This window comes from Platichthys flesus, chromosome 7, assembly GCF_949316205.1.
Source record: "Platichthys flesus chromosome 7, fPlaFle2.1, whole genome shotgun sequence".
NCBI lineage: Eukaryota > Metazoa > Chordata > Actinopteri > Pleuronectiformes > Pleuronectidae > Platichthys > Platichthys flesus.
In genome coordinates, this window is record NC_084951.1 from 25832911 (window position 1) to 25903538 (window position 70628).

The following is a 70628-nucleotide window of genomic DNA, read 5'->3' on the forward strand; positions in this document are numbered from 1 at the left end:
TTACAGTGTAAAGAGGGACACCATGTCATCTTGATTGCCCCCTGGTGGCTGGCTGTAGTATTAGTCATGTCAGTGGATGGGAAATGGACCAAATTAAAAAGTAGAAGTCCATGTGTCACCTTTACACACGTTAGTTCAGTTCAGAGTGTTTCAAATATCTGATTTAAAATGTGATGAGACATAAGAAAAGAAACAAAACAAGTTAAAACAATGAGACTAATGCATGAGGTACAAATCAATAAATAGACAAATGAATAATTAACATATATTACAATTAGAGAGTGGATTAAAATACCATGTTAAGAGAGGGAAATAAAAGAAAAAAGGAGTTCAGTCTCATCTTTTGATCATAAAAATGCGAACATGTTAACACAGAAATCAGTGCTCATACCAGGAATAGAAACCAGATTTTAAAAACCACTGTGCAGAACAGCGGCATGAGTTCAACCACTTCTTCCATCACCTGTCACATCTCTGAGCTTCTGCTTTTTACTGAGAAGAACATTTTCTCAAGATCAATATTCATGTCTGCCAGTTTGTGGGTTTCGCTGATGCCAACCAGCTCCGGCTGATTTGAGTGCTACTCAGAACAAAACGGATGTGGCCTGAAACAAACACACTTATTACTCTAATCTCCTCGCAAGGCAAAAAAATCGAACACAACAGGCAGAGCAGCTGAGCGTGCACCTGGTAATCTGTGTGTCTGTGGCTTTGGCATCCTGTGGTGCAGAGGGTTTTTCCGGTACATGTTTTCACGGCTCAGCCAGACGTGCAGGTATCCTCTCAGCGAGGACGGCACCTTGGCCTCGACTGCTGGAACCGTCCGACACAGACAGAAACAAAACGTGCAAGTGGTTTGCAGCCCTAAGTCAGGAAGCACGTGTGGAGTTGTAGTCTGCTCGTGATGTTGATGCACTGAGTGGGACTGACTCATTGTTCCAGGAAGGCTGCTGCAGAGGTAATGTGATGACGGGCATCCCTGGATCAGCACCACACCCTGAGAGGTCGCAGACAGAGCGCTCTCTATCCATCACAATGACCGTTCTGAATCCACTTGGTCTGTTCCGTCTGCTCCTCTTCCGTCTCTATTTATGACTCCTTCTACAAACCTCAGCTCGGCGACTTTCCCGGTACAGTGACATTGGATTTGTACTTATTCCCTGAAAGCCAGCAGTGTGGATAATGTCATCTGGGCTCTGACATCAAACGGCCGAGCTAAACGACTTCTGCAGACATCTCGTTTACTCACCGACCACGAGAACAAACGGAGCGTGAAGAGTGGAAGTTTTTAAACTTATAAAACTTTTCATGGGGGAGGAAAGAAGATGAGATGGAGACGTAAACGTTCTGATGGAAAAGTTTCCCTCACATTTACATAATGAACAGCAACAAGATGTCCAGGTGTTTCCTCGGAGAGCAGGAGGAAATCCTATAGGTGCAGGGGAAATATTCAGCTCCAATTGCTGTGAGGCGTCTAAATATATCGAGACATGATTTAATTCCACTTCGCCACTCAGCCAGAGACTAAATATGGTAATTACCTGAATTCCACACAGCAGGAGTCTAAAAATGTTCCAGAGAAATATTGAAAACCACAAAAGGGAAACATACCAGAGAGGAGGAATTTATCAAGAGCTGATTGTGTAGGTGCTTTGTGCATGTGCCTGTTACTGCAGGTTATAGATGAGTGTGTTAAGATGTGGTCCAGATGTATGCAGCCACAGCAGGAGACACACACACACACACACACACACAGCTCTTCCAACACGGATGACTCGAGCTGCAGACGAAATGTTTTCCCTAAGATGGCACCTAGATTCCAGGCATTCCAGCTCAGCGTGTGAAAATCCGACGGTGTTGCCACAGGAACACAGTGAGCCTACGATGAGAACATCCTCCCGTCCAAAAGGTCGACTCCTGACGCACACGGGGCCCGAGGTCACGGCCGCGTCGACAGCAACTGAAGAAGAGCTCGGATCCTCCAGACGCTCTGACGGATGTGTCAGAAAGATGAGAAACAAGCGAGTGGGACATCGCACGCTCCATCAAAACCAGGAGAATGTGGCTCCGGTGAAAAAAGGTTTTATAGAACGAATACAAAGATGGACGGAAGACAGCTCCATGAAAGTGAAGCCAGTACAGGTCCCCACCTCCTCCATGTTAGCAGATAGGACATGGACCAAACTAGAAAGTCAAAATACATCTTAAACACATTTACAGTGATGGTTTCTGTCCTTTAGTTCTTATCACACTGAAGTTCAGGTTTCTGATTGGTTTGGTTTTAACGAGAGGGTGAAACGTGACTGATAGATGAGAGCTGACTCTTGATTGGTCAAGCTTGTGTATCGCCAGGACCTTGATACTGAAGCTCCACCTTCAATCACATAGGTAGGTAGGTAGGTAGGTAGGTAGGTAGGTAGGTAGGTAGGTAGGTAGGTAGTTCAGTCAGTCTGTAGGTAGGTAGGTAGGTAGGTAAGTAGGTAGGTAGGTAGGTAGTTCAGTCAGTCTGTAGGTAGGTAGGTAGGTAGGTAGGTAGGTAGGTAAGTAGGTAGGTAGTTAGGTAGTTCAGTCAGTCTGTAGGTAGGTAGGTAGGTAGGTAGGTAGGTAGGTAGGTAAGTAGGTAGGTAGTTAGGTAGTTCAGTCAGTCTGTAGGTAGGTAGGTAGGTATGTAGGTATGTAGGTATGTGGATAGGTAGGTAGGTAGGTAGGTAGGTATGTAGGTATGTAGGTATGTGGATAGGTAGGTAGGTAGGTAGGTAGGTAGGTAGGTAGGTAGGTAGGTAGGTAGGTAGGTAGGTAGGTAGGTAGGTAGGTAGGTATGTATGTAGGTATGTAGGTATGTGGATAGGTAGGTAGGTAGTTAGGTAGGTAGGTAGGTAGGTATGTGGGTAGGTAGGTAGGAATGTAGTTCAGTCAGTCTGTAGGTAGGTAGGATAGTAGGTAGATAGGTAGGTAGGTAGGAAGGTAGGTAGGAAGGTAAGTAGGTGATGTATCTTAAGTATCTCACTTATCTAATACACAGACCTTCATGGTGCACAGAGGATGATTCCTGCAGACTTTGAACAGTCCCTCATTCATTCCACAGTGGAGGTTTGGTATTCATGCGTTTGTTTGCTGGATAGTTTGCAGGATAAGGGAAGAACTAGTGCAGATCACCACAAAATCTGGTGGAAGGATGTGGTGTGCGTCAGGGAACAACCCATTAAATGTTGGTGTGAATCCAGATCAGATCAGATTCTTTAGGATTGTGAAATCGGACATTTTTTTTACAAGTTACGTTGATTTTGGAGTAAAGATCCAGAATGTGAAGGGAACTGATATTTATGAGTTTGTACAATCTGGTGCCGACCCAAAGAAATATCTGGATCTAGTGAATTTAAATGTTTCATGAGGGGACGGATGTGGGTTCTAGATTCTAAATGTGGAGCCAGCAACAAGTGAAAGTCTAAGTTGAGTCTAAGCTATGAAGTTGAGATATTCATGGAGGATCAGTTTGTCCGATTCTTCACCAGAAAGCTGCAGAACCAATGAGCTTCACATCCCGCTGGTGACACACACTCTGTCTGATGTAAAGCCCACTGACACCTCAGATGTAATGAGCTATACATAAACCTGACTTGAAATCCCATCGTCTGCTCACTGCGTCGCCCCAGGGTCGGGTTCAGGAGGTTGTTTGCAAAGAGCTGATTGGCTGCTGCTGCAACACAGTGCAGAAATAACCTCCTGACACGCCTGAACCAACAACACATCCATTTCTAGCTCCGCTTACTAAAAATGAACCCGAACAAATAAATAAGCGACAAGGGGCTCGGTTCATGAGCGCAGCCACTTCCTAGCCTGGCACACAGCGGCTGTATTTTTAAGTGGAGGTCGACGCCAGGTTCAGGTGAAGGAGAGATGGTCTTCAGGGAGAAGGAGACGTCTACAGCAGGGGGCCGAGGATCCAGCTGAAGTCCCTGCTGCTGAACATGGATCAACAGTTTCCTGCAAAGCTCTGGACACACGTGATGTTTTCTGTCTGTCTTCTCCAAAAACATATTTTTGTCAATAGGTTGAAACAATAGTCAATAGGTTCCCAAACCCCTTCGTCTATTAGGATCCCCAATTGTATTGTAAACTGACCGGGGGAAGTGAAGAAGTCTTTTTGAAGTCTTTTTGAATGTTGAACATGTGATACATTCAATATTAATAGAGCTCTTCCTCTTTATCTTTGGCTCAAGGGCAGCAGTGGGCGACAACTGCGTCAAACTGAAACTCAAAATCGACACCAGATCATTTGATTATTTTATTTTCACAACTTTTGACTGAAGCAGACGTTCACTGAAGCTGATCTCCATCACGGAAGCAACATTCATTGACTTTCTATCAAATTGTCTTCAAAATAAAAGAACAACGCTTCATATTGAGCTTGATTACAAAGCTTTTATTTGAAAGTTGTGAGCCTGGTTCTGAGGATTGAGTCGGTTGCTTCACAGACTCGTGATGTATGAATGAAAAACACCAGTTCAGTAAATCATTCACACTTATATATAAACCACCTGAACAGTAATAAAGAAACACACAGACTATGAACTTTATGTTATAGATGTTCACTGCAGATAAACCAGGTGGGATGAACACAGAGTTTTCTAACTTCACTCTGCACCACAGACCGTAAAGTGTCAGTAGATCTTAGAAGAGTTCAGAGACGACTCATTAATGACGAGGTATAAATCTGAAGCATCATCGAGACAGCACGAGAGAAACACAACATTACAAACACGACAACTTTACAAAGATCAGCTCACGTTTGCATGATTGATTCATTTTTTTACCACAGACTCATTTCCTCATAGTAAATCATCCCAGTCCATGTGAAAAGACACCAGTAACAGATCCACAGACAGTCTGGGCCTCATCCCAGTAACTCAGTGACATGTGAACTGGCTCAGTGACGGCCTGAAGGAGCAGCTGTCAGCATGTGTGGGAGACGCCGGGATTCAATCTGGAAACGCTCCCTGATCCAGAACCCTGACTTTTCACAATGATTGTAGAATTGTTTATGTTCAGCTTCTGGTAAATGTCATGATTTCAGAGTTATGTGTGAGACTAATGTTGTTTTTAACAGTCGACTGTGACACGTTCTTACGCCTCGGCTCCAAAACACGTACAAATAATAATCATATATCTTCAATTCAGGTTTAAACTGCAACCAGACATGAAAATCTTTATATTTGTTTCCCTATACGTTTTCAATCAAACACATTTGAAAGGTAAAAGAAGAGTAAGAAGCATGTTTTCCTCTCTGAAGGGAAACGCCCTCTTGTGGAAGTTTGTAAACACCAACACATCACCCCCCCCCCCCCCCTCCCCTTGCACCACACGCTAGTGATTTATGAGAAACAGAGACCTCTAGTGGACAAATGACGAAACTTCATCACTGCTGCCTGACGTCATAAGTGTTCACACTGATCCTTACCGTTACCTTTGGGAACAGAGAACTTTACATTCAGGTCTGAATCCATGATTTACTTTTCAAAAATATAATTTCTCAGAGGATAATAATATTGAGGGAGTTGATATTAAATGAGTGTGTGTGAAGTTTGGTGCAGATCCAAATAGAAATCCAGATTTCAATGACGTTTCATTTAAGTTCCGCCTCGATGGAAACACGCCCTCTGCTGAGAGACACTCTAGTTACAGCATGTTATGTTTTTTATCATCATCATCACAAAATCTATTTTCACAGAAACACAACCACAACAGAAGTGAGCTACAGTGGATGTTGAGCAGGACACGAGCAGAATGAGGTCAGGGTTGTACGGGTCAAGAGTGTGTGAGTCAGTGTAGAGACATCAACAACTCATTGTGTTTCATAAAGGAGTCCCAAGTAGGTTTCTATTAAAGACCATTTGATGACGTCAATGCATAAATAAATATAATAAAGTTCAGTGAACAGTGAGTATTAATACTTCTACACAGAGAAACAGCATCATAACAACTAGTAGAACACACACCTGCTCCAAGGCCCCTTAGATCAGAACCAGCCTCTAAGTTAAGGCCTTGTTACATTTCACAGTTACACACAAGTTACAGGTTCTGTGACACTACTTTAAAATCCACTATCTGCACAACATTACACAAACTCATCAACCTCCTAAATATGTCTGATTATCATCAAGATATTAAAACAATTGTCTGATCAATCAGGGAAGAAGTGGAAAATGCAACGTTGTAATGTCTCAACACCGATGAGTCGCTAATGGAGCGTGTGTCTGCAGAGCTGCTGCAGCTACGACCAAAAGATGGCGCTGACGCACACAGACACACACAATTTACCAGTGATTAGTGACATGTGTAGGTTCAGTGTGAATGAGGTTCACTATGTCACATGACAAAGACACAAACACACATACATACAGGCAAAATACATATATACTTACATTCATAAACACACTTTAATACATACATACAGTACACCAAAATACATACAAATATACAATACAAACACACATCCATGGATACACATACATACCCACACACAAGTACATATACACATAAATACAGGCCAAAAACACACATCCATGCATATACGTACACACACACAAACATATATACAAACACACTTACACAAATACACACACACATACACAAAAACAAATTCAATACGTATCGATATATTAGTTTTATATGTTCTTAATTTAAGGAGACGTGTTCACTCCTACATGTGATTTTGAGAAGCAGAGTTTCAAACACTCTGAACTGGTTTTCTTCTTGTTTCCCATCAACTGTCGAGGTGTCAACATCTCTGTGGGTATAACTCAGGGACCTTGTGGTTGCACATATCTCTGTGAGAAACATATTACTGACTCTATGTGGTCCATTGCAACACCCCCCCTACCACCATGTCCCTCATGTCCCTCGCCATCTGCGGAGTCCACATCACACAGACCCCCCAGTTTGTGTCCTAGCGTGGTTTGACATGAGTAATTAGCCCGGAGGTAAAGCTCCCATCACATGGTGCAAAGCTGCTTCCGCCACCCAGGCCCGTTAATCCTCCAACCCGACGTCCACAGACGTTTTAACCCCGCACCGGGTGAACCGCACGACCCGCAGGCCCGTGCATCCTCTGCCCTGGGTATACAGCCCTGCAGTGTGTGTGTGTGTGTGTGTGTGTGTGTGTGTGTGTGTGTGTGTGTGTGTGCGAGTGTGTGTGCGTTTGTGTTCATTATTTTAGCCGTTACGCGCACAAAGGCGTGTCCATGTCTGAGTCATGCATATAACCAGAGGAGCCTCGATAAGCACCGTCCCTCCAGTCCTCAGCGCACAGTGCACCGGCTCTCTCACCGGCAGCAGCCTCTCCGCGATGGCCGAGCACGCTCCTGAACAAGTGGTATTCAACAAGCCCAAGGTACGTTCCCCATCGGAGGAGTGTGAGTACTCGGGAATTTAAACAGAGAGGAACGGGATCTGGGGACAGGCGCACTTTACTTCGAGGGTTTTACGCACGTTGTGGCTGCGTAAAAGTGTCCAGAGACAAGAAGGAGCAGGGACACGGAGGCTGAATAAAGACAGGGATGAAGTTTAAAGCTCATTAGAACAAAGATCTACTGCTTACTGTCACTCTGTTGTTTGGAACCCGCATTAAAACGAGGGAGAGCAGCTCCAGTGCTTTGGCAACAAGCAGCACTGGGATGTGGCACATTTACTGAAGACGCCAGTTCATCCTCCACTCTCTGGTTTGAAGTTGAAAAGAGGAAAGAGGCAGGTTGAGCTCCTGGTGGATCAAAGCACTTTAAAAACGTGATTTTAAATGATCTCCTCCCGAAAACAGAAACAAAGACAAATTCTTTATTTCTGCATCACAGATGTGTTTTGCATAAACTGAACACGAGCCTTGTTTGACATGTGACAGACACTGAGGCATGAGAAGGTTTACAGCCACTCGCCACTGCCCTTTGGTCCCGGGTGATACCTGCACCTGCACCTGCATATCTCTCCTGATAAGAGGCGAGGAAATGACTGGTTCAGTGACGGAGCAGCAACACACGCACTCAGAGATGTGGCAGCTCCGTGGACGTGAATTGTAAAAGCACAGACCTCAGGCCGCCTGCAGAGATAAACTCATTAAATATTAATTTGCTGGAGCAGAATCGAAACCACCATCGTCTGCTGCAGCAGCCGTCACCGGTTCAGTGTCCACACTTCATAGAATCACAGTCATGCAGCTGCAGAGTTAATACAGTCAGTCATCAGGATGTGAGGGACGTTTCATTTTCTATGGATTAGTTTATCAATTGACAAATTAATTATTTGGTCTATAAAATAGTAAAATCATGATATTTTCCATAGACTAATTCAATAATGAGGAATATTCAGTTTGCAATGAATTAAAACCAAGACGCAGCAAATCCTCAAAAGTTTTCATCACAAAAGTTGATGAATTAAATTTGAATAGTTGATTATTGATGTGGATCAGATGAAATGGGGCTTCAGTCATTGATTGTGTTGTTTTGTTGATTAATTCAACGATCAATGAATTGTTTGGATTCTAAAATCTCTGAACATATAAATATTATCCATCAATTCTACATAAAACTCAATATTACATATTTAAATGTCTTTTATCCTTAGTTTAATTATTTTATCAAACCAACAGCTCAAACCAAAACACAGTAAAGCACATTCACCGGCCAACGCCCAATTCTGGATTATTGATCTGACCTCTGATGTGGATCCAAACCAAATATGAATAATTATGCTGTAAATCGACTGCAACCTTGGGAGAGGAGAAGATATTGAGTTCACTGTCACTCAGACACTAAGACACTAAGACAAAAGCAAACGATTCCCTTGATTCATTTGAAGTGTGTCGCTTTTTAAAAACATCAAACTGATCCATCACAGTTAAGTGGAAGTGATATTTTCAGATTTCTTGTTTCACTGTTCAGATCATAAAACCCAGAGAAAAGCAGAGAATCTTTAATGAATCAGAAAATGGTTCGGTGAGATGATGATAATGAAAACACACTGGAGCTGTGGAGGCTAATCAACTTATGTAATCTACTTTCTGTAGAAATATGTAAATACAGAAGCTTAAACGATGCGTTCACTGACTGATGTGAAGCTCAGATCTTTGCTTCTCACACGCCAGAGATAGTTATGCACCGGTATTGATCACTTATCATCCTCTCGCCTAAAGAGCAAGATCTCACATCTTTAATCAACCAATTAGCGAGAGAGTCTTCAGCAGAACAACACGCTGCTGGATTCCTGAAACGAGCAGAACCGACCTATCACACGCTGCGTGACAGGAAGTGCTGCGGCAGGATTTCCTGTGGTTGCAGATGAGTCTAGCAGCTGGGTTTCTTCTCAAGAACAACACACGTGTAAACAAGTGAGATGCAAACCACTTCAGTAGAATACACATCGAGCCGTGGTGTAAACATTTGTGTAGAAACATCCGATCTCTGGATTTGCTCGTACTTTGTCGCACACAGACCGAACACAACGCGGTTTATTGTCGTTTGAATAATTGATCAATAATCATTCAAGTAGCAAGTATTAATGCTACATGTGAACACCACCACCTGGTCCACAAACGTTCTGCTGCCTTTACGTATGAAAAGAGATACGTGTACACTTGTTAAGCAATACAACCACTAGAGGGCGGGGCCGAGTGGAGAGGGCGGGGCCTGACGACATCAAACATTTTAGGTTCTCATCCCACTGACGTTTTGCTCAAGTGCTTTTTGATAAGTTCAGTTTCGCTCTCAGTTGAACACTCGCAGCCTCGATTCAGGGCTCGTTTCCACAAAGGAGCTGATTCTCATTCTTCCTGCGACCACGATCTAATGTCTCGTGTAGTGAAATTCTAATTTGGAATCTGGTCCCTCGACTAAAGAGCGTAGTTCAGATGTCAGCTGTTGAAGGAGCAGCAGAGATTCATGGTGTCATGTGGCGGGAGAGGCAGAGCAGTCAGTCGTCCCTCTGGCTCCGCCGGTCACTCCACCACTTGTTGCCCAGTCAGGCGCGATGCATTCAAGACGGGGTGCAGCCAAAAAATTGAACTGCAGCCCCCCCGCTCTTCCCTGCAGCTCAGCTCTTTGACACTAGGCAGGTTATGTTCATTAATAAAGACCCAAGACATGACATACCTATTAAACATACAACTTTTGTGGAATTTGGAGGTCAAAGGTCATAGTTTTGCCTTGTGAACACGTTATCTTGTTGATGACTCGAGAGAATCCTCACAGATTCAGCACAAATGTTTAATTAAACTGGATCAGTTATCTGATTTGATCTGGGTGGGCTAAGGTCAAAGGTCAATGTCACAGCGACCCTTACAGAACACTGTTTTCACCTTTTGATCAGGAAATATCAACGCTGCATTTAGAGAATTCCCTCAGAGTTTGACCAGTCGTCCCTCTGGACTCAAAGACTGAGTCATGAGTCTGAAATGTAAAGTGAAACTCTGCAGGTCATTGGTTTCGTCCACGGTTTCATTTACAGTTTTGTAAATCATTAAATTCTTGCTATTTTGAAGGAATATTAAACACATGTTAGTCATCATGTGTTTTCAGGTCTGTTCTGTAGGTGGAACATTTACATACGTGATTAATCACACCTGTATTAATAATTCATATCCAAATGGCGGCAGTGAAAAATGTCTGTTATTTCAGTTTCATTCTGTTTTTCCTCTGAACTACTCAGATTGTTTATTTACTGTTGTCTCCGTCGTGCGCAGGTGGAGCTGCACGTGCACCTGGACGGAGCCATCAGGGTCCAGACTCTTCTCGATGTCGGCAAGTAAGTTTCTCTATCCGAACTCTTCAATGTTGACATTAGATCGTTTGTGTTGTTTTGTGTTTGTTCCCGATAAACACGTTCAGATAGATAAGAAGATAAGAAGGCCCCGCTGTCATCACCAGTAACGTTGATTAACTTGTTTCAACAACTTCATCTTGATTAGACAAAGAAGCATTTCAGTAAAGGAATGCAAAATGTATTTTCCAGATAATAGGAAACACATTCTTTGATAAGAAAAGATAAGGGATTCCTGCTTTCTTCAATCTCTGCTTGGGAGGTTAATGCTAAAGCTAAAGAGAACTGCAGGTTATAAATAAAACCATTAACTGGTGGAGCTCTACAGTAAAAATCTCTGTATTTTATCTTTAGAATATAATTACACAATAGACTAAATAAGTCCTGGCCCAGTTGGAGCAGCTGGATTCTTCATTAACAACTCGTCAGTTCAACACGTCGCACAAACACAACAGCCTCTTTGTTCAACGTCTCCTTTAACAACAACAAATCACCGGCTCAGATTCCAGCTCTGTGCCTGAATCACTTATTTTTATTCTCTTCTCTTCTTTGTAGGAGACGCGGCATCAGTCTGCCTGCCACTGTCGAGGAGATGAGGTCCAGGATCATTCTGCAGGAACCCGCCACCCTCACCCAGTTCCTGGGCAAGTTTGCAGAGTACATGCACGTGGTTGCGTAAGTGCTGACCTGACGTTTCCTAATGACTCTGTTTCATAATTACCAAAGGTGCAAAAGAGCAAAATGTGAGTGATGGTCCTGTCGAGGGAAGTTTTACGATGAGGGGTCAAAATCCAGTCGTGTACTTTATCGCACACGTGCATTCGCCTCAATCCAGTGAGTTGTGAAGGTTGAGATTGATGGTGTCGGGGATCTAAGACGCTGTGGGATTAACCCGGTGAGATTCTAAAGCTCGGTGGGGCGGCGGGTTTTAAAAAGCCAGACATGCCAGAGAGGAACATGTCACTGCTTCGATGGAGTGTCCCCTTGGAGACCAGCGTGAAAGGAGGAGTTCCGGTGTCTTACATTTAGTCCTGAGCTGTTTAGAAAAGACCTAAACACACTCTTTCAGATTCTCAGTGGCTGTAGAATCTTTCAAACACTGGTGGCCTGTCACGGTCGGAGTGCAGCGAGCAGTCGAGCTGAATGGACCCTTCTGTGTGGAGGCCCTTGAAAGCAGCACGGCCTCAACAACACGGGGGAAGTTACCAGCGGAGTTCAGCTCATGCAGGATTGTTGTATGTTGTCTGTGTGTGCTTGGGGGTTGGGTGTGTGTGTGTGTTTGGGGGGGGGGGATGGAGGCTGGAGAACAACAGGCATTCAGACCTGTGCAGAGCATTCACCTTCAGTGTAACTGCTGGAAGCCGTGTTGTTCTCCGTCACGTGACGTGGACACAGAAACATGCTCTAAAAGGAAGAGCATGTTTACATCGTCACAAAAAGCATCCGGTAAACAAACAGTAAACAACAAAATTCCACTTGTCATAAACATGCGGAAATGTTAAAGGGAAAAGTAAATCATTTACATTATTACAAAACACGTCGTAATAAACAGCAGTAAACAATAAAACTCAATAAAAACCAACATGCCAGGGAAAGTAAAGTAAAGTGAATAGTTTGTAATTTAGATTTTCATTTTGAAAGATTTGAACCAAAGATTTAAAGTTAGAAAATGTATTTTTGTGAATTTTAATTTTCACCACAAATATTTTTCATATGTTTTATGAAATGTTTGTAGCCTTCCTCTACTTCCTTTCATCCTGAAGTGTGTGTTGAAAAATAATTTAGCCAAATAACATGAAGCACATCGAGGTCAAATACATCTAATGAAGTGTTAATGTTCAGGATCAATATTCATATAATTATGTTTTGGAGCTCAAATGAAGCTAGCTGTGTTATTGTTATATTGCTCAAGTCCAAAGCCACTTAACTGTTCAAATAACCTGTTTACTGGGACTAATGGTTTGATTTATTATCCCTCAGATAAGTTTATCAGGGTCAAAGGTCGAACCACTCACTGGGTGTTTGTCCATGTTCTTTCCAGTGGGGACAGAGACGCCATAAAGAGGATCGCCTACGAGTTCGTTGAGGACAAAGCGAACGAGGGAGTGATCTACGTGGAGGTCAGATACAGCCCACACTTCCTGGCCAACACCAAAGTGGAACCTTTGCCGTGGAACCAGACAGAGTGAGTCGAGTCTCAGAGGGAAACACCAAGGTGGATTCAACGCGTGTTGTCGTCTCACGCTGTGTTTCTCTGTCCAATCAGAGGCGACCTGAGTCCGGACGAGGTGGTGCGGCTGGTGAACGAGGGGCTGAGCGAGGGGGAGAGGGCGTTCCACATCAAGGCCAGGTCCATCCTGTGCTGCATGCGCCACATGCCAAGTAATGAACTGTTCACGCTCCTGTCTGCTAAATCCACCTTGTGACAGCTGTCCTCTCTGTTCTGTCTTCTGTCTCAAACGTTCATCATCAGTCAAATCACGAGCAGGAGCATCACAGACACACACTGACTACTCGAGATACACCGACATGTTGTCAGTGTCCAGGGGAGCCGAGCATCTCCAAACTATTTAACCAGATTAAGACAAGATAAGAGTCTATAAAATAAGATAAGATAAAATATAATAATCCTTTATGAGTCCAACAATTGGGAAACTTTGCAATATTACAGCAGCAAGTGTAACTCTCTGCATGTTCTAATATAAGTATTTGAACTTTTTGAAATACTACAGAACACTTCTAGATTATCAGTTTCTCTGAAATTAGCATTCAAAGTTATGTTTTAAAATAAAAAAAAAACAAAAATTACATTATTCTTGACAGCTAATTTCAAGTTAGTAAAATGTAGAGATTCAGATTTAAGACAAATCTGGAGTCACCTCTTAACTTTGTGATATTTACATTTTCTTCAAAAAAATGTTAAATTCAAATATTTCAGTCAAAACCTGAATGTTAAATATAAATCTAAATATTAAAGCTTTTTCTAAGTGTTAAATCACAAATATATTCTGTATACCTGCTTTAAAAAGTGCCTTTAAAAAATACACACCACTTTTTTACATGTTTCTGAGCTAACTGTTGAAATGTGGCTGTTATTGTCAACGTGCTGCTTTTCATTCGGCACCCAAAGCGAATCAGAGGAATCTTTCAACATGTGGGAAAAAAAACTCATTTGTTTCGTTGCCAAGATTCAACCCTGAAACCAACTGTTGTGTGTGTTTGGTAAATATGAGGCTTTCACCGGGAGCCAGGGAGTTAAACACAGATTAAATCAACCGGTTCCTTCCAAAAGATAATATTTATTTAAATAAGCTGAATTAAAACGCTCGGCCACATCGTGTGTGTTTTAATCCGACCGACACAAACTGTGCAGTAACTCGTCGGTTCTGGATCCTGCAGGCTGGTCCATGGACGTGGTCGAGCTGTGTAAGAAGTATCGCCACGAGGGCGTGGTGGCCATCGACCTGGCCGGGGATGAGTCCCTGAACTGTGAAGCCAACCCCGACCACAGGAAGGCCTATGAGGTGAGGGGTACACACATGGAGCTAACACCAGCACACACGAGGAGGGAGACTCTGGTTTGTGTTTTTCTTATTCAGCCTCATGAGCAGCAACAACAGCAGTGAGTTGGATAAACAGCAGATTGTTTGGCAGCTTCGGGGGGGGGGTTGAGGGAGAGCCGAGGGAGAGCCAATGATTTCACAACACTAATGCAAAAGCCACATTTCTTCAGGGTTTTTTTTCAAACTAGCACTGTCACCTCACAGCGAGAAGACTCCTGGTTCGAATCCCAGCTGGGAGCTGTGTCGTGGCAGCTCTGACCTCGTGCCTCAGAGCAAACAGCACATCTGGGCCAACATGCAGAGCTCGAGACCAGGTGCAATCTGGACGTGGCCCATGTGGCAAATTGTGAATATGGATCAAATCCAGCTAAACTAATTCAGGCCACCTTTGGATAACATGCGGTCTTACTTTGGCTTATCTGTGGCCCAGATCGGAAACTGTTTTCCTTCGTCTGTGTGTCCAAGTAGCTTTTCTCTAAAGATTATATTTAATTGCCAGTAGGTGTAGATGTGTTGCTTGTTTGACCCTCGTCTGGAAACCAGTCCTGTCTCTCGCCCTCTGTCTGCTGGGACCAGCTCTTCTCAAACCTCAGAAGAAGCGATGGCTGTGTCTTTTACGCTCTTGCTTCCCAGATGATGTATTTTGGATGATTTCACTACGTTTGTATCCAGGTGGTTTCTTGATGAATCCTCCCATCCCTTGTCTTCACCACTCGTCCCTTCAGGAGCAAAGAGGAGCTGGATCCAATCCCAGCTGCCATCGGGCGAGAGGCGGCACATGTTGATCATAGGGTCGATGTTTAGAAACAAACAACCAGTCACACTCGTACAGACACTTCAGTCACAAACTATCGTGAGCTGCAAGTCTTTGGACCGCGAGAGGAAGGCTTTGTTCAAACCAGGGTTTGAACCCACATCCTCTTTTCTGTGTGACAGGAGCCTTTGCACCACCGTGCCACCCAGCTGCTGCCATCCTTTGTTTAGTGCTCTTTAGAAAAAGCTGCTAAACATTGAGACAACACTGTTTTCGATGTGCCCAGCCACACACAGCACTTTACAGACTCTCCAGCTGAAAGAAGTCAGGTTATGTGGAAGGTGAGATTCTTCACAGCTTCTCAGACGTGTGATCCTGAAGGACACGGTCGGCTTGTTAACGTGCTGATCAGGAAACTTTACTTATCAACCGTCAAACAGCTGATATCTTCACATGTTGATCTGTCACCACCATCGTGGGGCAGTGAAACCTGTTTCTCGAGAAAACAGAGTTCCTCTTAATCTCTGACGCTTCTGAGAAAAACTCAGTTTGGCTTTCTGTCAGAATTCAGTGATGAATTCAGAGAAACCCACAGGATGTTTTTTTAACGTCAGAACATAACGGATGAGATGAACCAATTAAAACACTTTCACTGCCTCATTCCAAAGAAATGATGATTCAGGTTGTGAGCCTGCTCTGGTCAGTGCACGAGGGTGCAAAGAAATTCTTCACTAACTTCCTCTGATCCTCTGACAAGGAAGTAAAAACACCACCAGTTCAAAGTCGTTAGTGACAATGGTTCTGTTAATAATTCATTAAATCACAATAACTCTGTTGCACAATGGTTCATAAGTGTAGTATTTGCAGATGTTGCAATAAATCTGTCCATAAAACAGCAATCAATCCTGAAGAATGACATTTTACCTCTCCAATAAAATGATGCTCAACTATATGAACAGCCACATTTGATTGTTATTATAAGCCTCTTTATGATCTTGTTCAGGTTATTATGCTGCATGTGTTGTAGTAGTTTATATACAGGTCCGACTTCAGGACTCAATCAGAAACAGTTCTCAGAGTTTTATGCTGCGTACAGAATATGATGTTTGGTTTTAATTCCCATCGTGAAGCAGTGAAACATCTGTCTCACGTCTAGTTTGGAATTTATGAAATTTGATTCAATTGTGAACGAGAAGCACAAGTGACAGTCTCCGCTCAGTGAGAGAGCTCAAACCAAAAAACACATGTTCGATCTGGAGCGCTGTCGGGTCTGTACTGAGTTTAAACTCTGTGACATAGTAAAGGAACATTCTCTGTTTATCTTCTCATCCGGTGGAGACAGTTGTTTTCTCCCCGGAGCCACAGCAAGGCACCTTTTCCTCTGAGACAAGAGAAAGTAAAACTGTTAAGATCCAGGCTGTTGATATCATAGTGGTGCAGATGTGGAAACCAGATGTTTGTCCGTGCTGCTCGGTTGCTCATGTGCTCCATGATTGATTTTGTGGCCAGGAAGCCGAGCGGTGTGGGATCCACAGGACGGTGCATGCAGGAGAGGTGGGCCCGGCCTCGGTGGTGAAGGAGGTGAGCTGCTCCACAATGAAGTGAGACATTTCTCAACTGGGCGGAGTCACCAACAAACATGTGACACTAAACCAGTTTGGTGTTTCCAGCGAAGAGTTTGAGTTGACCAGGGAACAAAGAAGTGATGCAAAAACACACGTGTGCAAAAACAACATTTGTGTGGCTGTGACAAGTTTGTTCCTGTTTGTGTCCATCTCAGCTGCTTTTATTACAACACACACACACACACACACACAACAAAGTGGTCAAGCTCCCAGGGAGACATGTCTCAACACTTCCTGCAGACTCTGCTGACATGTGTTCCCTGGAGGGTCTGTTTTGTGCTCTAAACCCTGTGCCTGGTCCTCGTGGCCCCTGTGGGACCTTGTAGGCGGTGGAGGTGCTGAAAGCCGAGCGCGTGGGGCACGGCTACAGAACCCTGGAGGATCCGGTCCTGTATAAACAGCTACTCGCTCAGGACATGCACTTCGAGGTGAGGACGATCAGTCACTTGCAGTTTCACTTCCAGTGCAAGTGTGTAGAATGTGCATGCAGCTGACCGACAGCCGCTCTGTCCTCGGTGGGGATGCAGCGCCCCCTGGTGGAGGCTCAAGTTCTCAGGTTATGTGCTGCTGTGACTGCAGGTGTGTCCTGTTTCCAGTAAACTGACCGGTGCCTGCGACCCGGACTTCAGCAAACATCCTGTGGTCACGTGAGCTGCTCTCATATTTACACTGGGGTCGTGTTGGATGCAGGTCGATCACGTGGCGTCTTTGGGTTTCACCGGTTTGTCTGTGCAGGTTCAGGAAGGACAAGGCCAACTACTCCCTGAACACAGACGACCCCCTGATCTTCAACTCCACCCTGCACCTCGACTACAGCACCGCGCTCCACCACATGGGATTCACCGAGGAGGAGTTCAAACGGCTGGTGAGATCAAATGCGTGAATAATTAATTAGAGAAGAAGTTCACAGGCAGAATGCGTTCAGAATACGGTTTGAAACGACGCCGTGCATGTCAATGACCTCCTCTGCTTCTAATTAAACCAGGAACAAAAGCTTACATGAGAGAGAGAGAGAGAGAGAGAGAGAGAGGCCTCAGTCTCCTTTTAAAAACCTGCAGAGAATGTGAGGATGTGTTCTTCACAACCAGGTTTATAAAAAGGTCTTTTAATAAATAGTTTGACATTTGGGGTTTTACATGGTCGTGTTTTAAATATGATGCATCTGATAAATCACTGATAATTACCAGGTGGTTTTATTTCTGACTTTGCAGCACAATCTGTCAGAACGTGGCTGTGAAAATAAGATTTTTAAATATGTGACTCTTTATATCATGAATAAGTTTTAGGAGCTGTAAAGTTGTTTTCATTTTCTAGAACCTCAAGTCTGCAGAGTCGTCCTTCCTGCCTGAGGAGGAGAAGAAAGAGCTCCTCCTCAAACTTTACGAGGCCTATGGGATGATACAGACAACCGCCTTCTAAACCTCCCAGGAACTCTGAGGAGGGGAACGCGACCTCACCCGGGGAGGAACGGCTCCAAACCCGTAAATCTCCTCCACTCGACATGGGAGAACGTGTCTTTACAGATCCATAACCAGATATATCGCCTATAGAATAATAAATCAAACGTGCATCCTTTTAACCACACACACACGTATCTGTATATCATCAGCATGAGGGCATGTTTCTGTGTGTGTTCCATCCAAACACGTATTATATGACAGGACAGTTAACTGGAGGATGTCATGGTCCTGGACATGTTGTTCCATCTTGTGTTTACATCCTGTCGTCTTACAGAGAATCAGGGAACCTTCAGGAATTATTCACAAATATCATCATAGTAGGTTAAACATTTGCAGTTCAGGTTTCAGACCTATGAGAAATCTATGTCTTACAGTGAATATCCACCGAAGGGTCCAGTGCTTTGTTCCCGACTATATATGCAAAACTGGTTAAACATCAGGTTAATACAGCTTAATGCCAAAGTTCCAGGCGGACACTAGGGGGCACCCTTCTGTCACTTATATGCACGGACAACTTACTGTGGTTATGCATTTATATAATTACTCTCAGTTCGATCGTATATTTATTTAAATAAAACAAATTCCATTGGTAACTGCCACATTTCAAACTTAGGAAAAAAACACCTTAATAAAATATATTATGAAACGTTATCTGTGTGTCAGACTATTTCTTTAATAAAACCAGCTCCTGTTTATTAGGAACATCTGAAGATTCAGTTCATGCTCATAACTTTGATTTCACTGGCTGTGACCATAAAGGGAGCGCTGGTACCAGTTTGAGTATTTTCTGGAACTGCAGCTCTCCGGGGGTTTCCACTCACAGCAGAAAAATCCAGTGATGTGCAGTTCTACCCCGACGAGAGGTCAGAGGGGACTGGACGAGGGACTGGAGCTGAGAGGAAAACAGAATGAACCACGCGTCAGACCTGGAGGCCGACGTGCTGGAGCAGAGCCATGTCAGGTCCCAGTCCCCGTCAGGTTCCAGTCCCCGTCAGGCTCCAGTCCCTGTCAGGTCCCAGTCCCTGTCAGGTTCCACTCCAGTCAGGTTCCAGTCCCCGTCAGGTTCCACTCAAGTCAGGTTCCAGTCCCATCAGGTTCCAGTCCCGTCAGGTTCCAGTCCCCGTCAGGCTCCAGTCCCTGTCAGGTCCCAGTCCCCTTCAGGTTCCACTCCAGTCAGGTTCCAGTCCCCGTCAGGTTCCACTCAAGTCAGGTTCCAGTCCCATCAGGTTCCAGTCCCGTCAGGTTCAAGTACCCGTCAGGTTCCAGTCCAGTCTGGTTCCAGTCCAGTCTGGTTCCAGTCCCCGTCTGGTTCCAGTCCCCGTCAGGTCCCAGTCCCCTTCGGGTTCCACTCCAGTCAGGTTCCAGTCCCGTCAGGTTCCAGTCCCGTCAGGTTCCAGTCCCAGTCCCGTCAGGTTCCAGTCCCGTCAGGTTCCAGACCCCGTCAGTCACAGATCTGAGGCTGCAGGGAAACAGACGCAGCAGCAGACTGGACAGACGTGGTCTGGTCTCATGCATCTGCAGTTTAGCTGATTTTATTAGGTGTAGATCCAAGTGCAAATCTGGATCTGGTGAATTTCAAAGTGTTTTCATGGGGAGACTTGGTGGAGGCTGTGGGCTCAGAATGAGAATCCATTGTTCCTAATAGAGAGCTCAGGGAGTCTGCATATTATTATTATTTTCAAAAAGATCGGTACAACTCACCACGTCATTGGAGCGGAGCTGGAGCAGGTCGTCCTCTAACCAGGAGGCCGGCGGTTCGATTCCAGTCTTCCCCATCTAGAATGCCGAAGTGTCCTCGGGCAAGACACCCAAAACAAGTGCTGCCCATAGATGGACTGTGTGAATGTGTGTGTGAACGGCAAAGAACCTGATCTTTAAAGATCTTTGAGCCGTCATCCAGACGAATGAAGCTCGGTATCAGAACAGAGGTGGAAGTGTAAACTCTGGATTCCCGTGTCTGTGCTAAAGTAAACAACCACTGTGCTCAGGAAAGATTTGTGGATCTGGAACGACTCAGAGCTGAAGTCGATAATCCTGCTTCCGCCGGGGACCCCCCCCCCCCCCCTCCACCTTCACAGCACTTGAAAACCATAGAAATATTGCAGCAGTTCATAGTTATTTTATTACACAAAGAAAATTGCTATCACAAAGTTATCACTGAACATTTAGCAATAAATATGAAGTCCGCACACGACAGTTTTAACCGCGACTATGTTTGTTACAAAAAGAAAAGAGAAACGACTCGATGATGAAACCGAACAACAGGGTCACCAACTCACACACGGACATGAAAAGAAAATGACACGTAGATGATTATGAATATTCACTCGATGACACGGCTCCATATTAGTTTGGAGCGGTGTTTGAGTCCATCTCCACAGACGTGAATCCAGAGTTTCTGTGCTTTCTTGTCCGGTCGGGGAAAACAAACGAGTAGCAGAGTCTGAAGAAGAAGAAGAAGAAGAAGAAGCGTCTCCACTGTCTCTTCTGTTCTGGTCCTCATGTTTCAACAGGGTCCAATGAAAAGCCGAACATCCAGAGCAGTGGGAGCTGGGACCAGGCCGGCAGCGAGCAGAGGTGTCCCGTGTCCGGTTGGAAAAAACACTCTCTCTCTCCGTTCTCCACTTTCTCCCCTCTCCACCCTTCTCTCCTCCGCTCGGCCCCCATCTGTCTCCGCCCGGCTGGGTTTAGGACGGACCTCCACTTCCCTGGGCATCTTGGCTGGTGGAGCCCTCGGCCTCAGGGGCTGGGGAGGCCCCCGGGTCTCCTTCTGGGGGGGGGACAGGAAGAAATGCATCAGTCAGTGATAGAGCAACGCTTGGGATCTAGTTCAGGTGCTCACCTGGAGCTGGGCTGCTCTAATCACGTGACCTGCCTCACTCGCCACACTCCTCTATCACAGACCGTTTTCAGACATGACCTCCGGAGGAAGTCCTGAGAATTGTGTCCGGACTTTCTCTGGAGTTTAGCTTTTACATATTTTTACAGCTACAGCAGGAGATTCTCGTCTCAGACACATTTACAAAAGCATCTTCTGCAGCCTTTTAACCAGGGGAGTGACCGGAGTCAGAGAATCCGGAGGCTCTCACTTCCATATTTGCGGTCGCTCTCCAGAGAAGATCAGAGGATCTCCGGAGAGCATCTATACACACTGGCACAAAGAGGCTGTTTATTCAAGATCATATCTGGGGAAGAGATGAGACCTCCACATCAAACTCTAACACGTTCTGCTGCTGCGATAAACATCTGTCTGACTGAAAAGCTTTCAGCGTTAACAGCAGGGAGTCAATCTGCTCTCAGGCGCCGGAGAGAAATAAATAATGAGAATCCTGAGGAAGGAACTACAACTTCCTGTAGCAGCACGGTGTCAGCATGATACGAGTTCATTACGAAATATGAGGCGTCCCACCAGAGCCGTGTTACGTTTGATTTATAGCGGTCAAACCGGTTATTGTGACATGGGAAACGTATCTTTGACTGAGGGGAAGTCAGGAGGAACAATGATGTGACACACAACCTGCTGATGTGACACTTGCGTCATATCAAGACATGTTCCTCCTAACAGCTCGACTGAGAGCAGAGGAAGCAGCGACTCTCTGTCCCCGTGCTGACGACAACTCAATCACAACTCGCTGAGGCCACAGTCTGTGTCTGGAGATCTGGTTCCTTCAAGTTCCTCAGAGACTGAAGATTAGATCGAACTAATACTCAGACAAACATCCAATTTCATCATGCGTCATAGTTCCTCGTTTGCCGTGAACTCTGGGAAAATTAGGAGGAAACCACTCGGCTGTATCCACGCTGTCCTTCTGGAACAATTGGATATCTAAGGGCAATGAACTGGGAGAATTCAGCGAACAATGTACTGCACTAGAATAACCTGACTGATACAAGGCCACAGTGACCTTTGACCTTTGCTTCAGGTTCCCATAGCTCTACAGGATGCAGAGATACCTGGCAAAATTTATGTTTATCCTATGGATGATGTTAAATTGCTCACACACACACAAGCAGGGTAATAAAGACATGTCCAGCCCTACAGTCTGAACGTCTACAGTCTGAGTGTCCAGCTGTTTACTGACCTGCAGCCTTCAGGTCCATCCCCGCCAGGTCTTTGCTCAGATCACTGGTGCTGGCCGTGGATTTCTCCTGCCCTTCGATGTCGGGCACTGCGTTCCTGCGGCCTGTGCGATCACAGTTGATGAAGTCCGAGTACGACGTCTCCACGTCCATCATCTGTCCATGACCAGCGCTCTCATTACACCTGCAGGGGGGGGGGGGAGAGGAGGGGACAGTGAGAGGAGCTGCTGAGGTGTTGCAAGAAGCTCATACATCACCCTGCTGTCTGTGGAGCCCAGGGGAGGACGCATTACTGTGTCCCGGGCATTTCTACTTCCGCACAAGAACACTGGCTACACACAGAGAATGATCACGAGCTCAGGTGTTTCAGAGGAAGAACGGGGGGGGGGCGTTTAATCATGAAGGACACTTCTATTCCTTCACGCAAATTAACAACACAACCCGATATCTGTGCTAAGAAACGAAAAGCTGCACCAAACCATTAAACCCCCTTCACTTCTCCACTGGTCTGTTCTACGTCCTGCAGGTCCTGACACAGCACGGCTTCAACTCAGACGAGGAGGAAGAGGTAAAGAGGTTTACACCATCTGAAGAACAAAGACGGGCGGGGCCACAGAAGAGTCAAGCTCCCATTTGCCTTTCACTCCTCCGCCGTTTCCTGTTCTCAGTCCATATTTAACTAGGTCATGGATCCTGCCAACCAGTGGCTGCACAGCTGGGAACTCCCCGGAGAGGAGAGGACCAAAAGTGAGACTGCTCCAGAAAAGAGGAGGAGAAAGAAAAGATAGAAACTGCAAAGAAAGACTGTTAATGTCAAAACAGCTGCTGCTACATCTTCAGGCCCTGGAGACCCCCCCCCCCCCCCCCCCCCCGCACCCACCCAGCGCTCCGACCGGGCGGCACAGACAGCAGAGGCCTCACTGCTCCCTGTGTGTACGTGTGTGTGTGTGTGTGTGTGTTTGTGTGTGTGTGTGTGTCAGTTGGAGGCTTCGCCAACTTAGCTGCAAAAAGACTTCCACAGACTTCTGTACTCGACACAATCGCACTTGGAGAGAGAGGAGATTCTTCTTTTGAATTGGCACATTACACTTTTCATGGCACAGTGACAGCTCTATTTCATTTATGTATTCACCTGACAGTGAGAATAGGACCTGGCACAAGTTCGGAGTCCTTTTTATTTTATTTATTTATTTACCTGGCAGTAAGAGTTTAGTCTGAACGCAGATCCAGGACAAACCTGCCCCAGGTTGTGGGTTGGGTTTTAATTGATGCTTGAAACACTGTAACTTCCCTTTTGGGATGAATTAAGTATCTATCTATCTATTCATCTATCCATCTATCTATCTATCTATCCATCTATCTATCCATCTATCTCTCCATCTATCTATCCATCTATCTATCTATCTATCTATCTATCTATCTCTCTCTCCATCTATCTATGGGCAGTGTGACTGACTACATTACAGCAACAAACCTGCAGCATGTAACACCAGGACCGTGACAGAAGCTGAGCAGCGACTCTATGAATCCTTAAGAAACACGGAGGTGGTTGGACCCCCGAAGGGAAACGAGCAAACGAATGGGAGAGGAACAAAAAGAAGCTGGCAGCGACAGACAGGCTGACCCGGGGCCAGTTGGTTCCCAAACACTTTCACTCACATTCTGTTATTCAAAGGGCTGGTTCTCTCTCTCTCTCTCTCATGCACCCAAAAGGAAGCACCCGGGTCGCTCCCCGAGAGGTCACGGATGGGGATTTTGAAACTCACAGTCAGGGACAGTGTTCGAGCCCCCGTGGGTAAGAGAGCGGTACCTCAGGGAATGTCACTGTGTTCTGTGTGGCTGCCATTTCCCCACCGAGCAATCGCACCCGACACCAGTGAGCTCCTCTGACAGGCCGGCCTCCAGGCAGCCGGGCCCGTGGAGTCACCACTGAGGCAGCTCACCGTGGGAGGCCGGCGTCTCTCACAGGTTCATAATTACACTTTCTACATTTTTCCACCTGCTCCAGTTCAAACAGCTGAGACGTTCACTGATTAGAGAGGCGTCTGAGGAGAACACGTGACCCTGATCATTTCCTTTACATTTAGATTCAGGCCTCTATCTGAGCTCCAGATTAATCAAGATGTTGAACAATCACAAACTTATTCTCATCGGATCGTGAAGGTTTCTCGTCTTTGTGCTGCTGCTGGTGTTAGCTTCACATTCACTGTAACCGTGGAAAACACAGACTGTAAATAAAGATGGATGTCATGACAGCTCCCAAAAGTGGAGCCAAAGCACATTGATCGCCCCCTGGTGGCAGGCTGCAGTACAAGTCATAAACACTGCCTGCTCCATGTTAGTGGGTGGGACGAAACTAAAAAGTCAAAGTTAAAGTCAAATAAATGTAGATCAAAGATGGTTTCTGTCATTACAGGTCGATTATTAATCAAGCTGATGTTTCTTCAAATGTAAAATCTTCCAAAGAGTTTTGGGTTTAATTAGTCAATTGATCGAACGGGGGAGTCATCATGATTGACATCTGACTCGTGATTGGTCGACTGTGTGCATGTCAAACTCTGCCTTTAAATTGCAAATTCTGTTAAATGAAAACCAACAAATCCTGATGTGACAATCATCAAACCTGCGACTGTGATTTCACTAAAGGATCTAAAACACAACCAGCAGCCCCAGTACCTACAGCAACAGTGTGTGTGCGTGTGTGTGTGTCAAGTATTTGTGTGTGTGTGTCAAGTATTTGTGTGTGTGTGTGTGTGTGTGTGTGTGTGTGTGTGTGTGTGTGTGTGTGTGTGCCGTGTTATGTTTGCCTTTTTCTACTCCACTGGCCCAGTTGTTATGCCGCTTATGGGAGCTCCATCAAATTGCCATTTGTTTGTTTAATTAGTCGGCTTGCCTGCGCATGTGGATCCAATCCCACCATGAGATCATTAACAGGTTTCCATGGAGGCACCACGATGATGATGATGATGATGATGATGATGATGTTCCGCCTGCTGCTCTTCAGCACGTGTTTACACTCCTCTCTGCCCGACGGCCCGGCCTCAGCTGTGGTAGAAGCAGTTTAACGACGCCGCATTTTAAAAATCACATTATCTCGATAACTGCGGCGCTCGCTGAGATGATGGAGTTGTTTTCGTGGCGCCGGTCGACTGAGGCCGATTCTGTCCTCCACCTGCTGTGATGGTTCTGATGCAAATAGACACGTGAGGTAACGTGAAGCCGGCAGAGGAGACGACTTTGTGCATGAACTCGTTTCAGCTCATTAAGAAGAAGAAGAATAGAAAAGCCACTCACCACCAAGAGCAACACTGAATAATACGATTATAGTTATTATAAGTCTTTATAGGGAAATAAATAAAACTGAATACTTAAAATGATAAATGATCTGAATCATTCAAAATACATTTAATATTAAAATTAAAGCAGATTATACAACTAATAGAATCTTGTTTATCTATTATCCTTTTCTTTTGCCATAACTTTTAGATGTAGATTTTATATGTTATGGCAAAATTAGAAATGTCAATTCAAATGAGATTATTTCTTATTTTCTATTATTTGTATTATTGTCATACAAGTTTCTTGATTATTGGCAAATATGTCTAAATTAAGAGAAACTAAGAGATGACACGAGATGGATACTCTTCTTTTACATAATAAAAGATTAGCATTCAAAATCTCTATTATACTTCTATGTACTATAGTAGTATTTGTGTTTTTTTTTTAATTACAGTTGTTTTAAACCTAAATATGAAATGTTTAACACCTTATATCGGCATCAGCCTCATAGGGGTTCTAGTCTCCACCCTCCAGAATCGATGACAGTCTCAAAGAGCGTGTCCTACTTAAATAAAAGGAAGTCTTTGTGTGTGTACAGAGGGAAACTCGACACAGCAGCGACTGGAAACACGAGCAGCTGACAAACGTCACAGGTGTTGTGTTTTCACTCCGGACAACAACAGCTCAATCGTCTGAGGGAAACCGCCGCAGCTGAACTCGGCCTCGGCCTCACCCTCCCTCCTGCTCCTGGATCCTGTCCTCTCTCTCTCTCTCTCTCTCTCTCTCTCTCTCTCTCTCTGCAGTCACCTCAGGAAAACATCTCCTCCGTGAAGGGAAGGAGCTGCATTATCTCATCTACACAAAAAGCCCCCTCACGTTATCGTGAGCGAGAGGAGAGGCTGAACAGAGGAGTTCCACGAGGCTGCGGGTTCCAACACGAGTCACATGAGGAGCAGGAGAGGTTCAGGTCTTCAGAGTTGAAGGAGTGAACATGAGTCAGCAGAGTCACTCACACTGGAACCATTAGAGAGACACACTCACTGTCATCCCACTGGAGCCTTTTAAGCCTGATTGTGCATAATAAACTCACATTATCTGCACTGACCCACACAAAGAGCGGCTTCTCCTCCCCGATATGACTCCATTAGCGCCGTCTTCACGACCAATTTCAAGCCTGTCGACTGGTTTCACCGCTGGTTTGACTGACGAGGCGAAGAGGCTCCACGTGACTGAGCTCCACCTGCTGCGCGTGGCAACGTGGCCACTTTCCCATTCGGCCTTTTCCACCTTGATGATCGATGAAGTGTCTTTACGACGTCCAGCTGAACGAGAGCGAACATGACACGGAGCCGGGAAACATTCTCTATAATGATTCATCTGTCGTTCCTGTATTTTTAATTAACTCTGAATCTAGAAAACCAAGGATTTGCTCATAATCTGAATATTAAATAGAAACTTTATGATAATCAAAGTGCTTTTTGTTGTTTTTGAAGCAAATATACAACTCAAAAGATGGTAGTCTTCTGTTTAAAGTAAACTGTAAGACTCTGACATTATGGACAAATGATCAAATATGATCAAATGATCATACACCTCAAGAATGTGTTAAATTAACACATATTATATTATACTATAGTTCATTACATTGCATATTGCAATTTGAAACAATTCACTGTTTTGCATTTCACTTTTCACTTCACTTTTTACATCTTTTATATATTTTTATTTAGATATGTTTATGTCTAAATAAATGTTACTTCGTATAAATATTAGAAAAAGTGAATAAATAAGAAGTAAATAGTGAATAAATATATATATTTTTTTAATTTTAATGTTTCTATGTTCATTGTATGCACCAATAACCAAGAGCAAATTCCTGGTAGCTGTAAGCCTACTTGGCATAAAATACTTCTGATTCTGATTCTGCAGTTTCCCAGTGGCCTGGCATCAAACCCTCACTTAAAAGAAGCTGAAACCGGAGGATGTTTATCATTTCTACTCAAATCATCAGATAAGTTACAGTAAAACCACTTCTTCCATTAATCAACTAATTGTCTTGTCTGTAATCAAACCCCAGAGATGAAGGCGGCTCACCGACTCTCCTGTGGGCGAACGAATCATCCAGAAGAGAAACGCTCACATCAAGATAAAAGTGAACAAGTCTCTTACCAAAGTATCAGAGTCGCTGCCTTCGCTGCCGGACGCCTCCAAGCAGAACCAAACTACATCCGAATCCGTTCCCCCTCCAGAGCCCAGTGCTGCACAGGGAGAGCAGCATCACACTGGTGTGGCTCCTGCTCGCTGCCGCTCGGCCCCCCCGTCCACTGAGGTCTGGCTCTGTTCACATGATGTCAGCAGCTGCCAGGTCCACGACGCGGAGCCCACTTCAAACACAAGGGAGCTGTATTTCCTCATCGGGAACAGCATTGTTGTTCCTCTTCCTCTCCTAAATAAAGAAAAGCCCTGACCATTCAACTGGGCTGTGGGTATTTGCCCCACATCCTTCCTCTTCTACTGGGACCCACTGGGTGTGAAGGCCTTATTTCCCCTGGTGGAGGGGATATTGCCACTCGCCTCTGCTCTTCAATACTCGGCCGTTTACGTCGACACGGTGGAAATGTTTCCCGAGGGGAGACGACCCCCCCCACACCCACACACACACACACACACACACACACACACACACACACACACACACACACACACACACACACACACACACACACACACACACACACACACACACACACACACACACACACACACACACACGAACTTTTTACCACCTCTGTCTCGCTGGCACTTTTCAACTCCAAGGCTTGGTCTGAAGCCACAGAGGAAGTTTCCATTTTCTCTGTCCAACAGGCAGAATTACCACCGATAACACTGGATACTCAAGTGTCTCTCTGCTTCCCACTGAGCGGAGATACCGAGAACCATCACTGCCACTCTGGTATAATTGCCGTCCTCATTGAGCGCGCTGAGCTCCTACGGCTGACGGCATTATGAATCAGCCCCGAACAGGAGGTAAGAAGCCTGACCGAGGCTATTAGCATCCTGTGGAAAAGTCCTGAGTGAACTAATGAATAAAACAAAAGGCCGGGGCGAGGCTGCTTCTTCAGAAAGCTGAGGCCAAATCAAAAATCCATCAGGCTCGGACAGATTATCGCTGCTGGCGTACAGAGGGGCAGCCGGAGTCGGACTCGGAGCACTTCAGAGATCAATTCCCGGCATTTGTCTTTCGTGAGAAGAAGAAGAGGAAGTATGCATATGGATGACAGTTCTCCAGAAAGAGATTCACACCATTAAAAACATGACACTGCTGGTATGTGAAGCTGAGGAAGGCTGCAGATATAACAAATATCTTCATCATCCATAAGAGCTGATGATGAGGATGGAATCAGTCCAGATACCGGAGCTCATTCCTCCACCAAGGCCCAATAGCTTATTATATTTATTTGTAACTGCACCAAATGTCAAACATTCATAAATATCCCTTCCCAAAACATCGCTATAATATTTAAATGCAACTCTTGCTAGAAAACCAATAAGTCATGTTGGTTTTACAAAAAAAACGAAAAGCTCCATCACCGTGTTTTTAACCAGGAAGGAGAATCGGATCTCGAGCAGCAGCCGGCTCACAGAGGAGGAGGAGAAGGTCGGAGACGCAGCAACAGAAGCTTAGTGGTCATAAAAAATCAATTCTTTACAAACCGTGTGTCTAAGTGTTTCTGTGCAGAACGTCTCCCTGACTCTGTTCAGTGAGGATCGATGTGACTGCTGCTGCTGCTGAACTCGGATCAGTGCAGTCAAATTAAAACAGATTTAATCCATAACAGCTGCTCCATACCAGTTCGGTGAAGAGAGTCTGTGCACCAGGAAACAGCTCCACACGCGTGTAACACTGAAGTCACGGTTTCACATCGACCACAGAGACGTCCACGCTACTCAGGAGCTTTAGAGAAAACAGAGACGTTTGGAAACGCTCTCCTGTTTCAGTTTGGACGAGCAGGATCTGAGACGTTTGGAAACTATGATGTAGTCTCACGACCTCTTGATGATTTGGGTCTTTAAAAGGTCACGATGTAGCCTCCACTGATTCGTCAGGCTCCTGTCACGTGACCCTCGACTGGAAGAAACCACAAAATGGCCTCAGCCACCAGTGCAGAGCGACACGGAGAATCAATTACACGTGTTACTGAGCATGTTGTCTTTGCCAACAGCTGTTGTGTAGTTAAATCCTGAGTTGTACAATCACACAACTGTTAACGTGTGTTGGAGACGAGCTGCTATCGACACACACACGTGCACAGAGTATGTGAGTGGTCACGTGTTATTGGCGTGTTAGTGTGGACGATGATTCAAACTGAACCAAAACGCTCATGTGGACAGTTTTGGGTTTAAAAATGAAAATGTAGTAGTGCGAGTGTAGCTTCAGATATATGTGTGTGTGTGTCTGTTCGTGTGTGTGTGTGTGTGTGTGTGTGTGTGTGTGTGTGTGTGTGTGTCTCCAAAAACTGCAAATGACCCAAGATCGATCATCATTTCAGAGACGAGTGTCCAGACACATGAGACCAGGTCTACGGCAGCAGCAGTGTGGCCGGCTTCAGGCTACAGGGAGTCCCCTGGTGTGTGTGTGTGTGTGTGTGTGTGTGTGTGTGTGTGTGTGTGTGTGTGTGTGTGTGTGAATTAATAGGATGGGTGTGACTGACAGAATCATCAACCGTCCCGTGATTCACAGCTGAGTCGGGAGCAGGTGCTGGGACTGGACCCCGAAATGAGGCCGGGATTAAATCCCCCCCACCCACCGTCCACCCCCAACCCTCCCTCACCCCCCCCCCCCCCCCCCCCAAAAAAAAGAGCGTTCTCCCGTCTCGGTTTCCGACGCAGGACCAACTGGTCACTGGGAGTCTGCTCGTTCCTCTGAGGCTTCGCAGGCCGAGCTGCTCCTCACAGGTTTCATAAGCACTGAACTCCTGAATGTGACGCTCCCTCCGTCTCTCACAGTGAAAAACAAGTTTCATGTTCGCTGACGTGTCTGAACAGACATTCTCTGGCTCCTCGACAGGACGAGTGAATAAACGGCTTTTTAGAAGCTCTGAGGGAAACAGGAGGTGACGCACGTGACGCTGCCGCAACTCCGCGTCCAGCGTGAAGATATTTACATGTGGGTGAAGCTGCTTGTCTGGAAAACTACTGAGAGCCGAGAGGACTTTGTTCTGCGTCTGTTCTCCTCTGGTTATTCCTCAAACTTTACTTTGACTTGTAAATATTTCAACGTTGAGCTCAAAGGATTAGTTTATACGTAGGAAATGAACTTTCATTATCAATTTAACTTTAAAGTAGATTTTCTTAGCAAAACCTGCCAGAAACTTTTAGATTTCCCTTTTTTTATTGTTGTCCATTTAATGTCTGTGATTTCTAAATGTTCATTGGACATAAAAAAACCACAGAGCAATTTGAAGATGTAATGTTTTGATCTGGAAATGATGGTAAACATGATATTTCTGTCTTTGACAAGGAAACAAAGAAAATCTGCAAATTTTCAAGTTTGAAGCTTCAAACCAAACGACTTAATCACAATCCAATAAATCTAATGTCACGGATCAACAGATTAATCCAGAGAAAACGAATGTGCAACACTTCTGATGATCGATAGTTTCAGTTTAATCAAGCAAAACAATATTTGGTTCAAGAGTTTAAACTGTGAAGATTTGAGCCTTTTCCTCTTTAGTGTCATTGAAACTGAAAATCTCTTCACAGGGAAAAGATGCATCATAGAGAAGATTCAAATCAAATGAAAGTCATAGTTATCACGACTCCTCTGCACTGATTGGTCTAAATCATCAAAGTCTGTGAGATCCGAGATTTGTCAAACGACCAAAACTGATAAATTTATTATCCTAGAAAAACGTCCTCACGACTAAGAGGCTGAATGGATTAATGGAACAGCTTCAGATTATTAATGGACTTTGATGAATCGATTGTTTTAATGACTTCCTGTCTCCCTGTCCTCCCGTCTGACGTCATGGCAGCTCGGTGACACCGTGATGTGTTGTGGGCTCGGGGATTCGTCTCCCACCGTCCCTTCTATCTGCTTTAATTCTACTGCGAGGTTGCCGCTTCTATTTCCGTCCACACATTTAACAACACGAGCCCTCGGCAGGAAGCAGGTGGTTTGTTTGCCTGTGTTGTTTATGTCCCATGTCTTTCCCAGGCTCTGTGCACAGACGCACTCGGGCTGACGGGGAGAAGGACATAACGGGAGGGAGGAGATGAGAGGGAGCAGGAGGTCTGGAGGAGGATGAAAGGATGGAAAGCAGATGAGGGACGAGTAGAGAGAAGAGCAGGGGGGGGGGGGGGGGGGGGGGGACCGAAGGGAAAAGAGGGAGGATGAGCTGCAGAGAAGGAATGCCTGTATATTTATTGTGTTTGCTATATAAGGAAATATCCCTCACAGCCTCCAGTGTTTTCATTTCTTTTTTCAGAAACATGGTTCATCCTCCCTGCTCCGACCGCTCAAACAGAACCTATCATCTGGTCGTGAGCTGCGTCTCTGCTCCACCTGTTAGAAGCCTCTCACCCACAACTCCCTCCATCCTCTCTGATCAAACAAAACACACTCACATTCAGCCACCGCTCATCTCCAAACCTACGTGAGTTCAATAACCACCGCGCTCTTTACGCCAAGTGTACGAATACCCGAGCTCTGACGGATTCCACTTAGCTGCAACACTGTTTGTCCTCAAGTCCAGGAGGACGTTACCTCCTTGTGAGTAAATTAAATAACAGAGCAGAGCATGTTTCCCTCTAGAGACCTAGACCATGAAACCATCGCTCATCACGTTGGAGTAAAGCACAAACACCTTCAGCTTTTCTAACGTGGCGCTCACATGGATCCTGGATCAGCCCCCGGATCCGGATCTGCACCTGAATTCAACAGGTTCTTCCCTGGGTGAGGCCTCAGCCCTCCACTAAATAACATGGAGCTCGGTACTTGAGTACTTTTTATATAATTCTGGTAACAAACAGACAAAAACATATATAAACATATCTATATAATAATTTGTTATATCCAGTTAATGTAGTTTAAGTTCAGTGAATGCTTTGTGGCTCGTTAGACTGCAGAGTGCTCACCAGCCCGTCTGCCTTCGTTTCCTCACAACTCTGGAATTTATCACTGTCAAGTGAATTTATGACATTAAAATAATTTGCTGTCAGGTTCCTGTGAGCTGCTTCATATCAACCCTGCATATTGTTTCCCCTCCTCTGGGATCCAGATGAAAACCTCTCCTGAAGAGCTGTGAAACATCTGAAGGCGAGCGGAGCCTGATGTTTCTCCCTCGATGGATCAAATCAAAGCATCGAGCAGATCAGCCTCCGAGTCGCCGTCAAACTGTGAAGGTCACATTGCTCCGTATCCCCTCAAGCGCTTCTCCGTCTCATCACCTCCAAAGTTAATTGATTCAAGCACTAAGTCGCGTCACACGGAAATTAAAATGGGCCACTCCGTCTAAAACAATGAAAGATGATTTTAATTTGTTTTCATGACGGTGGATTCTCATCAAATCATCTTTCACTGACCTGCTGAGCCTAAAAACAGGGTCAGCTTCTATTTCCAAACCAATTCACTCTCTGATCCTCGATCCTCCCATTTGCATCGTGAGGTTTGATTAAACGTCCTCTCAGAACCGAGTCTTCATTCCAACCTGTCAACCGCATCTGTGGCAGTGATGCTGATGCTCTGGGCCAATCAGGCTGAAGCAGCAGCTTCATTAAAGGGGGGAATCTGTCTGTGGGGAGAATCGAGTTTGGACTGTTAAAGAAAAGAAGTTGTGGATATTTACCGTGCATCCATTTTCTGTCGCCGATCACTGTGTGCAGAGCTGTGGCCAGCTGCAGCCAATCACAGCCTTTCAACTGGAGTGGCGCTCAGCGGAGCGTTTACCTCCACTGAGGCCCCCCCCCCGACCCTTAATTCAATCAAGCTGCACCAGTTCTCTGCACATTTCACGTTTTTACAAGACCCATGAATTATTCACTGTGAAATCAGGGATTCTTGAAAAAGTCCCGAAAGGGTTCATGGAAATCTGTTGTAGTTTTTATCTTGTTGACGACAAACAAACAAACAAACAAACAAACAGGCCGGAGTAACAAGGCTTTGCACCAAGTCGCTGCACGATTCCTCCGGCATTTTTGCACTTGGAATGAAATCTATCACACATTGAAGTGATACTCCACCCAGAAGGTATATTTAGAGTGCGGCCCGTCGACTCTCTGTGGGCGTCACATACGTTCTGGTTTGATCCATCGGTCTAAACGGAGCCTGTAGTTTGTATCCATAGTGGGGACAGTATATTTTCATGGTGACCCACTTTCACAGCAGTTAAAGTTTCTTCTCCAGAGGAACTTGGTGGTTCTCCTGCAGATCAACGGTCTGATCTGTGCCGCGTGGCGCTCACTGTCACCATCACATGTTTCTCTTTGCCCACATATGGTTAAACAGCTCCGTCCTCACACGGAGACCAGCACATGTTTATGATCTGTACACGCACCGTCTGTCTCAGCGTGTGTCTCTACGTCCACACGTCTGCTGGACGGATTCTTTTTACGATGCAAGCTGTTATAGAAATTAACAAATCGCTTTAACATGACGATAGTTGATGCATTTATATAAATGATTTATTCAACCTTGAAAAGAATGTGTAAAGTGAACGGGGTAATAAGCTCCCGCAGCTCGACATCTGCTTCACAGAACTTAACATAAAAACTTCACATCATTATTTCCAGCAGCTGAATTTTGGGACAAATCCCCCGAACTGCACACGGACCCATTTGAGACTCTGTGAGTGAAGCATTCAGACGCCTCAACACAAAAAAGAACCACAATCACAAAGCGTGGATTAGTCGTCCACTGCTGCACAAAGAGCCGTTCACCCGTTCTCTCAAAGTTCAGTGAAACTCGGCTCAGCTCACAGAACCTGACCTCGAGATATGTTGTGTTTCTATTGTCGTGAACTTGTTGACAACGTCACCAGCTGAGTGGGCCCCAGGGCGCGTGATCATTCAAAGTTCATTAATATTGAACATATCATGTGTCCAAATTTGACTTCACTTCCTTGGGCCATTAACAACACACATGACAAGTGTGAAGCTGACCAGATGAACGGTTCTCGAGTTGCATGAGACACAAAACAGACCGATTCTGGAATAACTAGCCAATAGAGATAAAGATGCTAATATTAACTTGTGGCTCAGGAGGCTCGTGTCGAGTCCTGCTATTTAAAGCACCTGTATCATTATTCAATAGAAGGTGCCAGTGATATCAAAGTTAATATTATCATTAAATGTCAGAAATATAATGAGTTACTTAGTAGTATCATTATTAAAGCAGGACTTTATATAAAAGGTGCTTCTCAGTGAAAAGAACCTTAACACAGGGAAATGTTCTACATTCATTAACTAAATTCAGATTCTAGAAGAAAAGTCAAAATGCAGCTTCCACCACCAGGACAATAGACTGATAAAATAATCCTTTCATCAGAAGCAGAGTGTCAGGCAGCGCTGTGGAACATCTCAGTAAACCAGAGAGCCTTTTAGGTCTGTCACACGAGATGATGAAGGCCGGGCTGACGCCGCTCGTCTTCTCCTCATGGGGACTTCAGGGAGCTAAAAGCAGAGGAGCTTAAGTCCTCTGCGCACAGAGCAAAGAATGTGGCAGGAGGTCAGCGCCTTGAACTGAGAAATCCCCGTCCACAGTATATGTGCACATTAAAACCCATGATTACACAGAGGGAGGCAAAAAATAGACTTGAGCGATGTGTTCACATCGGATCAGAGCCTGTTGTTCTCTGCTGCATCTGAACCAAATCTAGAAAGCTCTCGAACCACTTCTGAGAATAGATTGCTATTTCTACCCAGAGCGGGTAATGACCTGTGCTTATAGCAGGAAAGCATTGAATCCAGCTGCCTCTGGTTCCCATTAAAACCAGTGTATTCGCCAGCAACAACATTACAAAGATCTAATTTAACCTTCAGTGGAACGGTCTGATGAGCACTTGTGGAAAAGGGAAGCACACAGTCACTCCACCGGCCCGGCAGTGTTATGGTGCAGGCTCTCAGCGCCGGGGTTTAGGGGTTCGAATGTTCTCAGAGTCATCATGATATTGTTGGCAGGCCTCAGCAGGAGCAGAAAGCTCTGCCATTTGCAGAGGGAGCTGGAGGAGGAGGAGGAGGAGGAGGAGGAGGAGAACGCTGCTGATGAGTGCGTTCTTCATGCAGCAGTGCAGATAATAAAAATCCACTTGCACGACTCCATTACTCATCTTCTAGCTGCTTTGTGAACAGCACAGCTCAGAAGATGCACCAGGGCCTCTGAGGACGAGCAGGACATGTCATCTAAAACAGTGAGTGCCCCCCCCCCCCCCCCCCCCGCGCCCCATGTTGTGTGTCAGTGAATGTGAGTGAGACACGGCAGGGAAGGTTGTGTCAGAGGTCAGCAGGACATGTGTGTGTGTGGGGGTGTGTCTCAGTGAAGAAGGTTTCTCTGAGCATCACTGTCCTGGAGGACGCCAGACCATGTTTGGTTTGTTCAGACAGGAGAGGAGACGAGGCAGACACACACACACACACACACACCTGCCGTCACACTGCACAGATTTAATCTCTAATTCATCAAGTGGCTTAATCCCCTAATGACGTTTTGTTTTTTCCACTAAAGTCAAAAGATCTCTCAGCTCTTCAATGTCAAAGTTGTGTCTTGGAGAGAAGCAGCAGACACATTCACCTTCAGCTCCTGGGAGAATATATGCAAACACGGTAAGAAAACGCGTTTATCATTTTTCCTCAGCTGATATTATCATAAATAATCTCAAATTTGCTCTGTGCCTTTGTCTGGAACAAAGATTACACAAGAAGAGCTGAAGGAGTTTCCAGGAAAACCTGTTTCAATTCCTGGATCTTGATGGAAAGAGATCAGACGTGTTTACTGGACGTCATCGATGCCCACACATGCTCGTGGTGAATCCTGCTGGGAATCCCCTGCTCTGCTACAGTCTGCACAAAGTCCGGAGCCGCTCACTTGAACACTCACACCTTCACCTCCTCCGGAGCCAAAGCAGAGGAGCTCCCCCGTCCAGTGCACCTCCTCACCCTGTCGTCTGCATGGACCTGGAACCACATCGCTGCCTGTTTTCCTTTTCAGACTCAAATGTCACTGGTGATGTGCAACACTTTCCCTGAGCCACGAAATGCCAAACCATTACAAATCACGGTCCCACCCTGGTTACACAGTTTGTTAAGCCTCAACACTCTGGTTGTGTTACAGAGGAGCTGGGGAACCGGTCGTCCTCAGGAGGAGCTGAGCTGTGGTGACAGGCCACAGAGAAGCAAACCACAGGCGAGCAGCCAGTGTTTGTTTGCACCAGGGCCTGTGCCCAGTAACTGGCACTTGCCCAGCAACACTCACACAAAGTGGGGGGTCTCCGGCTGCTTGCCCCCTCCTCCACCAGCACCACCAGCAGCACCGTCAGCAGCCTGCTGCTCAGTCCCAGTCAGACGTCTTTTCACAAGACGACTCCGGACAGAACTAGAAAGACGAGCTGCGTCCTCAGAGAGTTACTGAGAGGAAAGCTGGTTAACCAGTAGAGTTAGGACACACAGCAGGAAGGGGGGGGGGGGGGGGGGGGTTAGAGTTAGGGTTGGTTAGGTTTATGATAGGTTAGGTTAAAGTATGGGTCTGGTAAGGATTAGGTTAAGGTCAAGGGTTAGGGTTAGGAACTGTGGTTTAGGTTTGATCAAGTGTCCAGGAAATCAATGCAAGTAAATGTCCACAGCTCTGGGTGTGTGTGTGTGTGTGTGTGTGTGTGTGTGTGTGTGTGGAGCTGTCATGAGCTAAACTGTGTGGGAAGGACGTGCATGCCAGCCCTTCACACACACACACAGACACACTACACACAACACACACACAGACTGTCCATGTACACAAACACACTGCACACAAACACACTGCACACACACACACACACACAGAGGGCTACGAGCACAATGGCTCCACTTGCCTGCCTCGAAGATACACGGAACATACATGTGAAATAACACGAACGTGCACATTAGCCAGCGTCGTTCCGTCAGACACGATCCGTGCGCGCGCCCGTGCACACACGCACTCACACACACACACACACACACACACACACACACACACAGGAGGAAAATGTCCCGGTGGAGAAAAATAAAAAAGCGCAGAATCGGTCGTGACTCTGCAGCTCCACGCGCACGAGCTCGTCGCTCCGTGCACAACAAAGACCTCCACTCACCTTGGCCGGGTCTCCTCCGGTTCTCCACTTGTCACAGCGGGGATCTGACACCATGGATCCGCAGTAAGTTCCCAGGCGGGCGGGCTCAACCGAGGCAACCGGGCCGGAGCCGGAGCCGGAGCAGGACCAGGAGGTGGACCAGGAACCGGAGCTGGAGCTGGAGCCGGAGCAGGAGCTGGAGCCGGAGCAGCAGCCGGTGGATGTGATGGATCAGGGACCGTGTGCCGAAGACGCGTTAACAGCCTCCTCCTCCTCCTCTTCCTCCTCCTCCTCTTCCTCCTGCTGCTGCGGGGTGTTTTCTCATGGCACCGACGGCAACCGACGAGGAAAAGGTTGTGCCTTCGAACAGCTGTTTTCCAAAATGGAGTTAGTCGTGTCTGAGCCAATCAGAACCCGCCTGTGGAGGCTCCCACTCCTCTGTGGGCAGGAGGACACACACTCACACTCTCTCTCACACACACACACACACACACACACACACACACACACACACACAAAGACACACACACTACTCTCTTTTATCGTGTAGGTTTTTCTCTGGGTGTGTTTCATCCTTCATGTCAGGAGAGACTTCAAACCTTCAAACCACCAGAGGAGATGAGATTCCCCTCACAGAAAAGCCACAGATGTTTTTTTTACCACATGTTGGATTCATTCCCATTGTTCAACTGTTCATTCCAGGGCCGGGTCTAGGATTTTGAGTTATAAAGGGGCCACAATTTTTTAGGGGGCCCACATTCCCTGATTCAGTAAAGTGAACATTTGAGTTGTCCCATGGTTCCTGTTCGCTCTTCAGCTTTGAGCAAAGCCACACATCGTTGTGTTATTCAAAAGAGCTTAGACAACACAAATACCTGACAGATTGTCATACCTGAGATTCTCCAGATGTTTGTGTTGTTGTGAACTCGTCCTCAGCGGAGAATCTCTTGCTGCCTCCAGAGAACGTCCGGACCTGATTGTGTGGTCATTCTCCGAAGTTCCTGTCTGAAAGAGGCCTCAAACCAAACATCGCTGGGTAAACTGGTGGACCAAATCAAGAAGAACACACAGAGACACTCCTAGAACTCCAATCGATTCATCTAGAAATATTAAATCTGCAGATGAATCCACGATGAAAGTACTGATACGTTATGAATCCCACCAGCGCCTCGTTCAGCGAGTTAATGGCATGTAAACAGAAAACAGTGTCCAGCAGTGTGGGCTGCCAGGAGCTAGAGTCAGAACCTCCTGGAAGAGACAAGTCAATGAGTTGTGTTTGTGTGTGTGAGTCGTCCTGAATCACAGCAACACAATCACAAGCCAAACCTATTCCCATCTCCTCTGTAAGCCACAGCTCGTCATTGTTGAAAATACATGTTTCTGTTTCTGCAGAGTTTTGAATCACTTCACCAGCGTGACTGAGCTCATGAAGAATGTCAAGCGTCATCCGATCATTTAAAGTTTACTAAATGGAAACATATGGCTGATCTATGATGATATAAGTCTCCCTGAGGGGTGGGGCCGGTTACTGTGACACTTAATAACTTCAAATCATATATGACCATCTCATAAAATACACATTGCTACAAATTAAGCAGTAATATTAATGTTTTAGTAATAATAACACAAAATTCTTTCTTTTTAACAAGAAGCAACTGTTAAATCATATTAACATAAAACTTAATCATGAAGGGATCTTTGTGCTCTTTATCTTTAGGGCACATTCTGATTTTAAGACTTCCGACTTTCACAGAAAATTAATGACACTGGAATTACTATTTCCACTAAAGTAAAAAATAGAAATAAAATCGTTTTTGGGACCCATGAACCCAGTTGGTGAAAATACCCATGATGCCCCCGGACTCTTCCTGCTCCGCTGCCAACACAAGCATCCACAGTCCCAACAACACACAAACGGCCTTTTCTCCAGTTGTGTTTCACTTTATTATCTACGCTACAGACGATAAATATCCGGCAACACAATGCAGCTTATTGTGACACACACATGCTGGAAATAAAATTATAAAAAAGAATGAACAACATTATTCAAAGTTGGCTTCGGGCGACGGCACGGAAACGATCACTGCACATGTCTGTACATGGCCCGATGGGAGATTTGGCAAAGCAGACGTCTATAGAGTGGGGACAGAATGTTCTGTTCCCCCATGGGACTCCTGTGATCAGGAATGAACCCCCCCCCGCACGTTAAGACTGCGTGATGACACAGGTCACACAAAGGTTTAAACAAGAAAAACATAAGGCAGATTATCTGAATTTAAAAAAAGACACATGAATCCTCTTAGGAGATTCCAGCTGGAGACGACTAAAGCACCAGCGACACAAAGGCATGAAAACAACGTGTATGAACAAGATGTGGAACTTAAACATTCACGAGTTGATCTGTGAGGTTATTCTTCCTCTCGGCCACAGCAGCATCTTTCTACACCAAGTACCTCCACCCTCAGCTGAATCAAGCCCCCGGGGGAAACATGAATATTGCTTAGGTGAAACAAAAAGATGGAGAATCTACTCATTGACAGAAGTTTAAGGCTAAAGTTCTGTTACAGTAACGTTCGTTTGAACAGATACCGAAACAAACGTGAGAGATGTGAGTTGTGAGCAGCTGTTTTTAGAATCGCTCCGCAGTGGGAAACGTTAACAGATGGGTTCATAGTTTTCCACGACTGTTCTCAAACAGTGCTCCGGCCCATGTGTACATTAAAACAGATTTACTTTGTTTTTTAGCTCACTGTATTAAGACCTTCTGTTCATATCGGCCGCCAAGGAACCTCTTCCAGTTCCGTGCTCCCAGTGAAAGAGACGAGGGACAGAATCCACGTTCCACAGGAGGAGATGTTTTAACGTGAAACTTCTGTGGTCTGAGTTTAATTTTACTTTTTAATACTCAACCCCGTCTTTGATTCTCCTGATATTCTCTCTGTAAATACAATAACTTATTCTGACTGGGATTTCTGAGGCCTGAAGTGTTTTTTATCCCCCGTCTCTTCCATTGGAAACACATTAAAGACATTTTTAATGGACAGCATGGATTGGAGGAAAGTTTACATAAAGTCTTTCAACACACACACGGACCCCTGACTACTGCAGAAAATAATAAGAATCCCTCCTTCACTGTAAATGAATCCACAGGGGCCAATGAAACGTCTCTAAATCCATCAGCTGGTGTCAAAGCCTCTTGCCGGAGTCTGCAGCTGCCTTGGAGACATGATTGATCGCTGGGCTACATGTACATTAAGAGAATCTTCCTAGAGTAGTGCTGCTTCGTTAGTAAAATAAATGTAGAACGTCGGCAAGTTGCCGCGTCGATACGTTTCAAATGAAACATCAGCTGTCCTCTCAGCGATGGGAGTCGACCCGGTGCTTCAGTAGCAGTAGTAGAGCTGTGAGCGCAGCCCCCTGAAGGTGTCGTCCTCCTGCCCTCGGCTCTGCTCGCCCTCGAACAACATGGAGTCTGGGAGCACCACACCCTCTAGTGGATCAGGCTGGCAGAACTCCACTATGAACTCCTCCTCGCAGTCCAGCAGCAGCCGGGACCAGGACGACAGGTCCAGCTGGCCCGCGGTGCCGCCGTACTCCTCCGGCAGGACCGAGCGGGGGATGTTCCGGTGCAGGGAGCGCAGGTCGGAGCCGTGGAGGGTGTACTGTCAAAGAGAAGACGCCACAGACACCAGCTCCATTCACTTAAAAGGCTTTGATCAGAAAGAACGGAATGGAAATCAGCGGAGTAGTTTTCAGCTACAAAATATAAAACAAAACCTAGAGATAATAAACAGCCTACAGTTCCTCAGCTCCTTGAAGATCTTTGTTTTGTTTTTAAAGCCCCACATTTACTCTAGGTGCACTCTCTATATATCTGTCCAGCACCCGTCAGCTGCTTTCAGACACTGAATTACCAAGAGGGGCCGTATGTGAGAATACAAACGTCTGAGTCAGTTGCTGTGGACATTTCTTTAAGAGTTTCTCCTTCCTGATCCCCTTGAGCCAAAACTCTGGATGTTTCCGAATGAGCCCATGTGAGAACGCAGCAGGAGATTCTCCAGAGGATTCACCACGAGCACCGATAAAAGAGGAACCACACACGTAGAAGACCCAGATAAAGACGTCTACTTGGAAAGACGACGATTCAAGAGATTTTGGAGACAAGAGGCGTTGCTGTGCTGTAAATGAAAGAGGTGCTCCCTGCTGCAGAATGCATGTGTACCGACAGATTTCTGTGTTTCTGTGAACGCGTCTGAGCTGAGAATCTCCTGCTGTGTTATTCATGTCAGAAAGATAAACTCTGGAGAAAGACCAGACTCCGTTTTCAGACATTCTCCAGAGTTCACGTCTGAAAACGTCTTTAACGACTCCTCATGTTGCTCCGTATCTGTTGATTGTGTAAACTTGCAACTGCATAGTAATGATTTCAGCTTCAACTTGAAAAGCTAATGACACCATTTTCACAGATTCACAATTATTTGGGAACACAAGCTGCAGATAAAAGTAAAACCAACAATTCAAAAAGACAGATAGTTACCCTCTCGGCCATCTTCTCCTTCAGAAACGGTTTAATTATAGCGAAGATGCCTTTGAAAATCCTCGGCTCGTTAATGATGTTCACGGCCTTGATTCTGATTGGAAACCCGTCCTGTGAATCAGAAGAGAAGCAGTCAAACGTCTCATGTGTGATTTGTGTGCTTATGTAAATATTAAACTCTGCAGTCAATCAACAGGGGAGCTCCAGAGCCTCAGGTGTCATGTTTACTGATGTCATAACAAAATAAAACAACATGTTGAGAAGCTGCTGCAACCATGTGTCTGATGAAAATACTATTTCATATTCATTCAGGTTCTTACCTGGAGGATGCTCACAACCTTTTTGGCGAGGAAGGGCCCCGGATTGGACGCCTGCGACATGCCCACGCCGGTGTAGTCGGCTAAGATGACGATACCGTTCACCTGCGTCTCCTCGGGCTGGATGAGCTTCTCCAGCGTCAGATAAATGGCCCTCACGTTGTCCACAAACGGATAATCGTTGGGTTTCCATTTTCCTGCAAAAAGACGACTGAGCTGAGTGATCGTAAATCACAAGTAAAGCACAAACTGGAAGTAGAGGCACAGAGAGCATAATGTGTAACGTGACAGCTAAATGAAAATAGTATTAAAGCTGGTGAAGGTGTTGCAAAGCTGCTGAGTTCACAGATGAAGATGCAGCAGACCTGGACGCAGACAGAGGATGTATCGCCCGTTGGGCTCGGGCCGGGGCAGGACCGTCAGAAAGCCCAGGTCCAGGACGTGCTTCACCGTGGACGGCTTCAGATCCTGGAACACCTCGGGCCAGGCCCGGCGACCTGCGTGGTAGTTGAGCAGCAGCTGCAGCGCCCGGTCGTAGTCGAACTTCCTGGCCCGCAGGAAGCGGAGGAGGAAGGAGTCGTCCAGCCTCGTCCGGAGGTTCGGCTGTTCCTGCAGAGTCAGGGGGAGGAACAAGCACTCATTGAAGATCATTATTATTATTATAACTATTACAATTATCGGTATCAGGAAGGGAAAAATAGTATTCGATCCTGAAGATACCATGACCTGGATGAGTGAGGATATTACACAAACATCTAAAGTACTACAGTACTTGAGTAAATGTACTAAGTTACTGTATGTCACTGTCAATCAGTAGAATCTTTCATTACTTGTCAGATGTTGGTGACTGGGACTCGGATGCTTTCCATCAGGCTGCCATGTCCTCTGTGAAATGTTACTTATATCTAAAGCTGCAGTTGCTCTGGAGGCAGAAATGTTTATGTTCTTTATGAATAAAAGTACAAATCAGAACCTTCAGTATCATGTCTCTCAGTGCCTGCACGTCCCGGAGACGCCACTCTGGTTTCTCCTGTAGCTCCTCCCGCGCCTTGGCCACCAGTTCAGGGGTCAGGCTGCAGGAGTAGACGGGCGGAGGGGGTCCAGGGAACCAGCTGTGTCCTGCAGCTGCGGGGGGGTCCACCGGAGGAGACATGAGGTCGATGGACTCATGCTGGTCAGCCATGGACGGACTGGGAGGAGCTGTTTGGAAAGCAACACAAAGAAAGACACTGAAGTGTAAAAATATAAACCAAGGACGCTTTACATATTAAAAGGAGAAGAACAGATTTTTGTCTGTTTTTGGACATATTGCATTTTAAATAAGATACGATTTGTATTAATCCAGAAGAAAGTTATTGTGCCAGCTTGCTCGAAGATAAAAGATAAAACAATATTATGTATTATATCTAAAAAACACTAATATAAAGTGAATTATAAGGAAAGTAAAAACATGATTTGCAAAACAGAATAATGCAGAACCAGAGCCTAATAGAAACGAGATGAGGATTAGAAATGTTCGGCTGCTTTTATTTAATATAATATAATAATTTAATATATGTTCAATTTCCTCTCTCATATTTATATATTAGATGTCTTGAAGATTTTGTATTGTATTATGTTTTATTATATAGTTTTCATATAAGACATAACTGGTTTCCACCACACAAGGTTTTAACATTTGATGTATATATTCTGTAAACCTGTCTCAACTGAAACCAACACCACAGAGGTAGAAATACTCTTCATAAGTACATGTACCACACTAACATAAGTATTTATAGATATCAATATGTGGATGAATAAATGTAAAAGATCCAGCGTCAGAGAAGTCAGTGTTGACAGTGAGTCACAGTCCTCCCCCCTCCCCACACGCACACGCACACGCACACACACACACACACAGACTGACACGCACCTGCAGCAGCACTGAACATGAAGCTTCTCAGGACGAACGCACACGTGTTGTGTTAGTTTCCATTGATGAGCGACAGGAGAACGACAGGAAGGACGGAACAGCCGCAAGATCACGGAACAGCCGCAGGATCAGGACGCAGCGTTAAATACAACAAGCTTCCAGGGGAATCCTGCTTCCGGGTTCTGACACGGAGCTCTCTCATTGGGTCCGTCTGGATCATGTGACGCTGTGACGCACACGTTGTGCTTCCGCTGTTTTGGCGACCGTGCTGCCTTCAGGGTGGCTGGGAGATTTCCCCGACACGACACGTCGCGTAGACAAAATCCAAAAACTTAAAGGGGTAGTTTACAAAATTAAAAATAAAGATTTTGGAATTATCTTCTCACCACCAAGCAGATGGAGGGTGGGTGAAGTGTTTGAATCCCCGAAACACTTCTGAGGTCACAGCGTTGAACCCAAATCCAATACATCAAAAGTAAATAATGACAACTTTGTTAAACGTAAAAAAACAAACTTTATAAAAACCTTATAAAATGCCTCCATGCTGCTGGTGTGGTTTCATCTAAGTGTCTGTAATTCAACTGAGGACTAATAGGGTGAAAACATGAGGTTAATGAGTCATTTCGAGTCAGATCCCTTCTACCATATTATTAAACATCATTGATACAGGAAATCGTTCCTCCCAACCGCAATAAGACTGTACAACGCATCTACCTCTGTCAGAGCCACCATCACAGAACTGCACTAAACATACCTGTCTCAATTCATCATTTTATACAATAATATTGTCTTTTGCACACTCAGTCTACATATTCTTACACTCATAGTATATTATATTATCTATTGTATCGCCAAATACTTATATTTATACCCGTACTATATATCATATATTATATCATACTCTTTATATATTCTTTGTATATATAAGTCTATATACACATATTTATACATGTGTACATGTTGTTATTATTATTATATTTTACTATTATTATTATAATATATACTGTTGCTGCTATTATTACTATATACTGCTATTATATATACTGCATTTATCTTGTGTTTCTGTTTTTATTCTTTCTACCGCAATATTTTATATTTTATATTTTATTCTATTGTATTGTATTTTATTGTATTCAAATGTACCGGCTGCTATGACGACTTAATTTCCCTTCGGGGATGAATAAAGTAATCTATCTATCTATCTATCTAAAATCCCACACTACATAAAACGCTTCTCTGTGCTGGGGGAAAGGTTTTTACTAGTAGTTGTTTTTTATTTATTATATAACATCCTCCTGTCCATTCCAGTGAAGTCACAAGATCCTCTCTGGCCTCATACTCTCCACTCGTCACACTAAAAGCTGTACACACAGCCCTCCACAACATTTACATTCCAATCCTACATCCTGCTAAACATCCCAGAATATTCAGAAGCAGTTTCTGCCTCATGCCACAAGCACACAGGTTTCTGGTTGTGGAAGTGTGTTTGCCAGTTGTAGTTTGTCTTCAACATGGTCTAGATCAGGGTCTTCAACGTTTTTCAGGCCAATGACCCCTAAACTGGTGGAGAGATATTGTATAAAATTGTTTTTTATATTAAACTGGGCCTAGTGCGATATATAAACATAGCTACCCTGTTATTGCGCATTCAATACTAAGCTATTCAAATATAACACGGGTGCATATATTCATGTTTTTAATTTAAACATGTGCAAGGTACAGGGTGGCTTGCATACAACACTGAGCTATTAAAGTAATTCACAGATTCATGTTTTTATTTTAAACATACATGTAGAAGAGACAGTGAATCCTCAAGCCATCTGTGGATGCCACACATACTCCCACATCAGTGAGATGTCGGACCCTGATGGGTAGCACACAACTTATCTAACCTTGGATGGATGGAGGTTGTCAGGCAGAGGGTAATATCAGCCTCTTAATATGTTGGATGCATGTTAATATGTATTTAAAGATATTTAAATTTGTGGAAAAAAGAAAATAAATCAAAAATTATAAAAAATATAAAAAATTGTTTGATCAACCAAACATTTCACGACCCCCCTGCAGTACCTCCGCGGAACCCCTAGGGGTCGCGGACCCCATGTTGAAGACCTCTGGTCTAGATAATGTCTTTTCTCAATTTAGCTGCAGAACGTTTTACAGGCAAATACAAAGTAGCAGAAAAGGAAAGTACTTGGGTTAAGTACTTCCACCACTGGGTTACTTCAACATATGAATACCTGCATACATGTAAATGTGTATCCACATCCAATGTGCCATTTACAATTGAAACCAGTTGAGGGCAGCGTTTGTCTGCTCAGCCACAGTCTGCAGCTCGACCCACACGTGGTGTTACTAAACCTGTCAGGTATGTTCACAAGCTTTCAAAACATGTCACGGTAATAACTTCATATTTATATTACAATGTGTGGTGGTGTTGTGTTAAGACACTGAAGATATTTGGGTTTACTCAGTGGTGACTTCATGTATGAGGTGTTTTACTGTGCTCATGGGAAACTAGTTATGTCTAAAAGCAGCATGTTGTTTTGGCATCAGCTAACGATTGTTAAGTTGCTCGAAAGTATCACTGACTGTAAAGTTTATCTCCCAGATTGTGTCCAGTGCTGTCAGAGTTGAATCAGAGATACGTGCAGGGGGTTTATGGCAGTTTATCAATCTGAGGCAGCATGTTGCAATCTGGTGTGTAATCAGTGGACGAGCGGCGCTGCCACGTTGGAGCCGTGATTTTCCTCCAGCAAGTCGTATACATCTCATCTGCACCAGGGAGGTTACGTTGTCACCCCGGTGTGTTTCTCTTTGTTTGCAATTTGTGTCTGGAGCCATAAAATGTTTGGATTTTAAATTATTCTTAAATTATTAAACAATTATCAAAATAATAATTGAATTACCTGCACTGAGGAGGTTAAGTTTTCACCCCCGTCCGTTTGTCTGTGAGGAAGATTACACACAACCCACCGGACTGATTTCCATGAAACTTGGTTGGTACAGATCGTTTTATGGAAGTGATCCCGATAAGGCAGAGATCCCACAATTTGTTTTCACTTTCTTTATCATTGAGGGAATTTTCAACATTTCTCAGGGAACACTTCCTGGATCTTGATGAAAAACATCCGGCATATCTAGGGAACATTTATTTATAAATATGTGCTAATAACAAATCTGGATCTAGGGAAGTTTAATGTGTTTTCATGGGTCTGAAGAGACATTTTAGTTATGAACACAACCACATTCATTCGTCTGTAAACTCTTCCCTTGTGATTATTCAGTGAAATAAAACATGGTCGGCAGAAAATGTAAAAATAGATCTTGAGATTTATTATTTCCTGTTCACATTGTAAGGCGAAACATTGCCTGTTTTTAAAAGGCAGTACAGGTTACAAGGCACAATTAGTTCCATCAGCTAAACCATGACAAAGTACTAAACAAAAAATATAATATATATTTTAAAAACCAATACAACACATCATCAGGAAACGTCCTCAGTGTGTCTGTGTGGGACTTTTACAAAGTGGCACCACAGAGAATTTCAACACGTTAAATTGTACTTTTGTAAATATGCTTTTTCCGGTATTTATAAAACCAACCACATGCATTTGAGTCTTGTCACAGAATCTTTAGGAGACCACCACGTTACACTTTTTGAGCTCATGCCTGAAAACGGTTTATCACCAATGAACATAAAATAAAAATACTGTGCAACACTAAATACATGACAGTGTAAGGCCTGTTGTAACATTCATAAAGTAGTGATCACCACGCCTGACAAAAGCCGCTCTGCACACTGAGGCCATGCTAATGATGTGATGTTACCGGATAACAAACTCTATGTACAACATTGTGTGTCTCAAAGTGTCGATCTCACAGACCGACAGTTCTCCTGGAACGTTTCAATGCTGATGGTTTTGTGTGTCTGTCGGTGCAGCTCCTCTGCACCTGCATGCGAGAGCAGATCGATCCCTGAAGACTCAGAATCTGCAAGGGACGTCACCGAAGTTACATTCTGAATGTGTAGCTACCTCATTGTTTCAGTCACTTAACAGCTTTAATGCTGATTGTGTATAAACTTACATTTTAATGATATAACACAATATAAAAACTGGTTGGAATAAGTATTCAGGGGGTTGTTAGATGGCCTCTTGTTTTGTAATGGTGGGCTGAGGGATTGAGGTTGGCTGCTTCGGCGCAGTGGCTATGACCCCCTGAGCCATTTTATAATGTTCTGAGCTGGAGGCAGTAGGCGGAGACGGGATCGGGGTTTCAGGAGTGGCTGGAAAGTGGAGCACAGAGAAACGGGAGCGAGTTAGAAGGAGAAAGTGCAACGTCAGCAGGTGTCTATTCACCGCTCGGCACTATAACATGTCTTGGGGGGTAAAAATATTTTTTTCCGAGATAAGGAATAAGCACTTTTGTGAAATGTCTGAGAGCATTAAAAATGCTAAGAAAGAATAACAGAAGTTCTCTTTGACTAAATAAGCCAGATTAGTTTGCATGTAGAACTTATTGGATTATTGCTGAGCCTCCCCCCCCCCCCCCCCCCCCCCCCCCCATGTTCCTGACCAGACTGCACATGGAGCATTGGGATCAGAAAATGAAACCTGAACTTTAGGCTGAACATATCTGTTTTATGCACTTACAGATTTGACCGTTATGGATGGGCGTTGGTATGTTGCCGGCCACGATGACGTTGCTGCTGAGGTGCTCCTGCACCAGGTGAGGGTGCAGACAGTGAGGTGCATGTGGAGCTTCACTGGCAGAGCCTGAGACACAAACACACAAAGATACTGTCAGTCCCAAAAGACAAAAAGCACATCTGACTGCAGAAAGAATCCACCTATCGACTGAACTTTGGGAGCTGGAGCCGATCCCAGCTGACACTGGGCGAGAGGCAGGTCCAACACACAGAGATAAACAACCATTCACACTATACGGTCAAATTAGAATCTCCAATTAACCCTAACCCCTTTGGACTCTGGTGAAAACACACAAACACGGGGAGAACATGGAAACAGAAAGACCCCAGACCAACAGGGATCTGGACCAGCAACCTTCTGGCCTCTCGTTCGTCAGTATCTTTTTTACACACTTGGATTCTCAAAGCTAAAAGTGCCCACCTCCGAGGAGCATCTCCTGCAGCAGGTTGTCGATCTTGGCCATCCCGAAGAGCTTGACAAACTGGATCTGTTCGATCATCTGCCAGGTGATGCTCTGCAGTGTGGGCAGCAGCAGGAGCAGCTCCCCGAAGCGGCCTCGGGAGTCGTACTGCCGGTCGTTGATGTAGTCCTCCAGGCTAACCTGGACCTGGTATCGCATCCGCTTGATTTTTCCAGGGTCACTCAGACCTTTGGCATCTGTTGGCAAATAAGAATCTGTTAATGAGTTGTAACTTTTCATCCGTGTACAGTGTGTGGGCATTTCTTTTGGCTTGAGGAGAATCTTTCACAATCCCAAACGGATCGGGAGTCGTACCTGGGTCAAAGAAAACGATGGCCTTCAAGCAGGCGTATTCGTTGTCGTCTATCTGGAGCTCCTGGAAGGGAAGCACCAGCTCGTCCAGGATCCTCACCGACACCCGGCCCACCTCCAGCTCCGGACAGTTCCTGGGAACGATGTGGTCATTTCCTGCAGGAGAAGTGAAAACACTAGGTTAGAGTTTCCCTCGTGGATGAGGCGACTGCAGAAATGGGAAATGCTATTTTTTACGATGTGAGTTTGGTAAGATATCTGTGCATGTGTCAGGTTTACCTAACAAGAGGATGTCTTTGTAAAGCATGGACCTCTTGGCAGCACCGAGCAGGAGATGTTCTCCGGCATGAGCTCGCAGCAGCGCCACCTGGAACCCAATGACATCATTTACCGATTAGTTGTGTGATCGTGACTTTTTGTTAAATGACACATGAAGCTCGGTTTGAAAAGTGAAGCTTCATGAAGAGAGAGCATGAGAAAGAGACACACCGATATAACCGATGTAATCAGTTACCAAGGCCTGGTGATCGACTGTTAATGATTCTGTATTCCACAAGGGATATAACTTTAAAACCAGCTCATCATGTTCTCACTCAGGATTAAAACCCATTAACCACCGTGGTTCAAGACTTCAGGGTTCTGAGTCCATGAAGATTTGTGTTTTCATTCCTCTCCTCTTTTCTGTGACACATTTATTGATCCAGGCAGAACGTGGTCGGCCTCTACCTGCGAGCGCCTGTCGGCCGCACCGTGGTACTGGGTGAACTGGTTGATGAGTGACCACAGTGTCTATACAACTGTGTACACTGTGTCAGTGAGTGAGTCTTACCTGGTCATCCAGGGGCAGGTCAGAGAAGGCCGGGATGTACTTGGCCCACTCCACCAGGACCAGCAGCTGCTGCTTCATGGACTCGCACACGTCCGTGATGGCGGCGATCTTCTTGGTCCTGATGTCGCCGTTCAGCAGGGGAGCGGGGGAGGTGATCTGCAGGAGGCAGATGAGGAATCACTCTGGGTCTTATTACAGGTGGTTAACAGCAGTGAGGTGTGAGTCCCACGGGATGCAGTACCTGTCTGGACAGCATGTCGGCCTGGATGAGTGCATTGATGGAGGGTAAACTGCTGTCTTCATAGCTGGACCTCCTGGTGCTGATCCTGTCTCGCTCGTTCTGCACGGCTGAGAAAAACCAAACAGGAATAAAAAGTCTGCTGCAGTTGAGACGGTTTTAAAACACCAGAGGGAGACGGGAGAAATGCTTCCTGGTTTTCTTTCTGGACGCTGAGTCATTCAAAAGAAAACCAAGACTCCCAAGGTTGTCATGTCTATCAGTATATTGCTGTTATTGCTCCGAAGTGTTTGCTCAGCATAAGCCGCTCGGCGACTTCAGCGCTTCACTGAGTGAACATTAACAAAGTGCTGCCCCCCCCCGAGTGTCGCAACACACTCACGCGAGTCGGGACAGCTCAGCAGGGACGGCTGTGATTTGAGTCTTTGTAAAGTTGTCTCACCTTCTTTCTTCATGCCAGCTCTGAAGCATTTCTTCAGCCGGCAGTATCTGCATTGATTCCTCTTGTCTTTGTCCACGATGCATTGTCTGTTGAACCTGGGAAGTGATCGGAGGAAGGTTTGTTGAAGTGAGGACATTAGAACTGCAACGATTCACTGATTCAGGATTTAATGTTTTTTTTTGCCAATAAACTATAAAACTGCATAACTTTGGGTTTTAGACAGTTACTCAAAACAAAGATTAGAAAGGCTGCAGGACCAATACCTGATAAGATATGGATACAGATATTGATATATTATTAAAGAAGATCAAATACGTCAAAGCTTTGCTGCACTGTCACATGTATGAATCTGAGGGTTGCTCTCACCTGCACGAGTACATGTGGTTCTTGCGGACGCTGCGTCTGAAGAAGCCCTTGCAGCCGTCGCAGCTGGAGGCCCCGTAGTGTTTGCCGGTGGCTCGGTCTCCACAGATGGCGCAGAGGCTGCCCGCTGCCAGGTGGCCGGTGGCGCTCATGTTGGGGCTTTCTCCCGGTGAAGAGTCTGTGACAACGGGAGAGGACGGAGAGACACATTGATCATGAGTCCGGAGCCGGTTTGATTTAATAAGGTGTGAACAGCCGTGATGAAGACAGTGAGTGGCTCAGTCAACAGAGAGCGACTGATGAGGGCTTGATTGCCTCTGAAAAGTCAATCACAGCTTTCTTTTCAGTCACTGGTCGGAGTGAATCACTCACACAGAATCAGTCAGGACACATTCTATAGATAAACATGTGCTGGTGATGACTCAGGAGTTGGTCACCCCGTGTTTGTAACAGACCAGAAATCAGTTTAGAGGTAAAGGTAGAGTTCTCTCTGAGGCTCAGTGGGAATTTAAGAATCGGGATCACAGCCAGGCGTCATGGGAGACTGAATGAATAAATATGTTGGTGTCACTGTGAAACAAATCTTCACTTCAGACTGTGGGAACCAACGTTTGTAACAAGAGAACCACGATCATGATACTCAGAGAATAAATAACAAGCCCCTCTAATCAATCTGACACCACATCGCTGCACAAGCTGAAACAGGCCAAGTCAGCTCGGACCATCTGACCTGAGAGTAAATCAGAATCTCTCAATGCTTCACACCCAGAGGGGATAGAACAAGTGGACCTCTGCAGGTCAGGATGTCCCCTGGACGGACAAGTGACCCCTCCGTCCTCTTCTTCTCTATCACCTCACATCAGAGCTCCCCTCTTTCCTCTCACCAGCAAAGTTTAAAACCAGCAGAAGTTTCCCAGCGGCATGTGTGTGACTCACCTGAGCCCAGGGGCAGCACTTGCATGTTTTCGAACTCCAGCGTGGTGTAGGCCGGGTCCAGGGCCTCGCTGTAGTCTGCCATGTCCATGTCTGCTGCTTTGGACAAACAGATTCTCAACTACCTGACAGTGGGGCCGAAAGACTCGTCCAAGAAGCTAATGTGCCCCCGACCCTCACCCCCTCCTCCTCCTCCTCCTCCTCCTCCTCCTCCTCCTCCGCCTCCTCCTTCTCTTCTCACACCTGCACTAACCCCCCTGCACCCCCCCCCCCTGTTCTTTTGCAGCCTGGCTCCGCCCAGTAACCAGGTCGCTCCCTGGGGCCCCGGCTGGAGTGAGATGGGACCCGCTGGTGTCAGAGAGGAGACCAGTGAGTGACAGGAGAGCTCGCCTCCTTCTCCTCCTGCTCCTGCCCTCTCGTGCCGCTAACCAGCCAGAGGAGAGGTGGAGTGTCCGTGGTTGATGGTTAACCAGTCCCTTCACTGGTGAATCACAGGCGTGGGGTTTTTTTGTTTTCTGTGCAGAGGAGATAGGACAACTTTGATATGTCCCACCTCCGTCAGTAAAGGGGAAACTATTCCACCAAGCCAGCACAGTGAAGTCAATCCTTTGCCAAATCGCTCCGACACCATTAAAAACCAGTTTATTTTACAGACAGTCCTGAGTGGGACACGCAGGAATCACATGCACACGAGGTAAAAGCAGCTAAGAACAAACAGAGGTGCAGTTTGGATTCATGTGTCTGCTCGGTGAGAGGAGACTCAATTCCTTTTCTGAGACTCACTTCATCGATAAGGCTCGGGACCCCATCACCGCATTAATGTTAAAAACACACTTCTGATGGGAAATATGAACTTTCGTTGGTTTATAACGGTCAAACTGTACAAATTCTTGATTAAACATATCTGATAGTGTTTATTATATTCATATACTGTTCTGTTTTTTCATTTCATAGGTTTATATTTCTGCTCAGTACAAACAAATCACAGCAAATTCTTTATTTGTCTAAACCTTACTGGCAAAAAGCCTGAATCCGATTCTTCACTCAAGGACATAGTTCTAAAGTAAATATGACACTGAGGTACTTTTAACTCCAAGATCTTTATCTGATAGGACATCAATGGATTATTAGACAAACATGTACGAGGCCCCTCACCACCAGTACTGGGAAGTACATTTACTTCATGTACATAACTTTATTTTTAGGTACTTTTCCCTCTTGCTGTACTACAAATATCAGAAAAGTACTTTCCACTCCACTTCATCACTGTTGATCACATTGATGAGAGGGGAATTAGCACGATGATCCAATCAGAGCTGGCAGGTATAACGTTAGACTCCGCCTCCTGCAGCAGAAGAGGAAACGCTCGGGCTGCAGTCGGAAAACCGAAATAATCTCCTTATTAGGTAAGGAGTTAGAGAAGGAGTTAGGGAAGGAGTTAGGGAAGGAGAAACTCTTATTTCACCAGAACGCTGGTCTGTTGTTGTTTTAGTGCAACTACGAGGTTGTGTTGCTTTTAATGTTGATGCTATTTCCTCTGATGAAGGAGATAAGTGAGGAAGCATTGAAGCTCCTTTCCTCAGCTCTTATTATGGCGCCCGCTGAAGTACTTCATGTCACTAGTTATTAAATGACTGAATGCCCCCTGTAATGGATTTGGGAGAGGCTGAGATTTGAATTAGTGAATAGGTTACAGTACTTTTACTTTTAATACTTCGACTCTGCAATCACACCTGAAATTCAACATTTGTTAAAAACATGGACACATTAAGAACATGTGTGGTATTTACGTGTTTGGAACATTTAAACAATAGATTCCTCCTTTTTCCAATATTTATATAATTACAAAGAGCAAAGAAAAAGGTGCAGGTGGGACAAGTAGATAAATGATTTCAACGTGCATGTCAGAAACATGGCCACCCTGCAAGAGACAGGCCAGGAGACAATAGAAGGGTTTCTTTCAACCCTGACGTTAACTAGTGCAACGCTGTGCGCGTGAATCAGAAAGTGATATCATCCCTTTTATAACCCGCTGTTAGGATCACGCCTCTCCAAGCGCCGTGAGGAACGACTGACAAACACTGGATTTCTGAGGAGCTCAGATAAGACAGAGTCAAACTGGTTCTAACGAGTCTGGTTCTCCCTGTGTGAAGATTCCAAACACAGAAACCTACACCGACGTCCCTCTGCACCGATTCTGAATCCGACTATTCACCAGAAATCTCACCATTATTTTTCAATTTTGAATTTTATTTTCATCTAAGCCTCTGAGCACAGTGCACAGTGTATATGAAGCACTTCTATAATAATGAGCTCTCAAAGTTATTTATTCATTCACACTGTGCATCTTCTCCATCAAACATCAACCACTCACATACTGGACCAGAGAATCAAACAGCCAACCTTCTCTGAGTGGATGACCCGCTCTGCCTCCTGAGCCACAGCCGCCCAAAAGTCTGATTCCAGAGGAGTTTGTGTTTGAAAGTTAAGTTGATTTCTGTTGTTCTTCATCACACGTATTCTTTCAAGGACTTGATACGACAGCATTAAATCAACTTATTTCAAAACCAGATCAAATTAATACTTTAAAAGCGCGATTTATAAAATACTGTCTGAATTTAAATGATATGTCTTCATTCAATAATCCAAATAATGATCTTACAAATAACCCGTTACTACATATGTTGAAGAATAAAGTCCTAAGTTCCTATTTAAGTACAATTTCTTTTGTACAGTACTTGAGTAAATATTTACTCCCCATCGGTGAATTTACTGTGAGATGTAGTGAAGTAAGAAACATGTGTTGTTACATTAAGTTGATGTTGTAAATAAAAATGAATTAAAAGTAAATTAAGCAAAACGACAATAAGACGCCACGGTGATATTTCACAAGTAAAAAAATAACCAACATGTGATCTGAGCTGTTATCGGATTGTTTTCACAAAACAAATTCTCCACTTGCGCAAAGAATCGTCTGCCTCCTGCAAACAGTAGTCGTGTATTTGAAGAGAAAGTGCCAGTACATAACAAGAGGTCAACGATCCCGAGTTCAGCCCGACCTCAGCAGCAGTAAAACCCCCGTGTAGGTGAACCTGTTAACTATGCACTCAAATTATACTGGGGACTCGTAAAATTATTTTTCCCTCAGCGGACAAACACAGTGACATCCCGGGAGGCTCCTGTGCAGGACGCTGAGGAGATGATGAGTTCAGGCGACAGACACAGAAGGAAACAGACGTGATCAAGCCGTTGATTGAAAAACCCACAGAAACTGTTCTTCAGCCACGATCACAGATTTAGATTCATTGATCTTTGGCTCCTGCAGTGAGTGGAATCAGTGGAACAGCCTGATTAACTCAATGGGAACGGCCACGCCCACCAGCAGAGAACCATCAGGGGCCTCCTGCTCCCAATCGGCTCAGGGACGGTTCCTCTGCCTCAGACGCCGCTCGGTCGCAGCATGTTGTTCCACTTGTGTGTACAGAGGTCGTCCATTACAACATTTCTGCATGTTCGATCTGCAGTCGCTCATATTTGCTCAAGAAGTGTGCTGATTATTTTCAAAGCGAATGATCAGGGGGGTAGGGGGGGGGGGATGGGAGGAGAGCCGCCATTGAGTCACTCGCAGCGAATCTTATCTCCTCCGTCATTAAAACGTCTTTTACTGCCGCCTCAATGTTAAATTTCTGTGAACTCCTCAAAGAAGAGTCATATACACGGGACTGTAAAGTTTAATCTGTGAGGTCACAGCCGTCTCAATCACGAACTGTTCCTGATGAGCTAGATAGGGCTGGTTAGCTCCACGCTATCCTGTTAACTTATCTGGATTTGGAGGTGGGGGGGGGGGGTTTGTGCTAACATGGTGTGCCCACATTCCCACAGTGCACGGGGATGGATGTGACACGTGCACGAGGCTGCAGAGCAAAGAAGAACAAGTTACTGCAGCTCACGGTCGTCCCGACTCTCCACTTCAAATCTGCTGAAAAATTAACAAAATTATGTATTTCTTTCTTTCTTTCTTAGTTTCTATACGTAGGAAGCACTTTCTGCAGAGGTTTGACCCTCAGTGTAGATGTTACTGACTCCAACAGGAAACAAATGAAAGATATCGTGTTCAAATTACAAAGTTTTTGCAGAGGTCGGTTCTGGAGGTAATGTTCACATGAAGTTTAAAGTTCTGCTCACAGGAAAACTTTCAACAAAGTTATCCGTAAATATAAGTTTTCCTGTTTTTCTTTGTCAAGTCTGAATTTTGTATTATTGCATGTTTAAACTATAAGTACGACCTCACGTTAACACACCAGCTCATTGAAGTTCTCAGAACACGGGACAAGGACCAAATAAAACAATAAAAAACTTTTTCTCAAAGATGGTTTCTGTCGTTCTTATCGGACTGATGTTTGTTCAAGTGTTCGTGTTTCTGATAAGTTCGGTTATTTGATGATATAAAAACTGAGACTTGATTGGTCGAGTACCGACTCCGGCTCCAGAAGGAGGTGGTGCTGACCTCCGGGATGTTGAGGCCTAATTTCTGGATAAAGGGAGAAAGTGGAGATGTGTCGTCCAATTTTATTTACAATGATGTCGACTGTGATGTTTTGCTGTTGAGTGAAACATGCTGTTGAATTTTGGATGAATTTGCATGAAGATTTAAAAATGTCCAATAGGTGGAAAATCAATAAGGTTTGAACACGAGTTGTACTGAAGCTTTGTGAACTGTGCTGGAACTGAAACACGAAACTGAGATGGTGAACATGATGCAGCAGAGAGTGAGCAAGTTAACAACAGCCACACAAGCATGAACATAAAGTTTTTATCTGGTTAAATAGAAAAAATTACACACAAGCTATTAATATGAACTTATAAAATTGTTTATATGATATATTTATATGTAAAAATATGTTCATTAGAAAACTGATTTGTTGGGAATCAAAATACTAAAAGCTAAAAATAAGTTTGATCGTTAAATTTATCAAACCACATGGAAATCAAATGTAGTTTTTATCTTGTGTTTCTTATTATAGAATCTTTTTTTAATATATCTACATTTTGTCTTTAGATTGAATGTCTTTCTTATTATTTTATTTTGTGATACATTTTTCATAAAGTTTCATATTTAGAAATTTAAATAACTTTGCCGGGTAAATGTCGTTTACGCAGAATACAAATATAAATCACATTTCCACGTCATGTTTTTGCAGATGCAGAATAAATGGAGCAGGTCAAGCTGAATCTGAGCTTTTTGCTCGACACTGGTTGTGATCCCGGCTGCATTTGACAACAACTGTGTGTAAAACCCATCTCCAGTGCAGTGGGAGGCTGCCATGCGGAAATGTGATGGGCCAGAGAGCGTTGTCTTATAATCAGTCACCCAAACTCCTGCCCTGGGGCTAAAAGTCAAAGGATCGCTGAGACCTGATGTAATACTTGTGTGATTCTCCCCTTTGAAACTTCAAACTCCAGTTTGTGAACAAAGTCCTGTCTATCATCCGAATAGGAATCTCCGACCACTGACCAAACTCCATTTGCAACCACTGCCTATTTGTACCTTCTCCTCCATGACTACATTTCATTTCCCCGTAGTGAGAGCTGAAAGGGAAGCGGCAGGGCAGCGGCTTAGTAAAGTGAAAAGACAGGAGCCAGCGTCTGGGAGGAAAAGACGGCCATAGAGGCCTGGAGGAGTTCATAAGATGTGGAATATACACTGACTGGGGACCTTCTCTGTTTCTCTCTGAGCCGCTCCACGGGGGAAATGTGAGTGTTTGTGAGGCTCGTCCGGCAGCGACTCCATGATGATAAGACTAAAACAGAAGGAGACAATGTGCTGGCTGCAGCAGGTTTGAGGCCAGCAGAAAAAAGCTGTTCTCCTGCAGTAGATGGGGGAGATAGGTGAGTAGAGTGTCATGGCAAAGCCCTTGTCAACAGATAACTATCTGCAAATAACACGGCTTATGCAAGCCCCTGTGGCTGAGCGGGGGAATATCATATTTTCTGTGCCACAGGAATCATGTCTTTTATTTTAAGTTCATTATCCCCGATTTTTTAAATCAAGCGTATTTCCTGATTGTGTTGTTTCAGTGTGTTTGGTGTCTCCTGCCTCGAAGCTGGAAACTACAGTCACACAACTCGGCTAAAAATTGTCACTTCTGCTTTTTCTGGATCTATAGAAGCTAATTTGTTGTCCGAGGCCCAGAAACACAGTTAACATGTCATTCATACATGTTTTTTAAAGTTTTGTGCTATTCTGATAATCCTTGTTAACCAGAACGATTAAAAACTCTCCTTTAGTCACATAACGTCAGGGTTAAGGTGATTAACTGTCGATTTGTAGGGATGATTTCTAAATGGGCTGAAATCAGATCTTTTCTTTGAAGCTTCAGTCGTACGCTCGTCTCCTCTGATGCCTGTTTGTCCTCGGCTAATGATGAACTAGTGTCTGTGAAGCTGTGATATAAAACTCAGGTAAAAAAAATTGAGGATTTCAATAAAGTTGGGAAAGATTTAACACTCTAAATGACTTTAGTCGTGCGTTTTAAAATACTTTACTTTTTCTTCAAATCCAATATTTATTTCTAAATAACATGGATTCCCTCGGTGATGGTTCAGGCTGAGGTCTCGGGCGTTCGGTGAAAACCTGCTTCATCCCGTTCCACATCCAGTCAGACTGAAGCGCAGCCTCCGTGCACCAAATAAGTAAACAATTGCATCAATAAACACGGAGAGCATTGCGAGACGTAAATCAATCACAGCGCGTGATAAGGGACAGTAATCATTAACTCTGTTTTGCTGAGACTTCTTTTGGCTGCCGGCCCGATCGCCTCAGTCAGCAGCTCGAGCCCGGAGCACTTTTATCTCTCTGATTCTCCAAAGGTGCTTCAGTCATCAGCCAATCGATAGACGTTTGACCCCATCACGAATAACAAGGCACTAAATATTCAGAAATTAGGGACGTCGGGGCAACAAAACACAGTGGAGAGAAATTCTTACAAATCTGTATCTGTGATTGAGACTGTTTCAGCTGCTGAGGTCACATGCTGCTCTGGCCCTCTTTTGTTTTATATCATAGAGAAACTATTTTATTTTACAGCCACGTTGCTCTTACGGTGCTGGGAAACATACATAACATGTATAAACCCCTCAACTTATCAAAAGAAGCCATATCACAGTGTGGGACTAGTAAAAATCATGCAATCAGAGTTTGACTTTAGTAAAAACACATTATGATACTGAAGGAGCTCATTTTAACAAGTCAATATTCTGTAATGTAGCTTTAATTTACAATAATGCATTAATGTTTTTACTTATTTTACTGCGTTTGTTTGGGAATTGGCAGGATTGTGCAAACAAGGCAGATGACCATGAAGCTTGGTGAACGGATGTTGTTTGTGTCAGGAAAGAACAAATTCAAGTTTGGTGCAGATCCAGGATTTATTTCTTCACTTTCTTTAATATTGTGACTATTGGATTTTTCAACTTTTTCATATATTTCTATTTGCGATTGCAATTTGGTGCAGATCAAATTCAGGTTCTAATAACTGATGGAGGATCCACGCTCCGGTTTACTTATATATGTTGAATTAATCTGAATATCCAGGGTTTCTATCTTTAAATGTTGTTATTGTTAAAAATTAAAGTAAGCTAGTGAGCTTTATGTCAGACTCGTACCTCCATATCAGTATAAAACTAAAAACACGACACACAAATATAGAAATACAATAATCGGACAAGTCCTCAGGGATTAAAAACACAGACTATCGCTGCATATGTGCTAAAAAGTAATATTTTAACATTGTATGTACACATATAGAATTTGTTGGCTTGTGCATAAAAGTACTACTTATGCAGTAGTGTTCAGCCAATTATTTATTATATTTAGTTTGCATCATATTTTATGAGACTGTTGAGAGGTTAGTTGAAATAATGTTTTTGAGTAATAATGAAGTATAACTTACAGTTAGTACATTAGTATATGTAGTAATAGTACTTGAGTCAGTTAGTGTGTCAGTTTGCAGTAAGTAGCTTGTTACTGCCTCAGGGATCTAAATTCACTGCTCACTACCACCACCATGTGGACGCATCCTGCAACACAAGCTCCGGATCAGTTCCCCGATCAGCTGCTCGGGCTCATACCACAGATGATGTTTCATCCACAGACAAATCCCTGAATTATTTAGAGTCTAAACGAGTTGTCTCATCAAACACAATCATTTCAGTCGTCAGGTTTTTTAAAGTTTGTTGTTGATTTGTGCTTTCTGCTCCTAAATGTTCCTCCTCGATGAAGCAAACATCCAAACACACGTTCTGTTGACGTCTAAAAGTCTAAAAGCTGCAGTGAACCAGAAAACCTCTGAAACCGTCTCTCTACTGAACCAACGCGGTCTCTGCGTCTCCTCTCTGCCTCCGGCGGCTTTACTCTCCTCTGGGGTTCGAACAGCAGCTTGTTGTTCTCCCTCCACTCTGGAATAATCACACTCCAGTAAATCTCAAAGTCCTCGCTGGGTTTTCTTTACCTGCGAGCGTGAAGTGCAGCGTCCCGTCCTGGCCGTACATCCCTGCGAAGGCCGAGCCCGGACAGTGAGCCGGCCAGCTGAGCGAGGAAGGCCCATGAGCCTCGGCGGCTCTCTCGGGCCCGGCCAGGCTGAGAGGAGAAGCAGGGCCACTGTTAGCGGACGGTGCGGTGTGCCGGGGCCACTGGGCCGGCGGTAAGGGCCCACATTATGCAGGGATAATCCACTAATGCCCGTCACAATGAGATTTGATTGGAGGCCTGAACACTGGGATTAATAGTGTCAAGTGAACCGTGTGTAATACCTATCCTCCACACGGCCGGGCGGCGAACTGGCCTCTGCGCCTGTGTGAGGCTCCACGAGACACATTGACATGATATCATGTTTTATTCCAGTGCAGATTAAATTTCACTTCATTAGCTGAGTGGTCAGTTCCCTGTCGGAGTCTGCTCTACAACACAAGACGTTTTACTCAGTTCTTTATGATCCTGATCAGATTCTGTTGCAGATCAATATCAGCTCCCTGTTTCTGTCTGATCAGATTTTATCGTGAGATCCGGTCACGAACAGACTGAAGCAGAAAAACCAACAACATCTCGAACCGGACACAACCGACAAACTTCTTTTTATTATTTACTATGTGTTATTTACTAGTTTTATATTTAGTTTAACATTAAAATGAAGCTAATTAATGTTACTCTCAGACTTTAGATCAAAAATCAATGAACAAGAAAAAATTCCACTCTGACACATTTAGGTTCTGCACTGAGTTACTCTGTTTTATGAGACGATTAATAACATTCTTTTAATAGCTGCAGTTTGTTTGTGTTTACATACAAAACATGATCAACTTATAAAATACTATATATAAAACACCTGTGTGTATATCCACATTACACATGACACTGCACGCTGAAAGCTACACTTAGTGTGTGAGTGAGTTTGTGATTGAGTGAGTGAGTGAGTGAGTGTTTGTGTGTGTGTGTGTGTGTGTGTGTGTGAGTGTGTGTGTGTGTGTGTGTGTGTTTGTGTGTGCTCTTGTAGCGCTATCTTTGTGAGGACCAGTAGAGTCCCCCCCCAGTGTTAGAATTCGGTTTAGGTTAAGTTAAGGGTAACTTAGAGGCATTTAGTTTGGATGGTTTAGGTAAGGGTCTCTGGAAAGCATTAAACCAATTAGGGTCCTCACTAAGATAGCTGTACAAACATGTGTGTATGTGTATATGAGGACATTTGGAAAGGTGAGGACAGACTTTCAGTAATTATAGATTATTACTCTGGACTTTATTTCCAGATGATTAACTTTTGGAATCGATCAGTCCAAGATCAAGAAAAAAAACAAAAAACTTAAATAATATAACTAAAATCTTTTCGCATCTCATTTATCATTTGATGAGTTACGTCATGAAGAAGTTTCTTATCATGTGACAGGAGTGACATCATCATCATGATCAATTCTCAGCGTATTTAGATTAACCAATCGTTAATGAGGATGGATGACATCATGATCATCTCATTAAAATACAAATGATTACAAACTACAGCAGGTAAATCCTCATGTGATGTTTTTAATCAAGAAGCAGAAGAAGATCAGTGATTCTTGTTTATTAACCCTCATTCATGTGAATGGGGTTTGACGCCGTCTGTATAACGTGATACAATTGACCTCAAATACCTGAAACCTCCGGCTGTTACGTGGCCCTTTCATAAGATGAAGCTGTTTGTGAGTCTCCCTCACTGAGCTGTTCCCTGTGTGTGTGTGTGTGTGTGTGTGTTCAGGGACCAGGCCTCAAGTCATTCAGCTTGGAAGGCAAACACGTATCTGCCGTGGAGCTGTTGAACGGCTGTTGTCATGTTTACATTCACCCAGCGGCTCAGTTTATCCAGGCAGTGACCGTTGAGCAATTAATCCCATGTGTCTCCCCCTCAGTTGTGTGTTTTGTGTATGAGCTTTAAGTTGCTGTAAGAGGAACTCGTGTCTGCGGAGTTTGAGTGTTGAAAGGATCCAGATATATTTAAAACACAGACACTGATCTTTTTATCACTGAGCTGTGATCTGCTCAACAACACAGGAAAGTTGTTCAACTCCCCACAGACGTTCTGTCAGCTCCACTTTAAACCTCAGTGAGTTGCACTTGGTTTGGACAAAGAAACATAGTATAACCCGATATAGGCCAAAGAGAAGCTTAGGGCCGGCCGCTGCCAAAGAATGTATTTGTAACATTAATGTCCTGGTTTGTGAAGCGTTTACTGTAAACAAATCCTCTCAGAGAAATGTTGCTATTGTGCTGCAACGCCGTGCAGCCGACTAATCACGCCAGAGCTGAGTCTCCCTCCTGGAAACATGGTGGTTGTTTACATAACCAGACTTGTTTGTCTGTTTAGAAATGAATTCAAGCACATAATATAAACAGGCTGGAGCAGATATTTTGGGTGAAGCTGTTTTGAGACTTGATTTCTTGGTCAAATCTGGAGAATTTGTCTTTTACACCTGAACAACACAGCAGGAGGTTTACTGAGGTTTTTACTCAGAGATGGAGCAGCCTGGGGGGGGGGGGGGGGGGGGGTGCAGCATGCAGAGACAGGAAGTAACGTATTAACTCCGCTGCAGAGATCACGTGATCATGTTTACATCACCGCCAAATTTTCAGCTCTGCACCACAAACTCTCGATGTTTGTGTGCCTTCCAGCGCTGAGTCCTCTACTCTCTTCACACATCGACTGCTCGTGGATTTCTACGAACTCTATATTTGGAGGCTAGTCGGTAAAGTCCGTAGAACCTGCGTATCATTCGGACATTTGCGTTCACATCCGAACCACCGGAGAAAATACAGAGGAACTGTGGAGTTCAGTGCAGGTCTGAAAGCAGAGAGGCGGTGGACTAGTGGCAGAAACTTGGACTATGGGCAGAGAAGGTCTCTGGTTCGTCTCTGGTTCGACTCCACGGAGAGACAACAAAAAGACGAACCTGGATTGATCTGTCCAAAAATCCAAGAGTCTCCCTACCCTGTCTAGTGCCCCTGAGCAAGGCACCTTACTCCCCCAACATCTTCCCCCCCGAGCGCCGTACATGGTCGCTCAATGCTTTTGGGTCAAAAGTAGAAGTTAATTTTCCTTACCTGCATGAGTGTGCCTTTGCATGTCTGTGCCTGTGTTTGGGACAAATAAATGCATCTTAATCTTAATCTTAATTTTCAACAAACCCATGAAACTACCAGAACTAACAGCAGGAGGAGCAACGAGCCGCTGCCACTCACAATTTGAGCTTTTTATTGGCACTTGTGTTATAACTGTCGCTGTTGCCTCATAACATTATATCATAGCCAGTCATGGGGTAAATGCTGGTTGGGGATTTTCTTTTGTTGCATTACTACAAGTGGCCACTGGGCCAAATTTGCAACAAGTCTAAGCGTGCTACAGTAATTTAAGTACTCTTAGTATTTTCTGAATCTTAATTTGTATTTTATAGGCCTTGTCTGTATTTCTGCAGGTATTTCCCCCCCATTTTGTACGAAAGTCTCCGTTCACACGACCGTTGTTAACTGAATATTTTTGTCCAGATGAAAATCCCAAAACAAGTAGAGGCTCTAAAACAAGCATCACCGGCCAGAGGGTGATGACAAAGTCGACATGAGGAATCTGTCAAAAACCAGAGAACAACATTATGAGCTTATACTCTGCTGGTTGTATAAAGACACCATTGTTTGTGTTGTTGTTTTACAAGGATCATAGTAAAATAGTGTCAAACTCTCTGTGTTGCTTTTTGTAATGAACCAATGCAATAGAGTGAGAATAGGAAAAAATACAGAGTTATTAAACCACTAAACAAAGCAGATAATCAGAAAAGAGTGAAAGATGTAAGTGAGAGAAGCTTCAGCTCAGCAGCAGCTGTTCAGACACATTCTCCCTCTTCTTTAATCTTTCCTTTTCTCGTTTGCTTTGTGAAAATGAATTTGCATCTCTACATCCCATCGTGACATGCAAATCCTCGGGTGAGTAGAAACATGAAGCCAGCTCTCTGTGTGGGAGATGACGAGGCCTCAGCTGGTTGGAAGTCAAACTCAAGGAAACGTTTTCATCCTGCAGCAGATTTCTGTGATCTCAAGGAAATCCACCGTGTTTGTGTTTCTATCACAGACAACATACTAAACTTCAACAAGTGTCATCGCAGCTTCTCACAATTAATGTCGCTCCTCAGATCCAGAATAAAACCTGAACTCATCCGACTTCCTGCAACTCCTAGAAACCAACATCTTTAAATCTCCAGACCTGCTTTGCTCTCGCTGCTCTGACATCCCACAGCCACCATCACCATCAGGCCCGGCTCCCATGGCCTCGCCGAACAACCCCACGTCCCTGACACACCTCCTGGATCACAGCCGTGAGAAAACACCAGACACAAATGGCGATGATAGTTCGTTCCACTGGGAATCGAACGTCACCCAGCATCTGAGCTCTGGATGACAAACGGCTACAGCCAACGAGGGGAAAAAAGGAAAAACACAAGCAGCTGCCACCGAGAAACCACCGAGCCAAGTTGATAAAAACAAAGAGCACTCACCGAATGGAAGTTCCATGCTTGACCTGACGTGCGTGTTTACATTGACCATGTCGTCCTCGGCCGCCTCTCTCAACCATATGTCGTAAAATCCACTTTCTCCTGCCGCAACCACACAAGGTGTAAAATGTGGAAGTTTGGTGCAGGGTGCCGTGGTGTGAGAAGGGTGTTGGTGCAAGGTAAGGCCGGCGTTGCTGCTGTTATCTTATTGATTTTCCTAATCTGGGCAAATGTGGGTGGGGAGGTTAAACAGTAACCAGGTTGTATGGACACCAATCTATATAGCAGCCGGGACCATGGCAACACGATGATAGAAACTCAAATAGACATAAAGTGATTATGAGCTTTTCCCTCGTTCTCATCACCAAACGGCCGTTTCTCCAGATAGGGCCGTTTTAGAGTTTATAGAAAAATGGGAGAGAGAAAGGCGAGAGGGTGGGGGGGGCACATAACAGACAGAGGAGTGGAGCATGTACCGAGGGAGGCAGAGAGCAAACGCAGAGTGTGAGGATTGACGTCACGAGGAGAACGAGTCAGAGACCAGACTCCCCCGGAGGAGATTGTTTTCAAATGTTCGTCCAGAGTTTGTCGTCACAAATTTAAACCATTTACCTGATTTCACTCAACAAGACGAAGCTCACAATCACCTCCATGGTTCTGTTTGTGTTAGTTTGTGTGTTGTTCAGCAGCGTTACACAAAAAGATGTGAACCAGTTTCCTTGAAAGTCAGTGGACGTGTGGGACATGACCACAGCATCTCCTGGATTCCTCAGAGAATAACTCATCGACCTTTGTGTGAAAGTATTGATCATATTTAGGGTTTTTTGATGCAGATTCAAATAGATTTAGTGAATTTAAATGTGATTTCATGAGGAGACTGTTCTGCGCTCTCTGACATTCCAGTTGTTTTCAGTAATTTTACCGGTTTTATAATTATTCCAGCAAACAAACGAAGGTGTTAAATGTAACATACATGTACCTGTATGTTACATACATGTACCAGCCAGCAGCATTTATCACATATGACACAATACAAGTGTGTTCATGTAGTTACAGTCTGGATTAGTTTGAGTTGTTGTTTTTAAATGTCTAGAAGAACAATGCACCAAATTCTTTTATCACCGTCATATATGGTATAATATCAGGAGTTAGAAATATTGGGATACAAAACAAACAGCCAACACATTAAGGGTCAATCTATAGTCTCTGATAAACCTGACCCCATGTGCAGGTGTTTGAACTGTGACTGGAGAGAACCCACAGACGGAGAAGGGCCGTGAATTGCCGGATCATTTTGTATCCCTATGAGGGTCAGTGGTGTGTCAGTAGTCGGACAAGATGCAGAAAAATATGTCTAACAAAGTAGAAACCATACACGCTGCCTCCTGCTGTGCAGAGTAACAAGCTGCCAAGATAAATTGGTAATGAAGTCACGTGAATGCTGAGCCAAATCTGACTAATTCTAATCGTCGAGCAAAACTGGCTCCATGTCCAGTAGTTTACATGTTTGTTGTCGTGACCGTACAGTGTGTGTGTGTGTGTGTTTCTGTGTGTGTGTGTGTGTGTGTGTGTGTGTGTGTGTGTGTGTGTGTCCTGACTCCCTCATATTCTAGACCATAAACTCTGCATTAGTCTCCAGCTTTATGGCAGAGGAAGCCTCCCTGGGGCTGAGGGTGAGATGTAATGAGGTGAAATGCAGCACGGAGAGTGAACAAGCAGTGAACAGCAGATTATTTATTGGGACATAAAGCCTCAGTCAGTTTGTTAATAACTGAATTAATGTTCAGTCGTGCAGAAGGACAAGTTAAACACTTGTTTTGCAGTAAAATGATTTTATTGATCATGTTGGAGACAGAACCAGTAACATCCCTGGTTACAGTGGGTTTCATCTGTACAGTAAAAGTGCTTCAATCTGGTCAATGCCTCTAAAAAGTTACTCCAACGACTAATTCATTAAAAACAGTGCAAAACAAGACATTTACTCCTAATACAAGAAAACTTTTTATTTTATTCAAATATTAACATTCATACTGCAGCTCTACAACGCGACTGTGTGTGTGAGACATTCATGGATAAAGATATTCTGAACATAGTGGTACCTTGACTGCTGCAGTTTGTTATTTCAAGATGGACTAATCCTGATAAATTACCTTTTCCTCTCCCATTAAAACCCATTTGAAACGTTGTGTTAGTATCTGGAGCGTCTTCTGGTCTTGGTGTTTGTCGAGCACTGATTCCTCCAGCAGGAGCCGCCGTAGCTGGACGGACAGACGGAGCAGGGCCTGCCGGTCTTATAGGGAGCGTCTCCCACCCAGTTCCCTCTGAAACACACAGGAGCTCAGTGATGCTTAAGAAAATACAAGAATATCTGATTTATATCCTGTGGACGGAATGAAAGATGTTAAATGGACCTGAACAAATGTGTGTTTGAGTTGTTTTCCTTTTAAATGATAAAAAAAGGTTTGAAAAACACTTGTGTGTTGTCCTGATTTTGTGCTGATGTGATTTATCTGGGAAAAAATAAATACAAGAAGCAGAACTACAGTGTGAAATATTTTGTTATGATTAAAAGTCGTGTTCTCACAGTTTTACTTCTGACTGATGCTCACACGTATCCAGCATCAAACAAATTTTCTCAAACTAACTGATCATGTATTTTAATAAATGTATATCCATGTAAATGTAATTAATTCATTAGAGGTAATATTATAAACAGTATATTGTATTGTTACTTATGCATCAACATTTCTTTAAATTTATTTGAATAGTTTTTTAGTTTTATCTTAGCTAATGTGTTTTTTACACAATTACAAAATGCATGCAGACAATTGAATACACAAGCGAAATACAAGTACCTCATAATTGTACTTAAGTACTTCACTAGTTTAATTGCCATTTGCAGTATATTGCTATTTAGGGGATTATTCTGTGAAACAAAACTTCATAACTGAACTTAATCATCACACTCCTGCTGTGTATGTTTTGAGTGTGTGTGAGACAGAACCTTGATATACAGATAAATATGAAGACGTACTTTATAGAGTAGTTGCAGACCAGCAGCGTCGCCTCCCTCCAGCTGCTCCCGAACGCGTGCACGTTGGAGCATTTCCTGACGGCACATCCCAGCCGGCTGCTGCTCGCCCACACCATCTGACCGGGGCCACGAAACACAGGGTGATGCTCACTCACTCAAATCGTACAACAAATTCAAGAGACGCATCAAAACAACGTCACTTATGTTTAAGATTGTCTTTGTTGTAAGAGACTTTGTTTGTTTATGAACAGGATGATGGAAAAACTACTGAACAGATTTCCATGAAACTCAGTGAAAGGTTGTGGGCTCAATCACAGAAGAACCCATTAAAGTTTGGTGCAAATCACCATCAGGGGTCCGATCCAGATTTATCTTTTATTTCATTAACATTGTGAAATTGAACAACATCGGAAAAGAGATTAACAGAAATATACAAAACAGGATAAACGTGTATCAAAGTTAGTTCAACTGGCTAAAATATGAATAAATAAATACAATTCATAAGGTAAAGATACAGAAGAAGCATCATAGATTCCTCTGGATGTACCTGAGTATAGTGCGAGCACACAGATCCAGAGCATCTGCTGGGGTAAGAGAAATGATGCCTCTCGTTGTACCAGGACCTGACGAGGTCGGTGATCGACTGGAACCTGTCACATCCAACAAACATCCAGTCAATCATCCACATCAGCCACAGAAAGAGTCACAATCCATCACATGTCCTAGGGATCTGAGGACTGTACCTTCCGGAGGTGATGGACAGGTTCTGGCCCATGTACTTCATGGCTTGTGTTGGGCCGTGATCCCAGATGCAGAGCGAGGCCCAGGAGTCGGCGGACCGAGCCAGTCCCTCATCCCACAGCTGATCAGAGGAGACAGCGAGAGAAGAGACGCTTTTATTTTATTCTGTGAGTTGAGAACCGAACTAGTGATTCTGGTCTTTGACTAGAATATCAATCTAAAGCCAGAAGGTTTTGAAGATATTAAACCACTTCCTCGGGCCTCCGGTTGGATTCTCCTCACCATGTACTCCATATTAGCAGCAGGGGGGAACACCTGAGAGCGGACCCGGTTGTGGTAATCCAGCAGGGCCGTGATCTCTCTGGAGGACAGGGCTCTCCTGCGTCTGCTTCTGGAAGCAGCGCCAGCAGGGAGCATCCTGGAGTCAGACTGGGCCTCAGCTGCAGCTCTGGTGGCGTTGAGCAGCTCTGTGGAGCTCGACCACGCGGCAGCAGCAGCTCCCACATGGGGCATCGACCACAGGGGGGCAGCGAGCAGCAGCTGAAGGCAAACAGCAGCCATCTGGGGCCTGTGGAGGAGGAGGAGGAGGAGGGGGGGTGTCCCTGCAAGACTCTGTTGAAAAAACAGGTGAATTAACTCAACACCTCTGCAGCCACAGGCTCTAGATGAATAATCTTGGAATCTATAAACAAGGTTTCTGCAGAGGTCGAAGCATTAGTATAAATGTTACTGGCTCAGTTAATGAAGAAGACCTGATCATGTTTTTGGAAGTTTTAAGGACGTCTAATATTAATAAAAACTGAATAGACAGGTGACCAGTGCTGTCAATCACTGGGGGCGGGGTAGTGTGTAGTAAACATGTCTTCTTCCAGG

At 44.5% G+C, this 70628-nt stretch overlaps 5 protein-coding genes across 9 annotated transcripts; 1 reads left to right on the forward strand and 4 right to left on the reverse strand.

Annotated features, from left to right (window-relative positions):
• The first annotated feature begins 7250 nt into the window (after nt 1–7250).
• On the forward strand, nt 7251–18856 carry ada (adenosine deaminase). The gene is made up of 11 exons (XM_062391018.1): nt 7251–7390; nt 10727–10788; nt 11359–11478; nt 12845–12988; nt 13070–13185; nt 14203–14327; nt 16630–16701; nt 17072–17173; nt 17325–17392; nt 17481–17610; nt 18060–18856. The coding sequence occupies exons 1-11, from the start codon at nt 7253–7255 to the stop codon at nt 18162–18164; spliced, it is 1182 nt and encodes a 393-aa protein (XP_062247002.1). The 5' UTR covers nt 7251–7252; the 3' UTR covers nt 18165–18856.
• A 1452-nt stretch (nt 18857–20308) lies between these two features.
• On the reverse strand, nt 20309–38215 carry pkig (protein kinase (cAMP-dependent, catalytic) inhibitor gamma). Of its 4 annotated transcripts, none has more exons than XM_062391048.1 (3): nt 37882–38215; nt 22288–22469; nt 20309–20975 (listed from the first exon to the last, which is right to left on the reverse strand). In XM_062391048.1, the coding sequence occupies exons 2-3, from the start codon at nt 22439–22441 to the stop codon at nt 20893–20895; spliced, it is 237 nt and encodes a 78-aa protein (XP_062247032.1). In that variant the 5' UTR covers nt 22442–22469; nt 37882–38215; the 3' UTR covers nt 20309–20892. The 4 variants fall into 4 exon arrangements, with proteins under 4 accessions (XP_062247032.1, XP_062247029.1, XP_062247030.1 ...); XM_062391045.1 differs by lacking the exon at nt 37882–38215 and adding an exon at nt 29415–29563; XM_062391046.1 differs by lacking the exon at nt 37882–38215 and adding an exon at nt 27734–27962 and having other exon boundaries at nt 20309–20972.
• A 1543-nt stretch (nt 38216–39758) lies between these two features.
• On the reverse strand, nt 39759–44805 carry ttpal (tocopherol (alpha) transfer protein-like). The gene is made up of 6 exons (XM_062391023.1): nt 44630–44805; nt 43688–43914; nt 43080–43323; nt 42718–42911; nt 42398–42508; nt 39759–41522 (listed from the first exon to the last, which is right to left on the reverse strand). The coding sequence occupies exons 1-6, from the start codon at nt 44646–44648 to the stop codon at nt 41244–41246; spliced, it is 1074 nt and encodes a 357-aa protein (XP_062247007.1). The 5' UTR covers nt 44649–44805; the 3' UTR covers nt 39759–41243.
• Nucleotides 44806–47944: 3139 nt separating this feature from the next.
• hnf4a (hepatocyte nuclear factor 4, alpha) lies at nt 47945–53102 on the reverse strand. Of its 2 annotated transcripts, XR_009921097.1 has the most exons (11): nt 52922–53102; nt 51989–52163; nt 51623–51717; nt 51184–51290; nt 50943–51098; nt 50393–50480; nt 50117–50269; nt 49762–49998; nt 49285–49407; nt 48719–48917; nt 47945–48622 (listed from the first exon to the last, which is right to left on the reverse strand). XR_009921097.1 is itself a non-coding variant. In XM_062391002.1 (10 exons), the coding sequence occupies exons 1-10, from the start codon at nt 53007–53009 to the stop codon at nt 48775–48777; spliced, it is 1365 nt and encodes a 454-aa protein (XP_062246986.1). In that variant the 5' UTR covers nt 53010–53102; the 3' UTR covers nt 47945–48774. The 2 variants fall into 2 exon arrangements, 1 of the variants encoding a protein (XP_062246986.1); XM_062391002.1 differs by having other exon boundaries at nt 47945–48917.
• Nucleotides 53103–67854: 14752 nt separating this feature from the next.
• r3hdml (R3H domain containing-like) lies at nt 67855–70308 on the reverse strand. The gene is made up of 5 exons (XM_062391038.1): nt 70038–70308; nt 69758–69876; nt 69562–69664; nt 69015–69130; nt 67855–68301 (listed from the first exon to the last, which is right to left on the reverse strand). The coding sequence occupies exons 1-5, from the start codon at nt 70266–70268 to the stop codon at nt 68169–68171; spliced, it is 702 nt and encodes a 233-aa protein (XP_062247022.1). The 5' UTR covers nt 70269–70308; the 3' UTR covers nt 67855–68168.
• Nucleotides 70309–70628: the final 320 nt, after the last annotated feature.

Coding starts and splice junctions, on each gene's coding strand:
- r3hdml (XM_062391038.1), bottom strand. CDS start 70,268: ATGCCCCATGTGGGAGCTGCTGCTGCCGCGTGGTCGAGCTCCACAGAG. Junction 69,877..70,037: donor CTGCTAATATGGAGTACATG/GTGAGGAGAATC, acceptor TCCTCTGATCAG/CTGTGGGATGAGGGACTGGC. Junction 69,665..69,757: donor CTGTCCATCACCTCCGGAAG/GTACAGTCCTCA, acceptor TGGATGTGACAG/GTTCCAGTCGATCACCGACC.
- pkig (XM_062391048.1), bottom strand. CDS start 22,441: ATGATGGACGTGGAGACGTCGTACTCGGACTTCATCAACTGTGATCGC. Junction 20,976..22,287: donor GATGGACCTGAAGGCTGCAG/GTCAGTAAACAG, acceptor TCCCCCCCCCAG/AAGGAGACCCGGGGGCCTCC.
- hnf4a (XM_062391002.1), bottom strand. CDS start 53,009: ATGGACATGGCAGACTACAGCGAGGCCCTGGACCCGGCCTACACCACG. Junction 50,270..50,392: donor CAAAGACATCCTCTTGTTAG/GTAAACCTGACA, acceptor CTTCTCCTGCAG/GAAATGACCACATCGTTCCC. Junction 48,918..49,284: donor CATCCATAACGGTCAAATCT/GTAAGTGCATAA, acceptor TCCACTTTCCAG/CCACTCCTGAAACCCCGATC.
- ttpal (XM_062391023.1), bottom strand. Junction 43,324..43,687: donor TGAGAGACATGATACTGAAG/GTTCTGATTTGT, acceptor CTGACTCTGCAG/GAACAGCCGAACCTCCGGAC. Junction 42,912..43,079: donor CATCCTCTGTCTGCGTCCAG/GTCTGCTGCATC, acceptor GTCTTTTTGCAG/GAAAATGGAAACCCAACGAT.
- ada (XM_062391018.1), top strand. CDS start 7,253: ATGCATATAACCAGAGGAGCCTCGATAAGCACCGTCCCTCCAGTCCTC. Junction 17,174..17,324: donor CTCAGGACATGCACTTCGAG/GTGAGGACGATC, acceptor CTGTGACTGCAG/GTGTGTCCTGTTTCCAGTAA. Junction 17,393..17,480: donor AGCAAACATCCTGTGGTCAC/GTGAGCTGCTCT, acceptor TTGTCTGTGCAG/GTTCAGGAAGGACAAGGCCA.